This window comes from Acinonyx jubatus, chromosome B2 (genome assembly GCF_027475565.1).
Source record: "Acinonyx jubatus isolate Ajub_Pintada_27869175 chromosome B2, VMU_Ajub_asm_v1.0, whole genome shotgun sequence".
NCBI classification, from domain to species: Eukaryota; Metazoa; Chordata; class Mammalia; order Carnivora; family Felidae; genus Acinonyx; species Acinonyx jubatus.
This window is the reverse complement of record NC_069385.1, coordinates 118,583,512-118,655,600: the sequence shown is the minus strand read 5'-3', so window position 1 is coordinate 118,655,600 and position 72,089 is coordinate 118,583,512. Positions and strand designations below refer to the sequence as shown.

Here is a 72,089-nt window from a genome sequence, read left to right as displayed (position 1 = left end):
AGCCCTCATTTCCTTCAATCCACCCTCTCTAACTCTGCCCCTTTATTTCTGCCCTCCAGCTGTGTTCAACATGGATGTCTTCCACCTGACCCTCATCTTCAGACTCATCCCTGCCCTCCATCACTCCTTCACTCCATATAGCTCCACTCCATATTGTTCCACTGCCCCTGCCAACATGTTTGTCTCACATCCTGGATTCTTTTTTCTCTCTTCCACCTTTCTTCTCCCACCCTAACACCTTTCCTGCCTTTTCAGAGGAGCATGTGATCATCCAGGCTGAGTTCTATATGAAGCCTGATTCATCAGGCGAGTTTATGTTTGACTTTGATGGTGATGAGATTTTCCACGTGGATATGGAAAAGAAGGAGACAGTGTGGCGGCTTGAAGAATTTGGACGTTTTGCCAGCTTTGAGGCCCAGGGTGCCTTGGCCAATATAGCTGTGGACAAAGCTAACCTGGACATCTTGATAAAGCGCTCCAACAACACCCCAAACACCAATGGTAACTTCTACACCGCTAGACATTGGAATCCTAACGTTGAAACAGATGCTTTGGCTTGTGTTACATTTTTGTGATTGACTTTCCCTCCCAGGGGCCTAGAGTTGCTATCAGCAAGCCCCTACGTCTCATGCCAAAGGCCCAAGAACAGTATATAAGTTTATTCCTTTCCTGATGTGCTCACATCTTATCCTCACCATGCACAGTCACTTACACTGTGAGTCATTGCTCCAAATCTATGCCAGGAGAGACAGGAATAAAATTATACCCATTACTTAAAATATCCCAATATATATTATACCATAACATTGGTTCCAATTCATGAGGGAGAGTATCAGAGATAGGTATCTGAGACTGTGGCATAGATTCTCAGGCACATTTCCAATTGCTTTTTCAAAAGCTGCAGTGGGAGGGAGAGGGTATAGCCTAAGCAGGGAGGCCTAATTTCTGTCATGCGTCCCCAGAACCTCCCGAGGTAACTGTGCTCTCAAACAGCCCTGTGGAACTGGGAGAGCCCAACATCCTCATCTGTTTCATCGACAAGTTCTCCCCACCAGTGATCAATGTCACGTGGCTTCGAAATGGAAAGCCTGTCACCACAGGAGTGTCAGAGACCGTCTTCCTGCCTCGGGAAGACCACCTTTTCCGCAAGTTCCACTATCTCCCTTTCCTACCCTCGACAGAGGATGTCTATGACTGCAAGGTGGAGCACTGGGGTTTGGATGAGCCTCTTCTCAAGCACTGGGGTATGGACCATCTTCAGTCTCCTTCATTCTATGGTTTCCTCCCGTGATGCATGTGTCTGGTGCTTAGGGACCCAGAGTACCCTAACACATCCATAACAATTCCTTGTCTTATCCCATTATTCAGCTACCCCCATTTGTTAATTTGCATTCCTTTCATCCACCATTCTGTCTTCCTCTTATTTAATTGTTTAGTAACTATTCATTTGACTAAACACTCTACATTTGGTTCTAGGTGCTACTCCATATGACTGTCATTACTTCTGTACCGTACTCTGTTTTGTTTTCCCCAGAGTTTGATGCACCAACCCCCCTCCCAGAGACAACAGAGAATGTGGTGTGTGCCCTGGGCCTGATTGTGGGTCTGGTGGGCATCATTGTTGGAACCATCTTCATCATCAAGGGCATGCGCAAGGTTAATGCTGGTGAACGCAGAGGGCCTCTGTGAGGCATCCACAGGTGGGTGTCATGTGGTCAGAGGAAGACATATATGGAGTTTTCCAAGGGTAGGAAACAGAATGGAGAAAAGGATGTGTGATGTCTTTAACAGAAAATGACAGGAAAGTCATGGTTCTTGATTTATCTTTGCTGGACAGAATCAGACTTTGGCATCATCTGGTATGCCAAGGTTTTAAGATCCCATATTCTTTCGCATACATGTACACCTAGACCACAAATTCAATCTTGGAAGTTATCTTTACTACCTAAGACCATTGATGCACATAATACTTCTAAACCAAATGATCTAGGAAGGATTTGGGCACTTCTGGTTTATATTTTCTGAAGCGGTACATCAGTTCAGAAACATTTCCAGAGGTTGGCTCTTGTGGGGTTAAGATAAATTCACTGGATGAAATGAAAATCCCTTGAAGGCCATTGCCTGTTTTTATTTCTGTAATCTGAAAAGTGGTGTGGAAACTTCCAAGAGAACGTAAGCCATGGTCTGCTCATTCATGCTTACTTGGAGAGTAGGGGATGCAGTTCATGTTGGAAAGGTTATATTTACTAGATTGTATTTACTATTACTTGGGTTAGATGAATATTAAGACACTTTTCCAAATCAGGGTTGCCTGAGTGGCTCAGCAGGTGAGTGTCCAATTCTGGATTTCAGCTCAGGTCATGATCTCAGGGTCATGGGATTGAGCCCCACAGCAGGCTACAGGCTGAGTGTGGAGCCTGCTTGGGATTCTCTCTCTCTCTCTCTCTCTCTCTCTCTCTCTCTTTCTCTCTCCCTCTACCCTTCTTCTCCACTCATGCTCTCTCTCTCTCTAAAATGAAAAATATTTATATTTTATTATTTTTTAATGTTTTATTTATTTTTGAGAGACAGAGAGAGAGAGAGAGCATGCACGAGAGGGTCAGAGAGAGAGGGAGACACAGAATCTGAAGCAGTCTCCAGGCTCTGAGCTGTCAGCACAGAGCCTGATGCAGGGCTCAAACTGGTGAACTGTGAGATCATGCCCTGAGCTGAAGTTGGATGCTTAACTGACAGAGCCACCTAGGCGCCCCATAAAAACAAACAAACAAACAAACAAACAAACAAACAAATAAAAAATGTAAAGAGACTTTTCCAAATGAAAGGATCAAGGGAGAAAGGAAGGAATCTGAAAAGAGAGCTTGAAGTATTCATCTTAACACTTTAGTAACTATGTGTGTCCTGCTACAGGCAATGGCATTTCCTAAAGAGAAGATCAATGAAGAAATTTGTGCTTTAATAGCTTCATGAGCCCAGCAATACTCCAATTGTGCACCTCACAGAAGACAACTTTTCTCCAGCATTTTCAGCCCTTTAGCTATTCTAAGAATAATGATGCCTTCCTGATCTGTCCAGACTCTGACATCTAGTTATTCCCTGATTGTTGCCCCTTCTTGGGTATGTTTTCCTCCATTTTCTATCTTCATTTTAATATCACCATGTAATGCCTCTGGAATAGATCCTAGAAGATCCTTTCTCTATTATGGAACCTTTTGAATGTTCAATATAGACATCATTTCTACATTTATTGCTTGGGTTTCTTCAAACTGTAATTGTGATTTTTTGAGCACAATAAACTTTTGATGAGTCTGAGATGAAGTTTTGGTGTCTAAACCAGTTCTTCATAGGGACTAGGAAATATATGTGATTCTTTCTTCCTGAAATGTGTTAATGTTGAATGTGTGTGATAAATTCTGTAAGTAATCAGAAATATCTAGGTTCATTAGGACCATGCCTCACTTGTAGCATCCATAAGCAATCCAATTGCTGTGGTCCAGTCCCCCTAGGAAAACCCTGGAGTAGAGTTTGTTGGGAGATCTCTACTTAGCAATGGTTTCAGAATCTGATTTTGGTTCTTGAGTCCCTAAGTTAATAACATATCTGGATCTCTGGTAGGATGAATGTGGAAGCCTAGGGTTCAGCGTTAGATAATAAGTGAGACTGATGATGAGGAGCAGATGGGAGTGGAGTGGGGAGACAATAGAGGAGGATTCATATACTTTACAGTATTACGTATCAATTACACCCCGTCCAGGTTTAATGAAAAATAGGATCGAACGTTGTGGATCAACATTACCCATTTTATTGACATAGTCTTGGATGCCTATTTCATTTCCAGGAGAATGGTCTGACTTCTTCCTAGAATAGTCTTGGATTGGATATGTATCCCTGAGTAGAAAAATCAAGTAAAAAGTGGGAGTTTGGGCAGAACATGACATTAAAATGGAAGGAAAAAATATTTAAGACACAGGGGGATATTGCTCATTTATCTGTGAAACTATTACTTGATCTTTATTTCTAAATGGCTAGCAGAGCCTACCCAAAACCATAAAGATTAATTATCCTGACAGTTTGTCAGAGTGGCAAATAAGGGATGTTGCATTGATGTCAACTTGGGGTTCATCTTGCTATACATTCACTAGCTGTGTATTCACTGATACCTTACTTAATTCAACCTACCTGATTCCTTTCACGAATATACTGGTGGGAATTTTTATCATACTGAGTTATTGTAAAAATTAAAGGAAAACTGCAAGAAGAGTAATGAGGTACCACACTTAGTGGTAATAATGTTGCAAAAGTGATCAATTCTATTATTTTTTTCTCAGAATTTCTACAGCCCGATGATAAAAATCTCAGAAAAACCAAAGCAAGATGACTTTGATGGGTAGCAAAATAGATCACCCCAAAATATACCACTTAGCCATAAGGATCGTTTTGAACTGATAAGGTGGTCTTGGGTAATACAATTGCTTTAGATTGCTTATTAGCTGAAGAAGGAGGCTGTGCCATAGCAAATACCTCCTGCTGCTCCTGGATCAATGCCTCTAATGTTACAGAAACTCAAATACGGGAAAAAAAAACAAGCTTCTTGGCTAAAACACATTGATACCAACTGGTTTGGTACCTGGGGGTCCCGACTAAGAGACATACTTCAGTCCCTTGGTATTCTCCTGATAGTCATCATGAAGCTACATTCTCTCAAGGCGCTTAAACACATGTTTATAATCACCAGCAGTACATCAGATGGTCTCACTGCACTTGGAGAAGCAGAAATGGCATGAACGGTGAGGTGCAAACACCTTCCACGAACCTGATCTGATAACCTAAGAGTTTCACAGGGAAACAAGAACAACTTAACCCTGATGGTGACAGAGAGGCACTAATACGAAATTTGGTCCACCTCTCATGTGTGCAAGGATGACCAAAATGGGGGAATTGTTGGAGTAATTTTACTAGGAGGCCGTCAGACAGAGATGGCTCCAACATCTTGGTAACTTACATGAGCAAACTGAAACCTAAGCCAGAGTCAGTTCCTTTAAGTGCACTCATACCCCAGCAAAATTCACCAATAGCCAACTGGGATTTTCCAAGTCAGGCCAATGAATAAGGTATAGCCACTCAGGTAATTTCTGTGCTCTGTTTCTGCATCTATTCTATCAAATCCTTTCCCCTAAGCTCCTGTCAGAGAACTTGCACCATTTTGGGGTTGGCACTGCCAGATTTGAATAATTCTCAAAAAACAAAAACAAAAACAAAAACAAAAAACAACTCTTGAAAATTATCTTATGCCTCAGTTTCTCTTTTATCACTTTATAGGACTTACTAAAAACTATCAAGTTTCTGTACCTATGGCTTAAATAATGAAAGCCACATCTTCAGAAATTTGAAAATAGGCATAGGTATTTCTTTTACATAGCTCAATTTTTTTACTATAAATACAGGTACAATAGGAATAGAGTAAAACTTAGACACATGTGGAATAAAAAAGAAAACATCTCTATACTTCCATATACTTCCATACTTTACCTTTGAAGAGTAGTTTTAAGTTTACAGAAAAATTGGGCAGAAAGTACAAAGTCCAGAATTTGCATCTTCCTCCTGCTTCACAAATAGTTTCGCCCTTTATTAACATTTGTCATTAGTGTGTTGCATTTGTTACAATTGATGAACCAACACTGATACATTACTATTCCCTGATGTCCATAGTTTAGATTAGGGTTCACTCTTTGTATTTTTTGCATATATTTACTTTTTATTGAATTTGTTAATGTTACAGAGTCCTTGCACTGCCAAACCATGCCTGAGAATTCAAAGAAAGAGATGATACAGTGGACTGCCTCAGCTACCCAGCATACAGTATATTGAAACTTGATTCATGTGCATTTTTTATAATTTCACAATCTTTCGAAAAGTTATAACAAGAGTTGGAATTTTTTATCTCCCGCAGGCCTTCAGATTTCTAGTATAGTATGCCACTAAATAAAACTTCCACACATTCATCTCAGTTCATTCCTCAATAACATAACCCCTAAACAAAATTTTGCTGGAAAAAAAATGTATACTTTTCAGGGGAAATATGTGGCTCAAGGTCCAAGAGTTTATTTAAGAATTTTGGTTCCCACATGAAGTCTTCAGTTTGACCAAGAATCTCTTGTTTCTTGATTAATCATCCAACCTCTCCTTGGCTGGTTCAGCTACTCACCCCAATACACCAGAGGCCAGGCATCCTGCCTGCCACCTCCAACCACACCATTATGGCTCAGGTGTGGTGGGCAGGTCCTGTCAGGAGATCCTGTCAACTCCCAGGAGCTGATTCCTGCACTGACACTGTCATCAAGACTGAACTCCCATAGGGTTTCCCCCTCCCCCCCCACAGGAACAGTTTTACTCCCTCATTTGCTTCACTCTGGCCAGTAGCAAGTCTGCAACTCTTGCATTTGGCAAAGGGATTTATTATAGAGAAACCCAGACTCTGCACCGAGCGGTCATGCATCACTTTGCAATATTTCTATTGACCCAAAAATACAAAACTAGTAAATTACCAGACTATCTCATTAGATGGAAAAGCTTTTCAGTAATCCTGGGTAGCTTCCTGAAGTCCCTTTAAGGACTAAAAATTACAAGATTAAGCTGTAATTTTTAAAAACAGAAGGGCTATGTCACCTGTCTCTCTCGCCCTGGACTCTTCAAATGAACATAGACATACCAGAAGTTTGAAAACAGAGGTAAGCTGGCACGGTCATTGCATCTGCAGAATGTCCAATACCTTAAAAATTTGGGCACAAGCATGTCTGGTAATCTTTTCAAAGATCTTGTAAGATCTGTGAAAACCTAAGTGGGTTTTAGGTTAAGGTTCTGATCACAATGCTCTGAATTTATAAGGACAGGTCAGTGAATCACGTGGCCTGAGCAGAACCCACACTCTTTCCACTGCAGTTTACTGTACAATGTAGACCTGATTAGAGGAGGCTTTGGCAGCACCTGAAGTAGAGCCCCCCTGCATCCACTGCCCTTTTATTTTGTTCCACTCTAGGGACTGGAAAATTCATGAGATGTGTCACAATCCTAATGCATATTTCAGGTTACTTATTCAACCAAGCAATATGCTCTGTCAAAGAACTTATTCCAAGTCAAAAAAAAAAAAAAAAAAAAAGGATCTGTTCCACATTAGCGGAACAGAAAAAGCACTACCCAAATAAAAAAATCACTAAAAGAAATGAGATCACACCCCTCCTACCCCCTCTCCCACTTGATAGACCCAAGTACGGTTGACTCTAACTTGTGGTTACCTCAGAATACAACTCCCACTTTAAATTATAAAATCACAGCCCTACACAGATTATTGAACACAGTTCTTTTGAGAGCTCCCATTCCAGGAAGTCTAACACAGCCCACTACAGAGTATGCCTTAAGGATGGGGCACAGGACAGGTTAACATTAAGGTCACTTAAATTTTCATCTTTTGCAGCAGATCAGAACCCAGATGGCTGACTTTCTGCAGGATTTCTGATAGGAATCCAGGAGAGCTGGTTTCAAGCTCCACAACCACACTTAACTAGCTGTAACCTTCGCGTTCAGAAGGTGTGATGCACATGAAGTCTGCGCCTAGGGCAGCAACCCTGAGGCAGTCAGCCCTTACCAAGGCTCGGTATTTCCCAGCTTCCTACATGCTTGGCAGAGGACTGCAGGGACTGGGGACTGTGTGGCACTGTAGATTTCTGGTGGGCCTTGCAGTGTTTTCCTCGTTGTGGTTAACCTGGCTCCAGGCGGTGTATACACACCGCTGGTCATCGCTGGTTTCTGTAATGATTATTGCAGCAGGAGGTGCTTGTACTGGAGCGGTTTTACTCCAGGGACCTGAAGATTCTTCTATACCACCATCACCACCTCCACCTTCTTCCCAGTTATCACCTGGATCTTCTCTTTTCTCGTTATCTTCTTCCTTTTCACTTATTGGCATTGCCTGAACTCTGAGGCCACTGTAATCAACCTCTTTTTGCTCAAATTCTTTCCACTCATCTTCATCCTTAATGCTGTCGTGAGACTAATTCCGTTTCGGGCTTAGAGGCCAAGATTGTTAGAAAATTCAGCTCAAAGTGCTGGGCTGAAGTTGGAACACTGAACTACTCAAGAGTCTCAGAGCAGATGTCCCCCGATAAATGCTGCTCTGGGCCTAGCACTTCAGGCCCAGACCTATTTCCACTTGAGGGTGCCTCTGTCTTGGTCACAGTCCCAGCCAGTGACAGGAGGTGCAGGGGCAGGAGTGGATGGGAGTGGGGGGAGGTAGGGGGGGTGGGAGAGAGGAGCCAGCCTGGCTTGGGGAAGCTTCCGTCACATGGCCAGCCTCTGTGCCACTCCAACCACTAGCTGGCCCCTCCTGGAGGGTTCCCCAGACAAGCTGCCAGCGGGGGCGGGCGCCTAGGGTTCACTCTTTATATTATAGGGATCTTTGTAGTTTTGCCTTTTCCAGGATGTCCTGAGTTGAAATCATACAGTAAGAGCTTTTTTAGTCTTAGACTAATTCATTCGCTTAGCAATATGCATTTAAGTTTTCACCACGTCTTTTCAAAGCTTAATAGCTTTTTAAAAATTGCTGAATAATGCTTCATTTTATGGCTGTTGCACAGGTTATCCATTCGCCTATCGAAGGACATCTTGGTTACTTCCACCTTTCACATTATGAACACAGCTGCTTTAATCATTCCTGTATCAGTTTTTGTGTGGACCTGTTTTCAGTTCTTTGAGTAAATACGTGGGAGTGTGATTGCAGGACTGGAAGGTAACAGCGTGTTTAGATTTGTAAACATTCACCATGGTGCCTTCCCTATTGTACCACACCCTGGCTGGCTAGCACTTGATGTTGTGAGGGTTCTCGATTTTAGCCAGAAGGCCACCTTTTGGCAACTTTTTATTTTGAAATAGTTATAGTTTCACAGGAAGTTGAAAAGACAGCATAGAAAAACCTTGTGTACCTCTTTACCTAGTTTCCCAAAAGGATTATATCTTTAAAAATATATAATATGAAAACCAGGAACCACACTGGTAAAATGTGCATGTTCAGTCATATGCCTATGTTCCATCCCATGTGTGCTACTGTGTGACCCCCACCACCGGCAAGCACAGAATTATTCCAGTACCACAGGGATCTCCCTCTTGCTTCCCTCTATATTCACAACCACTTCCCTTCAGACCCCATCACCCCACACCTGACAACCACTAATCTGTGCCCCGTCTCTATAACTTGTCATTTTGAGGATGTTAGATGGATGGAATCATTCAGTAGGGGACTTTCCAAGACTGGTCTTTTTTGCGAGCATAATGCCCTTGAAAGCCATCCAGGTTGTCAGGTATTTCCACAGTTTGCTCGTTTTCATTGCTGACAATGTTCCATGATATGGACGCACCACAGTTTGTTTAACTGTTCACCTACTGCAGGGCCTTTTGGTGGTTTCTAGTTTGAGATTATAGCAAATACAGCAGCTGTGAACATTTGTGAACAGTTTTGTGTGAATGTGAGTTTTCATATGTGACATAAAGGCCATGAAATGTGATTCCTGGGTTAGGAAGTAAGTGTATGTGTATTTTTTAAGAAACTGCCAAACTATCCTCCAGAGGGGGCTGCACCAGTACACGTCCCCTGTCAGTGCAGGAGACTTCAGTTTCTCTGCATTCTCGTCATCGTTTGGCATTGGCACTATTTCATATTTTAACTGTTTCAGTAGGTAAAGAGTGATATCTCAGCATATTCTCAATTTGCATTTCACTCCTGTCTAGTGATGCTGAACATCATTCAATGAGCTTATTTTCCATATGAATATTCTCTCTGATAAATGCCTCTTCATGTCTTTCATCCATATTGTAATTAGAGTAGTCTCCTCTGTGTGTGTGTGTGTGTGTGTGTGTGTGTGTGTGTTTACTGTGGAGTCCTAAGAGTTCTTTGTAGATTCTAGACACATGCTCTTTGTGATATTTTGGGTGTGCAAATGTTTTCTCTTTGTCTGTAGCTAACCTTTTCAGTCTCTCAATAGGATATCTTTCAGAATAAGTCTTTAAATTTGAGAAGGCCCAATTGATGTCATGTCTAAGAACTCTTCACCAGGCCTAAAGATTTTGTCCCAAAGATTTCCTCTTGTTTTTTTTTTTAATTTTACACTTGACTTTTATAATTTCTTTTGAGTGAATTTTTATAAAAAGTGTGAGAATTGGTCTAATTCTTTTCTTTTTCCCCTCCCATTTTTCTTAATGCTTATTTATATTTGTGACAGAGAAAGAGAGAGAGACAGTGTGCAAGCGGGGGAGGGGCAGAGAGACAAGGAGACACAGAATCCCAAGCAGGCTCCAGGCTCTGAGCTGTCAGCACAGAGCCAGATGTGGGGCTCAAACTCACGAATCGTGAGATCGCGACCTAAGCCAAAGTCAGACATGTAACCGACTGAGCCACCCAGGCGCTCCTTTTTTTCTCCCATTTTGTTTGCTTTGTTTTTGCCTATGGATATCCATGTGTTCCAACAACATTGTTTGAAAAGACAACCCATCTTCCACTGAGTTGCATTGCACCTTGTCAAAAATGAGTTGGTGGACGCCTGGGTGGCTCAGTTGGGTAAGCATCTGACTCTTGATTTCTGCTCAAACCATGATCTCATGGTTCGTGAGTTTGAGCCCTGGGGTCTCTGCTTGAGAATCCCTACTTGGGATTCTCTTCTGCTTTCTCTGCCCCTCCCCTTCATATGTTGTCTCTCTCTCACTCTCTCAAAATAAATAAATAAACATTAAAAAATAAACTTAAAAAATTTTAAAAATAAGTTGGTGTGGGTCTATTTCTGGATTCTCTCTACTGTTCTATCAGTCTCTGTGCCTGTCCTTCCACAACCCCCATTAGTCTTGATTACCAGAGGTACAGAACAGTCTTCAGTTTGGCTGGAGTGATCATTCAATTTTGTTTTTCTTTATCAAATTTAGTTTTATCTATCCTAATTTTCATTGCTTTCCCATATACATTTTAGAATAACTGTGTCTACAGCTATTAAAAATTGTGCTCAGATCTGGATATTAATTGCATTAAACTGGCATATCAATTAATTGACATCTTTACTATGTTCAGTTTTTCAGCTGATGAACATGGTAAGTCTTCATTTATTTAGATCTCTGATTTCTTTCATCAACATTTCTGTTTAGAGTCTTGTGCATGTTCTCTTAGAGTTCTAATTTAGTGTTTCTGTTCTTTTCTTATTTTGAGTGATTATAAGTGGCATTGCTCTTGAATCCTGTCACCTTAATGAACTCCCTCATTAGTTCTACAAGGGTTTTTTGTGTTGGGGAGGAAAAATTCCATGAGATTTTTATGGAGACTATCATATCAAATGAGCATAGAGATAGTTTTATTTCTTCCTTTCTGATGTGCCTGTCTTCTGAACACCTCCTATTCATCTCTTGAAGAGATGTCCCCCTCCTTCAGCATGAGATAGCTGATTACCTATCACCCAATGTGGACGGAAGAGATTGATAGCAGTTTACTACATATACTCACAGCCTGAGGGAAAAGAACACTGCATTTCATGTAAGGCCACACGAGGGTTGCATTTGGGAACAGACTGAGTCATCAGGGCTGTGAGAGGCAGACTTTGTAGCAACAAGAAGATGAAGTGCCTCCTGGTTCCCACAGGAGGATGCTATTGGTTTGTTTGAATAGTTCCATGGACAGGTAGAGAACTGAAGCCGTTAGGTTAAGGATCAGTTGGAGAACAGCTTTTCAGGCTATAAGTAGCTGGGTGGCAGTCTTTCCTTCTAGGCTGGAGAAAGATACCTGGTATAGGCAGGGTACTCATGGTTATGCTTTTGGTGACCCTTTTGAGCCTTGCCACAGTAATTACTGCTTTCTATTTTGTTGATGGCAAAGACCAAAGGAGCACTCAAATAAAGGATTTAAATTTTTTTTTTACATTTCTTTATTTTTGAGAGACAGAGAGAGACAGAGCATGAGCAGGGGAGGGGCAGAGAGAGAGGGAGACACAGAATCAGAGGCAGGTTCCAGGCTCTGAGCTGTCAGCACAGAGCCCAACATGGGGCTCGAAGTCACAAACTGTGAGATCATGACCTGAGCTGAAGTCAGACCCCAACCAACTGAGCTCCCCAGGCTCCCCTCAAATGAAGGATTTTTCAAAGAAAGACCTCTTTGGTAATGTTTCAAGGGATGGAATGTTCCTCACGTTGAACCTAGAAACCCTCAGTGAAGGAAATCAGAAAAAATGTTTTAAGAGGATTATACTGAGGAGTATTAGAATGTTCAGAGGCCTAATGAGGATACTTTAAACTACCTAATTAGTCTATTTGCACACCCAGGTTGAGATTGTGTGTCATTAAACTAAACAACCTGTGTGAGATGCATATTTTAATTGGTATTTGGAAGTTTCTGAAAGAACACTGACAAGATACTCTCCATTCAGGAACTTTCTGAAACAGTAACAAAATTGAGCTAAAAAATATCAACTCCATCATACTTCCTAGTATTCTACCTTCTTCTTATCCTTTTTAAAAAAAATTTTTTAATGTTTATTTTTGAGAGAGAGAGAGAGCAGAGTGTGAGTGGGGGAGGGGCAGAGAGAGACACACACAAACAGAATTCTTTTTAACGTCTATTTATTTATTTATTTTTGAGACAGAAAGAGGCAGAGCATGAATGGGGGAGGGTCAGAGAGAGAGGGAGACACAGAATCTGAAACAGGCTCCAGGCTCTGAGCTGTCAGCACAAAGCCCGACACAGGGCTCAAACTCATGAGCTGTGAGATTATGACCTGAGCCGAAGTCGGACGCTCAACCAACTGAGCCACCCAGGAACCCCATACACACAGAATTCTAAGTGGGCTCTAGGCTCTGAACTGACAGCACAGAGCCCGACGTGGGCTGGAACTCAGGAACTGTGAGATCATGACCTGAGCTGAAGTCTGACACTTAACCAACTTCGCCATCCAGGTGCCCCTTCTTCTTATCCTTTAAATGAGATGCTGGTGATTGAGGCATTAAAATAAAAATCCTCCTTCTCCTCACCATGCTAAGGCAATGATAATGCTGTAGTCAAAAGCTGTCCAGATTGGAAGCTGATATTCAGAGGCTGATAGAAATTTAAGGACTTCTCTCCTAAATTCAAATTAGAACTCTGTATCCGGAGGGAAGAAGAAAATTGAAGGTAAAGTGGTCAGACGAATAGATCAACCCATCATGGCTTTTATGTTGCAACCCAATTCTTTGAGAGATTGAAAGCAACTGTCCTTACCTTGTAAATAATTTGCAAAATATGAAATACGACCCAGAAAGAATTAAAAATCCTTCAACCTCTCTGGGAACTCTTATCTAGACGATTCTCTATTTTTAAGGTGGAAAGAAAAAAGGGGGGGGAGGGGCTTTTAAAAATTCAAATGGCTAGACAAGCATTCTTGCTCAAAATCTAGCCCACAGCTTCCAGGTTACTTGTCAAGGAAATACAAATCTTAACTATATGGTCTTTATATCTGTGTGTTTATATGTATGTCATAAATATGACATACTGTTCTACCTCCAGATGGTATTGCTAAAATTAATTGGTAAAAGAGCTCTACTTAGTTGGTTGAAGACAAGCATTTAGGGGAATTAGGCATTCTAAAACTCAGAAAGATAGAAATTAAACCCAAATGTTTCTCAAGGTCACGTGCTCTAGAAAAATATTCAATGTTAAAGCTAAATTAAGGCTTGGTTTAATTAAAATAAACATGGCTTTACAGTTATCAGCATTACAACTAAAGCATTTATTCTGCCTGGATTTACTTAAGTCAAATAAATTTATATGCTTTCAGTTGCAAAATGTTTTTTTGTTTTGTTTTGTTTTGTTTTGTTTTGTTTTGTCTTTTTGGAGTATAGCTCAGGAGAATGACTAACTCTTTTATGGGTAATCTGAGCATAATTGTCAGGAACAAGTAAATTGTATCAATGTAATTAAGTTTAAAAGGTTTGTAGGTAAAACTTTAATAGCTTCCACAATCTTTGGTTACCTAAAACTTTAAAGTTTTGCTAGGTCAAATGATAAATTGGGTTAAATTCATAGGATATCTAAGTCTTTTCCAAATAAGATAAAATATTATAACATTGATTATTAAACATAGGTTTATTTACTTTATCTTATTACAAAGATGCGAAAGATAAATTTGGGTGTGTTAGTAAATATATTTTATGCCTTATTGGAAGATTGTACTATGAAAAAGCACATATTTCTAGAAATTGTGAAATATATTAATAAATTTGCCAATCTAGAGAATTCTGATGTCACAGAGAGTTCACAATGGCTCACTACTTAGTTTTCACAAAACAGTAATGTTTCTAAGCAAAGTTCTAATGAGTATAATGAAAAAAAACAGAAATAACAAGGAAAACATCTCTGGAGGCAAAGAGAATAAGATATATGCTTATGAGAGATAGAGATACATTTGTTCAGGGAAAAGACAGTAATTTTGTCCTAAAATGAGACTGGTTGTTTAGAGAGGAGAAACTTGGGACAGCTATTGAATATTTTTTTAAAAAGTTTGTAGAAAGTGGTGGAAAAGGAATCCTTGGAAAAGAATTTTATGAGTGGTCAGGACTAAGGTTGTAATAAATGAATTTTAATATGGAAAGTACAATAGCACAAAATTGAAATCTGGTTTCTTTCTCTGTGAAGATGATAAAGTTTTCTTGCATTGCTGGTCTGCTTTTGATAGCAAATAGTGTGGTGGAGTCCCCTCCCTAAGGAATGTGGTGAAAATCCCAAGATAAGGGAAGGCAACCTGGCTATGTGTGAGTAGGTGACATACTTCACAACTCTGTAGCATAATACCACCCAATCAGATCGTATGTCTGTATGTTTTCATGTATGGGAGACAAAGAAATAGAAATCGTATAAAAGGCTACACCCCGCTGCACTCCAAGCTTAGTTTTTCGGGTACAAACCCACTGAGCCTGTACCGGCACAAAGTTGCTTCCTGGAAAGAAAAGCCTCAGTGTCACAACTCTCTGTGTGAACCTCGGTCCCATTACAATAATAAACAAAGGCTTTTCTTTATCTGCCTAGGAAAACAATTTCTATGTTATGTCTTTAACAGGTCTTCAATTACTTATGAAAGTTAAATCTCAATATTAAAAGAGCTAATTTTGCTAACAACTATGTAACCTTTTTTTTGCCTTTAGAATCTCTTATTGTCACCTTGGTTATATAGATAATTAAGTTTTAAATTTTGTCATAATCCCTGACTCTATTTAGTCATGTGCTTTAAAACCTTCTGTTATTTTGGGGGTGCCTGGGAGGCTCAGGTGGTTAAGCGTCAGACTTCAGCTCAGGTCATGATCTCATGGTTTGTGGATTTGAGCCCTGCATTGGGCTCTGTGTTGACAGCTCACAGCCTGCAGCCTGCTTCTGATGCTTGTGTCTTCCTCTCTCTGCCTCTCCCCTGCTCACACTCTGTCTCACTCTCTCTCTCAAAAATAAATAAGCATTAAAAAATAATAAAAAAAAAAACTTCTGATATTTTTGACAAGATTTCCAAAAATTCAATTCTAAATGAAGTCTCTTTGACTAATTAGACTTATTTATTTGGTATGTTAAATTACGTGGGAAGCACTATTAGATAAGTGATGATAAATCCTTTTGGGTTATATCACAGGGTGACTGTTATAACTGTTCTGGAAAATATATGAAATTCCTGAAGTTTTAATATGTCCTGGTATCAGGTCATCACTTGTAATTCTAATTATTGAAGTGTTTGTCACAGAAATAACCAGATTTCTTGTCACTTGCATTATAACGAACTCTCCTCAGATCTTTAACCATGGCTATTTTTAAGTCTTTTGTCATTTACAGTTATTGTTTTACTCTGATGCTCTTGTAAATGTTTTTCATCTTCAAGGAGACTCATGGAAAGGACTTCTGATGAATACAGGTTTCTGATAACCTTCAGATCATAAAACTAAGCTGAGTAAGAATTTCCAGAACTAATGGAAAAACTGCATCCAAATAGAATAAGAATTAGTAACATGGGACTGAAAGAATTGAGGAGGAATATTATAATTTTTTTTACTCTTGTTTAACATTTCTGGTTCTCTATCAGGTTTGCTTTTCCAAATTTAAGGACAATTTTTTTCCTATAAAATCTAAAATTACAAAAATGTGGTAAAATATTCCATTGTAAACAAACATTTATCTTTTTCTCCCTATCTGATTTCTCCAGAGTTTGAAACTCTCAGTGAGGATTCCTAATTTCATGGCAATTATACTTATTTGCAGAAGCTCATTGTTCTTCTTGTAACAGGATATCCTTGGAAACATTGGTCATATTAGTAAGACTTTGACTGTAATGTCATTATTTGAGAAAGACATGCATAAACTCAGATATGACCAGAAGTCATAAGGAATGAAGGTTGACATTTTAGAGTCAGTAAAGACCCTTGGAAGAGTCAGCCTGGTACCTTGTTCACTGTGGTCCCAGTAGCCTTACCAGGTGGTAAGGAAGGTCACACTTCCTAGTAAGCTCAGGAACTGGGGATACTTGGGGGCTCTCAAGAAGACAGATATTCACCCAAATCTAAGGTATGCAGCTGAACCTCATGCCAAGAAATTTGGCTTTGCTTTTAGCCTCAAAATATGAAATTTCTTATGAAAAGTTCAGCAAAGCAGATTTTTAAAGCCTATATGGCCAGTCACTATTTTTGCTGTACTTATGTAAATGATAAAGCCAAGTTTGTTATAACTAGACTTGTTTTAGATAAAAATCACTCTTTTTTTTTAACGTTTATTCATTTTTTGATAGAGAGAGACAGAGCGTGAATGGGGGAGGGGCAGAGAGAGAGACACACACAAAATCCAAAGCAGGCTCTAGGCTCTAAAATGACAGCACAGAGCCCCATGCAGGGCTTGAACTCATGGACCACGAAATCATGACCTGAGTTGAAGTTGGACACAACCGACTGAGCCACCCAAAAATCAGTCTTAATTTCACCATCTTTGATGGAAACGAGAGTGAGAAATTTTAATGAGAAAAAATTATGTTTCAGTAACACACTTTCATGGGTGTCGTATTCTAATTCTGATGAATTGTCTTTGAGTATTTCTTGTTTATCTACACAGCTGGGCTGGATCCTGAATTCTTCTGGTTTCCCGAATATCTGGCTAATTTCCTACCTGTCTGCATGCATGACATAGGCCTAATTTTGAAAGTCCACCTGCAGGACCACCTCCTAAAATGAGACAATGGTTCAAGTGCACTGACCTAATTTACCTCGTTATAAAATGTAGAATAAGATGCTAACACTATAAATGGGAGTTCCAAAATAATGACTCTAGGAAGGATGGGGACTGAGCCTAGTGCTAGGGAATATTCGCAATTTGGTGCAAGGCAGTTTCATTCCAGAAATCCTGATCCATGCCCTTTGTCAACAGGCTGTAGCTAGAGTGATCATTGCTCCATCCCTCAAAAATGAGGAATGGTGGGGGCACCTGGGTGGCTCAGTCTGTTATGTGTCTGACTCTGACTCAGGTCATGATGTCCTGGTCCGTGGGATCAAGCCCTGAGTCGGGCTCTTCTGCTTAAGATTCTGTGTCTCCTTCTCTCTCTTCCCCTCCCCCGCTCTCACTCTGTCTCTCTCAAGAATAAATAAACATTGTTTAAAAATGAGGAACAGTGAAAAACAGATATTTGAAGCCAGAATCCATTGTGTCAGTTCAAATGGAAGAATGAACACTAGAGGTCATATCCCCACCCCCGCTAGGCACATTCTGACCAGCCAAGGAACACATAGACCTAGTCTCAATGGATTTGAATGCTTGCCTGTCATTCAAAGGAACCTATAAGACAAATAGTTAGCCAGCACTATCCTAGAGATATAATTCCTAGATGCAACCCTACTAGCTTAACATAAAGAAGGCATTAAAGACTTTGTCACCAGATAGTTCCTTCAAGGAATGGTCTCCACAACTAAGAGAGGTCATGTGTCTCCTGAAGGCCATACCAATAGCAGGAAAAACATCAACATGTGAACATCTAACAAACAACACCCCCATAGTTGGGGCACTGTGGGTATGGGGACTGTCAGGAGGCTTGAGGCATATTCAGTAGCAGAAGGACTCATTTTGTATTTGCCACAAGACCTCCCACATGCAAAGACTTTAGTACACTTGCAATTGGATCCAAATGCCCACCCCCCCACCCTTGGTGGTTTGGTGTCCTAACCCACTGAGGCCAAGGGCTCACACCCAGTGCTGCCTTTGATCTCTTGTTCTATATTGTCAGAGCTCAACTCTCCTACAAATTACTGCTTTTGAATTGCTGATATTTGGTACTGCGGTGGAATTACTATTATGAGTGGCACCCAAAATACCCATGTATAATATAGACACACCATCTGAAACATTAGGTACAAAATATCTGCTATCATCCCACAGCAAGGATACCTAAGCCAGTGTGTTGGCTCATGGGGACAAAACAGCTACTGCATTGTTGCTAAATGAAGACTTGATATATGAATTGCCTTTAAAACATTTGCCTTACCTCCCCTGGCCTCACACTGCTGATGTCCCCCACTGTTGCCTCAGGAAGCATCTGCCTGTCATAGGTCACCAGTGAGGTTGGTTCAAACTTGGTGAGTACGTTCTCTTTTCTTCCTTTACTCTCATTTTTCAGGGGCTTTTCAAGGAGCATGGTCTTACTGGAACACTTCCATGTTGATTGCTTAGTCTACAATTCTCTAGCCCGCAGCCACTCTCCAGGGAGGAGAAAGCCTGCCTTTTGGCTGGAAGTTAGTATCCTGGCCAGAATGGTAATAAGACCCAGAAACTTGATGCCCTCTCTTTATTCCTGTCTTTATACAACGTTGTCTTTCTTGGGCATGGGACAGCCACCTAAGAAACTAGCACAGCTCCCGATCTTATGACTCCTGTGTGAGGTTTCCTCCTTATTGGTCTAATGTGATCCCCTCCACATCCCTGGTCTAGCCACTTCTGGCTGCAAGATCTCTACTGGGATCCAGCTGAAACCAGTACACGACTGAAGTAAACCCCAACCGGGGACCATTTCCTAGGGAAGTTGGCCGTAAAGACTATATGTGTCGGAATGTCGCTTAGATCATGATGGATTTCTATGTTTACTCTTTTTTTGTCAATGTCCTCTAGTAACTACTAAAATTACAGAATTGGGTAATTCCCCCTTATAAAACATTTCTAGTGTTTTCCAATGGGTTAAAAACGGCACAGCCTTCAAGGAAACTAAGGCATGACCTTCATGGCATGCTCCTCAAGACAAAGTACACTAAGGCACAGGCTTTTATAGCATGGCCTTTTATGGCATGGCTTTCAAGGCACAGCATGGCACAGTATTTCCATCCATATGCCAGACACACATTTGTTGCCTGGAATGCAATGGGGGAAGTGAAGGGACGCTATTCTCCCTTCTCCGGGGTTCCCTAGCGGCTGAACCACAGCGAGTTGGTTCAAGGGATGCCTCCGGTTTCTTTGACACCAGGAACCTCAGACATATCATGTGTGGGACGCCACCTGGGAGTTGGGAGGTGGGGGAGATTTTTGGTAATAGACCTTCTCTACTTTTCTAGAAGCATGGGGTCTTCTTGAGTCCCTGACTCTCCCTTGGTATGCCTTTTAATCCACTGGAATCATTTTGGATTGCAAAATTTAGGAAAGGACTGATATTCTGTAACACTGCATGGGCCTAATAGGATATATCAGTTAGATCTCTTCTACAAGAAACAGGACAAATGGACTGAAGTACCCTATGTCCAAGCTTTCATGGCCCTAAATCAGGATCCAGAATGGAGGGCCTCTTGCAGAATGTGTTTGGCCACTAACCAGGCTGATAACCTCCTGATATATTGGATCATTGTCTAAACAGGTCTCCTCTGAATAAACCCAGGTTGCTGGAGGAAATACAGGCTATCCCTAATGAAGGGACACGCTCTCTCACTGTTCCTCCCCCCTAATAGACTCAGGTTACTCTAGCTATACACGGGGGCTTCTCTCTCATTCATTTCCTGGGTTAATGACTATGATAATTAGAGCCAATTGTCTCTGGTTAGTCTACCTTAGGAAGGAGACTTTAAGGAATATTCCCAAGCGGCTACAAAACTCCTTTTGTTTGGGGGAAGGAAATTCCCTGTCTTCTCAGGGCTGACATGGACTGCCTAATTCCACTTGTTGGTGGGGAAAAAAATCTGCATCTGTTTATCTGTCCAAGCTGACAGGCTTTAATACCAGGAGGCCTCTTTCTCTGTCCTCTGTCTGGGCTTTTATCCACCTCCTGCCTTCCTGGCTGCACCTCACCTCTTCTGCCTCCCCTCCCCTCCTTGTGTTTCTGCACCACCTTGGGTGTGTCCTGTATCTTTCTTGCCTCTGGCACCATCAGCTCCTCCTCCTCCCCTAGCTGTCAAAGAGCGAAGAGCACCTCCTTGGACTTGCATTGCCCACTTCAGATTTCCCCACAAACGTCCCAAGTGAAAATTGACAATGATGAACAAGTTGCTTAACTTTGTAAGTGGACCCAAGTGGGATGTATTTAGTGTTTGAACTAATTTAAGCTTGTTGGTTTAATTAAGATAGACACGTGTTTAGAATTATCAACATTAAATATAAAACTTCTTTACCTAGGTTGCTGAGGCTCAAATAAGCTCGTGTTATCTCTTTTGCAATTTGTTAACAAAACTATTACTTAAAATGACAGTTAATTCTGTCTCAAAAGTTTTCATGGGTAATTGTTAAAATAGCTTTCAGAGTCTTTGGTAACCTGAAACTTTAAGGTTTTGTTTGGATGAAAAAATTGAAATTAAATTAATTGGACATCTAGGTCTTTTCCAACTGGGATAAAATGCTAGACCATTAATTATTAAATGTAGGTTTGTGTTTTTTACTTATTGCAGAGAAACTAAAGATATTTGGGCCTGTTGGAAAACCTGCTTTGTGCTAATTGATTAATAAATTTGCCATATAAAGAATTCTGGTGTAACAGTTCACAATTCCTCACTACTTGGTTTTCACCGGAGACTAAGGTTTTTAAGAATTAAAATTCTGCTGAATGTAATTAAGACTGGTGAAAATAAGGAAAGCAACTCTGTGTGCAGAAATGTAGGAGATATGTAAAAAAGATATAAGGAATGGGAATACATGTTTCTTGAAGGTAATTTTGCTAAAGGAGACTGGTTGATTGGAGAGAAATGGCTTGGAACAAAATCTGAATGCAAAAGAGTTGTAGAAGGTTTGTAAAAGGAAATCTCTGGGAAGGAACCTTATATGCAGTCAAAACAGATTGAAATGAATGGATTTTAAAGGTATACCGGTATAAGATTAGACTTCTGCTTTTCTCCCTGTTGAAAGACAATTTTTTGGTGGATTGTTGGTCTCTGTTGATTTAAAAAGAAAAATGTAAACAAAGGTCTTTTCTCTTTTGTCTGCCAGGAAAACCCAAGCTTTATGTTTTGTCTTTATCAGGTCTTCTATTACTTAGTTAAAACTTCTCAATGTTAAAGGAGCCAGGTTTTGCTAACAACTATATAACCCTACACACCTGCCTTGAGAATCTTTTATTGCCACATTGGTTAAATAAATAATTAAGATTTGTAATGACCTGTTATCCTATTTAGGAAGTGCTTTATAACTTTCTAAGGTTTTAACAAACTTCCCAGGATTTAAATTATAAAGAAAATATTTCTGACCAATTGGGCCTTTTTATTTGGTGTGTTACTTGGGTAAACCTTAGGTTGTATTGCTTGGGTAAATGCTGTAACTGCTTATATATATATATATATATATATATATATATATATATATATATAATTCCTAAAGTTTTAATATGTTTTATAAGGTCATCACTCGATATTCCGATTACTGAAGTGTTATGTGTCACAGAAATAACCAAATTTCCTTGTCAATAACATCGTAATGAACTCTCATATCAGATTGTTAGCCATGTCCATTTTTGAGCCTTTTGTTATGTATAATTATTACTCTGATGCTCTTACAAAATATGTTTTGTGTTCAAGGAGTTTTATAAAAAGGACTTTTGGGACAAGTACAGGTATTTCACATCTTTAAGATCATGAAACAAATGGGTAAAAATTTCCAGAACTAAAAAGCTGCATTCAAACTGAATAAGAATTAGTAATGCTGGACTAAATAAATGGAGAAAGATTATAGTTTTTCTGACCCTTGTTGGAAATTTTGTTGGTTCTCTAACGTGTGCTCTTCCAGCTTAAAAAAACTTACTCTTAAGACATAAGACATACAGAAATCTATGACATACAGAAATGTGATAAAGTATTCATTTGTAAACAAACTAAAATGTTTAACTTTTCTCTCTACCTGAACCCTCTGATATTCAAAAGCTCTCAGTAAGTATTCTTTCTTTCATGGCAATTACAGTTATTTGCATAAGTTCAATAAGAATCTGTTCTCCTTGTAGCAGGACACCATTGGAAATACTGGTTATTTTACCAAGGCTTTGACCGGAATGTCATATTTGAGAAGGACATGGATAGACTCAGATATGACCCAACAGTTTTAAGAAACTAAGGTTGACTTTAGGAAGCGTGAAGCCAATGAAACCCCTTGGAAATGCTGGCCTGATACCTTGCTTACAGAATTCCCAGCAGCCTTACCGGCTGAGTAAAGAATGTCACTTCCTGACAGGTGAAGGAACCTCAGGATATCTTTGGGACCTCCTGGAAAGGAATTTGCGGGCATGTCTGACAGCAAGCACTTGGCTTGGTTTCTGGACTGCAGAGGCTACTAATAGTTCAATCTAGAGATTCCTTATGAAAAGTTCCAGCAAAGCAAATTCTAAAACATCTATATGAACAATCTCTCTTCTTGCTGAGCTTATGTAAATAATTAGGCCGAGTTTGTTAAAACTGGACCTGTTCTACAAACAAATTAGTCTTGATTTAGCTATCTCTGGAAATGAGGGTTATTAGAGAGAAAAATTATGTTCCAATAATGTACCTTTATGGATGTTACATTCTAGTTCTGGTTGTCTTTAAATGTTTGTTGGTTGGCTAAATTAGAAAACTTGAAGTAAACTTCAGAGAAATTGTCACAACATGTATAGACAATCTTTGCACCTGTTGCTTTGTGGGCCATCCAAAAGGATCACCACAGATATTTGAATTACAAACAATAGCAACAACAACAACAAAAACATCTGATTCCTGCAGCCTGTTCCCACCCCATCTGAGGATACTTAAAGCCTGACATCTAGAAACCTTCTCACTGGCAGCATTCAAGACTCAGACACTGGAGTCCTTCACTGCCACAACTTCAAGCCAACAGATGATCCTTTCTGCTCAAGGAGACTTCCATATGATATTAACTCTAGATACAGCTGCCTTAGCCTTTCCTAACTCCTAGTAAATTCTCAACTGACCAACCATGACCCATAAGTAGGGACATCTCTACGCCCCTATTCAGCAGGAGGAAGCTACAGAAGATGAGAACTTCTTTTTTTTTTTTTAAATTTTTTTAACGTTTATTTATTTTTGAGACAGAGAGAGACAGAGCATGGACGGGGAGGGTCAGAGAGAGGGAGACACAGAATCCGAAACAGGCTCCAGGCTCTGAGCTGTGCGCACAGAGCCCGACGCGGGGCTCGAACTCATGGACCAGGAGATCATGACCTGAGCCGAAGTCGGCCACTCAACCGACTGAGCCACCCAGGCGCCCCCAGAAGATGAGAACTTCTACCTTCAACAACCTTCAAAATTTAATTGTCAAAGTTGTCCAGGGGTGAAAATGATGAGGAAATCTAAGGCAAGAGAAATGTAGCTTAATTAAATCTCCTCACAGTTTGTAGCCCACTGATAGACACCTGAAACAGGCAGTGTGACCTTGCTCAAGGAACTCATGCCTGCCTTACTTCTTTGTTTTTTGTTTAACTAAAAGTAACCTTATCTCTACAGCAGTTAGTCCTTCAAGGTCCTGAAAGCTTTGCTTCCAAATTCCTTGGAGATTTATGCTATCCCTAACCCCCACTAACTTAAAAGTATATAATCAGTCACTCCTCACAACCCCAGTGCTGCTCTTTCTGCCCATGGGTCCTTTACCCCTGCTTTAATAAAATCACCTTTTTGCACCAAAGATGTCTCAAGAATTCTTTCTTAGCCATTTGCTCAAAAACCCCATCAGTAGTGCTGGTATAAACATTGGGGTGCATGTGCCACTTTGAATCAGCATTTTTGTATCTTTCAGATAAATACCTGGTAGTGCAATTGCTGGGTGGTAGGGTAGTTCTACCTTTAAGTTGTTGAGGAACCTCCATACTCTTCTCCAGAGTGGCCACACCAGTTTGCATTCCCACCAGCAGTGCAAAAGTGTTCTGTTTTCTCTACATCTTTGTCAACATCTGTTTCTTGAGTTGTTAATTTTAAACATTCTGACAGACGTGAGGTGATACTATGTAATTTTTATAACTGCTGCTTTAATTATGTGTCACAAATTTAGATATATTTTCAAAATGTGTTGTTGTATTTTCACTTTCACTTTGTTTAATACATTTTATATTTTCCTTGAGATATCCATTCTGACCCAGAAGTATGTTGTTCAGTTTCCAAATGTTAGGACTTGTGCTGGTTATCTTTTTATTATTGATTTTTAGATTAATTCCATTATATGTAAAGAACACAGTCTGTATGATTTCAGTTCTTTAACATTTGTTGAAGTTCCTTGTATAGTCCACAGACCATCTATCTTCACAAAGATTCCATGGACACTTGAAAAGAAAGCATTCGGCTACTGTTTGGTGGGATGGTCTAGAAGTGTCCATTGCAGCATGGTGGTTGATGGTGTTGCGTTCTATAGTCTTGCCGAATTTCTGTCTAACTGTTTCATTAATTATTCTGAGAGGACTGTTGAAGACTTCAAGTATATTTGTGTATTTGTATAGTTCTTCTTTCAGTTCTACCACTTTTTGTTGAACCTACTTTGCCATCATGTTGTTTGGTACCTACACATTTAGGACTGCTATGTCTTCTTGGAAGATTTTTGTACTCTGTCCTGCATCTCTGGTGATAGTCTTTGTCTGAATTCTACTTTAATTAGTATAGCCATTTACACTTTTTTTGATAATTGTTTACCTGGCTTATCTTTTTCCATTCTTCTATTTCAATCTTCCTATAGTGTTAAATTTGCAGTGAGTTTGTTGTAGACATAATATAGTTGGGTCGTTTTTATCCAATCTCACGTTTTCTGTTAATTGATCATTTTAAATCATTTACATCTAAGGTAATTATTAATATGTGAGGGCTTATGTTTGAATCTTACCGTTTGTTTGAGTTTGCACAGCTTCTTGAATCTTTAGGTGCATGTATTTTGCTGGATTTGGAAATATTCATTCAGGTTTCCCTCAAAAACTTTTTCAGTATCACCTAGTTTTCATCTCCTTCTGGAACTTGAATTACGCAAATACTTTCTCTTTAGTTGTAGTCCCACAGATTCCTCATTATGAAATAATAATAATAGATATTATGAACAACTTTACAAAATAAATCAAATGTGGTGGATAAATTACTCAAAATGTACCATGCACCAAAGCTCACAAATGATATACAAAATGAAAAGAGTCCCATAACTAATAAAGAAAAATAAGTCTATTATGAAAAAGTTTTCTACAATAAAACCCCATGTTTAGCTCTCCGGTAAATTCTTAAAAATATTTAAGAAAGAAACTATCTTAATTTACACAAACTTCCAAAAAAGTAAAAAGAAATGAAGTATTTTCAAATACTTTTTATGAGACCAAAATAACCTTCATATCAAAACTTGACAAGAACACTGTAACAAAGAGAAATAAACAGACTCATCACTCTTATAAAGACAGATGCCAAATTCTTAAGAAAAACTTACTAAGTTGAATCCAGTGACATTCAAAAATCAACAAATCATGGCTAAGTGCAATTTATTCCAGGACTGCAAGGTTGTTTTAATGTTTGGGAACTAATTAATGCAAATTACCATATTAAGATAAAGAAGGAGACAGAAAATATGACTATCTTGAGAGAATCATAAAATATCATTTGACAGAATTTGGCATTGGTACTTAATTTCTATATATCTAGATTTAAAAAAATTTTCTAAAGGGTATTTTATCAAAGAGAAAATCGCTACCCTGCTACATTCATTAGACTCATTTTACCACCTCCAACCTCCCACCTTTGGCAATCACCGATTTGTTCTCTGTATCCCTGAGCTTAGCCTTTGTATTTATTTATTTTTTTGTTTCTTATTTGTTTTTTTATTTCTGGTTCAACATTTAGGTAAGATCATTCTAATTTGCCTTTCTCTTTGTGACATATTTCATTTATGAACACTTGATGTTCTTGATGAACACTTAGATTGTTTCCATACCTTGGCTATTATAAATAATGCTGCAATTAATATGGGTATGCAAATATCTTCAAGTTAGTGTTTTAATTTTCTTCTGTTAAATACCCAGAAGTGGAATTGCTGGACCATATGATAGGTCTATTTTGAATCTTTTTGAAGAAACTCCAAACTGCTTTCAATAGAACCTAAACCAATTAACATTCACACCAACAGTACATAAAAGTTCTCTTCTCTACATCTCTGCCAACCCTTTTTAATTCTTGTCTTTTTGATCAAAGCTATTCTAACAAGTGTGAAGTGATATCTCATTGTGATTTGATTTACTTTTTCCTGGTGATTGATGAAGTTGAACATCTTTACATGTGCATGTGGGCCATCAGTATGCCTTCTTAGGGAAAATGTCTATTAAGATTCTCTGCCAGATTCTTTTTTTTTTTCAATATATGAAATTTATTGTCAAATTGGTTTCCATACAACACCCAGTGCTCATCCCAAAAGGTGCCCTCCTCAATACCCATCAACCACCCCCCCTCCCTCCCACCCCCCATCAACCCTCAGTTTGTTCTCAGTTTTTAACAGTCTCTTATGCTTTGGCTCTCTTCCACTCTAACCTCTTTTTTTTTTCCTTCCCCTCCCCCATGGGTTTCTGTTAAGTTTCTCAAGATCCACATAAGAGTGAAACCATATGGTATCTGTCTTTCTCTGTATGGCTTATTTCACTTAGCATCACACTCTCCAGTTCCATCCACGTTGCTACAAAGGGCCATATTTTGTTCTTTCTCATTGCCACGTAGTATTCCATTGTGTATATAAACCACAATTTCTTTCTCCATTCATCAGTTGCTGGACATTTAGGCTCTTTCCATAATTTGGCTATTGTTGAGAGTGCTGCTATGAACATTGGGGTACAAGTGCCCCTATGCATCAGTACTCCTGTATCCCTTGGATAAATTCCTAGCAGTGCTATTGCTGGGTCATAGGGTAGGTCTATTTTTAATTTTCTGAGGAACTCCATACTGCTTTCCAGAGCGGCTGCACCAAGTTGCATTCCCACCAACAGTGGAAGAGGGTTCCCGTTTCTCCACATCCTCTCCAGCATCTATAGTCTCCTGATTTGTTCATTTTGGCCACTCTGACTGGCCTGAGTGTGGTTTTGATTTGTATTTCCCTGATGAGGAGTGACGTTGAGCATCTTTTCATGTGCCTGTTGGCCATCCGGATGTCTTCTTTAGAGAAGTGTCTATTCATGTTTTCTGCCCATTTCTTCACTGGGTTATTTGTTTTTCGGGTGTGGAGTTTGGTGAGCTCTTTATAGATTTTGGATACTAGCCTTTTGTCCGATATGTCATTTGCAAATATCTTTTCCCATTCCGTTGGTTGCCTTTTAGTTTTGTTGGTTGTTTCCTTTGCTGTGCAGAAGCTTTTTATCTTCATAAGGTCCCAGTAATTCACTTTTGCTTTTAATTCCCTTGCCTTTGGGGATGTGTCGAGTAAGAGATTGCTACGGCTGAGGTCAGAGAGGTCTTTTCCTGCTTTCTCCTCTAGGGTTTTGATGGTTTCCTGTCTCACATTCAGGTCCTTTATCCATTTTGAGTTTATTTTTGTGAATGGTGTCAGAAAGCGGTCTAGTTTCAACCTTCTGCATGTTGCTGTCCAGTTCTCCCAGCACCATTTGTTAAAGAGACTGTCTTTTTTCCATTGGATGTTCTTTCCTGCTTTGTCAAGTTTATGGGTCTAGTTCTGGGGTTTGTGGGTCTAGTTCTGGGGTTTCTATTGTATTCCATTGGTCTGTGGGTCTAGTTCTGGGGTTTCTATTGTATTCCATTGGTCTGTGGGTCTAGTTCTGGGGTTTCTATTGTATTCCATTGGTCTATGTGTCTGTTTTTGTGCCAATACCATGCTGTCTTGATGATGACAGCTTTGTAGTAGAGGCTAAAGTCTGGGATTGTGATGCCTCCTGCTTTGGTCTTCTTCTTCAAAATTACTTTGGCTATTCGGGGCCCTTTGTGGTTCCATATGAATTTTAGGATTGCTTGTTCTTGTTTCGAGAAGAATGCTGGTGCAATTTTGATTGGGATTGCATTGAATGTGTAGATAGCTTTGGGTAGTATTGACATTTTGACAATATTTATTCTTCCAATCCATGAGCAGGGAATGTTTTTCCATTTCTTTATATCTTATTCAATTACCTTCATAAGCTTTCTATAGTTTTCAGCATACAGATCTTTTACATCTTTGGTTAGATTTATCCCTAGGTATTTTATGCTTCTTGGTGCAATTGTGAATGGGATCAGTTTCTTTATTTGTCTTTCTGTTGCTTCATTGTTAAGTATATAAGAATGCAACTGATTTCTGTACATTGATTTTGTATCCTGCAACTTTGCTGAATTCATGTATCAGTTCTAGCAGACTTTTGGTGGAGTCTATCGGGTTTTCCGTGTATAATATCATGTCATCTGCAAAAAGCGAAAGCTTGACTTCATCTTTGCCAATTTGGATGCCTTTGATTTCCTTTTGTTGTCTGATTGCTGATGCTAGCACTTCCAACACTATGTTAAACAACAGCGGTGAGAGTGGGCATCCCTGTCGTGTTCCTGATCTCAGGGAAAAAGCTCTCAGTTTTTCCCCATTGAGGATGATGTTAGCTGTGGGCTTTTCATAAATGGCTTTTATGATGTTTAAGTATGTTCCTTCTATCCCGACTTTCTCAAGGGTTTTTATTAAGAAACGGTGCTGGATTTTGTCAAAGGCCTTTTCTGCATCGATTGACAGGATCATATGGTTCTTCTCTTTTTTTTGTTAATGTGATGTATCACGTTGATTGATTTGAGAATGTTGAACCAGCCCTGCATCCCAGGAATGAATCCCACTTGATCATGGTGAAAAATTCTTTTTATATGCCGTTGAATTCGATTTGCTCGTATCTTATTGAGAATTCTTGCATCCATATTCATCAGGGATATTGGCCTGTAGTTCTCTTTTTTTACTGGGTCTCTGTCTGGTTTAGGAATCAAAGTAATACTGGCTTCATAGAATGAGTCTGGAAGTTTTCCTTCCCTTTCTATTTCTTGGAATAGCTTGAGAAGGATAGGTATTATCTCTGCTTTAAACGTCTGGTAGAACTCCCCTGGGAAGCCATCTGCTCCTGGACTCTTATTTGTTGGGAGATTTTTGATAACCGATTCAATTTCTTCGCTGGTTATGGGTCTGTTCAAGCTTTCTATTTCCTCCTGATTGAGTTTTGGAAGAGTGTGGGTGTTTAGGAATTTGTCCATTTCTTCCAGGTTGTCCAAATTGTTGGCATATAATTTTTCATAGTATTCCCTGATAATTGTTTGTATCTCTGAGGGATTGGTTGTAATCATTCCATTTTCATTCATGATTTTATCTATTTGGGTGATCTCCCTTTTCTTTTTGAGAAGCCTGGCTAGAGGTTTGTCAATTTTGTTTATTTTTTCAAAAAACCAACTCTTGGTTTCATTGATCTGCTCTACAGTTTTTTTAGATTCTATATTGTTTATTTCTGCTCTGATCTTTATTATTTCTCTTCTTCTGCTGGGTTTAGGCTGCCTTTGCTGTTCTGCTTCTATTTCCTTTAGGTGTGCTGTTAGATTTTGTATTTGGGATTTTTCTTCTTTCTTGAGATAGGCCTGGATTGCAATGTATTTTCCTCTCAGGACTGCCTTCGCTGCATCCCAAAGCGTTTGGATTGTTGTATTTTCATTTTCGTTTGTTTCCATATATTTTTTAATTTCTTCTCTAATTGCCTGGTTGACCCACTCATTCGTTAGTAGGGTGTTCTTTAACCTCCATGCTTTTGGAGGCTTTCCAGACTTTTTTCTGTGGTTGATTTCAAGCTTCATAGCATTGTGGTCTGAAAGTATGCATGGTATAATTTCAATTCTTGTAAACTTATGAAGGGCTGTTTTGTGACCCAGTATATGATCTATCTTGGAGAATGTTCCATGTGCACTCGAGAAGAAAGTATATTCTGTTGCTTTGGGATGCAGAGTTCTAAGTATATCTGTCAAGTCCATCTGATCCAATGTCTCATTCAGGGCCCTTGTTTCTTTATTGACCGTGTGTCTAGATGATCTATCCATTTCTGTAAGTGGGGTGTTAAAGTTCCCTGGAATTACCACATTCTTATCAATAAGGTTGCTTATGTTTATAAGTAATTTTTTTATATATTTGGGGGCTCCGGTATTCGGCGCATAGACATTTATAATTGTTAGCTCTTCCTGATGGATAGACCCTGTGATTATTATATAATGCCCTTCTTCATCTCTTGTTACAGCCTTTAATTTATAGTCTAGTTTGTCTGATAGAAGTATGGCTACTCCAGTTTTCTCTTGGCTTCCAGTAGCATGATAAATAGTTCTCCATCCCCTCACTCTCAATCTAAAGGTGTCCTCAGATCTAAAATGAGTCTCTTGTAGACAGCAAATAGATGGGTCTTGTTTATTTTATCCATTCTGATACCCTACGTCTTTTGGTTGGCGCATTTAATCCATTTACATTCAGTGCTATTATAGAAAGATACGGGTTTATAGTAATTGTGATGTCTGTATGTTTTATGCTTGTAGTGATGTCTCTGGTACTTTGTCTCACAGGATCCCCTTTAGGATCTCTTGTAGGGCTGGTTTAGTGGTGACACATTCCTTCAGTTTTTGTTTGTTTGGGAAGACCTTTATCTCTCCTTCTATTCTAAATGACAGACTTGCTGGATAAAGGATTCTCGGCTGCATATTTTTTCTGTTTAGCACACTGAAGATATCGTGCCAATCCTTTCTGGCCTGCCAAGTTTCAAAAGAGAGATCAGTCACGAGTCTTATAAGTCTCCCTTTATATGTGAGGGCACGTTTATCCCTTGCTGCTTTCAGAATTTTCTCTTTATCCTTGTATTTTGCCAGTTTCACTATGATGTGTCGTGCAGAAGATCGATTCAAGTTACATCTGAAGGGAGTTCTCTGTTCCTCTTGGATTTCAATGCCTTTTTCCTTCCCCAGTTCAGGGAAGTTCTCAGGTATAATTTCTTCAAGTACCCCTTCAGCACCTTTCCCTCTCTCTTCCTCCTCTGGGATACCAATTATGCGTATATTATTTCTTTTTAGTGTATCACTTAGTTCTCTAATTTTCCCCTCATACTCCTGGATTTTTTTATCTCTCTTTCTCTCAGCTTCCTCTTTTTCCATAACTTTATCTTCTAGTTCACCTATTCTCTCCTCTGCCTCTTCAATCCGAGCTGTCGTCGTTTCCATTTTGTTATGCATTTCATTTAAAGCGTTTTTCAGCTCCTCGTGACTGTTCCTTAGTCCCTTGATCTCTGTAGCAAGAGATTCTCTGCTGTCCTCTATACTGTTTTCAAGCCCAGCAATTAATTTTATGACTATTATTCTAAATTCACTTTCTGTTATATTATTTAAATCCTTTTTGATCAGTTCATTAGCTGTTGTTATTTCCTGGAGATTCTTCTGAGGGGAATTCTTCCGTTTGGTCATTTTGCATCGTCCCTGGAGTGGTGAGGACCTGCAGGGCACTTCCCCTGTGCTGTGGTGTATAACTGGAGTTGGTGGGCGAGGCCGCAGTCCGACCTGATGTCTGCCCCCAGTCCACCGCTGGGGCCACAGTCAGACTGGTGTGTGCCTTCTCTTCCCCTCTCCTAGGGGCGGGATTCACTGTGGGGTGGCATGCCCGTCTGGGCTACTTGCACACTGCCAGGCTTGTGGTGCTGGGGATCTGGCTTATTAGCTGGGGTGGGTAGGCAAGGTGCACGGGGGCAGGAGGGGCAGGCTTAGCTCACTTCTCCTTAGGTGATCCACTTCAGGAGGGGCTCTGTGGCCGCAGGAGGGAGTCAGATCCGCTGCTGGAGGTTTGGCTCCGCAGAAGCACAGAGTTGGGTGTTTGCATGGAGCGAGCAAGTTCCCTGGCAGGAATTGGTTCCCTTTGGGATTTTGGCTGGGGGATGGGCGAGGGAGATGGCACTGGCAAGCGCCTTTGTTCCCCACCAAACTGAGCTCTGTCGTCGGGGGGCTCAGCAGCTCTCCCTCCCTTTGTCCTCCAGCCTTCCCACTTCCTGAGCAGAGCTGTTAACTTATGACCTCCCAGACGCTAAGTCATGCTTGCTGTCAGAACACAGTCCGTCCGGCCCCTCCGCTTTTGCCAGCCAGACTCGGGGGCTCTGCTTGGCTGGCGAGCTGCCCTCCGCCCCGGCTCCCTCCCGCCAGTCCGTGCAGCGCGCACAGCCTCGCCGCCCTTCCTACCCTCTTCCGTGGGCCTCTCGTCTGCGCTTGGCTCCGGAGACTCTGTTCTGCTAATCCTCTGGTGGTTTTCTGGGTTATTTAGGCAGGTATAGGTGGAATCTAAGTGATCAGCAGGACACGCAGTGAGCCCAGCGTCCTCCTAAGCCGCCATCTTCCGACTTCCTCTCCCACCAAACATTTAAAGAAGACTTAATATCTATTCTTCACAAACTACTCTAAAAATTAAAAACAGGGAAAACTTCCACACTCATTTTATCAGGCCAGCATTACCCTGATACCAAAACCAGATAAACACATCATTAAAAATGAGAACTACAGACCAAAATCCCTGATGAACCTAGATGCAAATATCCTCTACCAAATACTATAAATGGAATCCAACAATACATTCGATAATTCATTCACCACAAGCAGGTGAGATTCATCCTGGGTTGCAAGGGTGGTTCAATATGCGCAAATCAACATGATACGTCACAGGCACCAAGAGAAAGAATAAGAACCATATGATCATCTCAAAAGACACAGAGAAAGCTAATGACAAAATGTGAAATCCATTCATGATTAAAAAAGAAAAACAAAACCCTTAACCAACTGTGTATAGAGAGAATATCTCAATATACTTAAAGCCATTTATGGAAAAACCACAGATAATATATCCATAATGGGGAAAAACTAAGAGCTTTTCCCTGAAGGCCATGAACAAGATAGGTTTGTCTATTCTCACCACTTTGTTTAACATACTCCTGGAAGTCCTGGGGCACCTGGGTGGTCCAGTAGGTGAAGCCTCTGACTCTGGATTTTGGCTCAGGTCATGTTCTCACAGTTCCTGAGATCGAGCCATGTGTGAGGCTCCGTGCTGACAGTAAGAAGCCTGCTTGGGATTCTCTGTCTCTCCCTCTCTGTGCCACTCCCCTCCTCTCTCTCTGTCTCTTCCAAAATAAATAATTAAAACTTAAAAAAAATTCTCCTGGAAGTGCTAGCCACAGTACACAAAATAGAAAGAAATTAAAGCATCCAAATGGGTGAAAAAGAAGTGAAACTTTCACTATTTGCATATGACTTACTACTATACAAAGAAAACCGAAAGATTCCACCAAAAAACTGCTAGAACTGACAAATGAATTCAATAAAATCAATGGACAGAGATCTGTTGCATTTCTATACACCAATAATGAAGCAGCAGAAAGAGAAATCAAGGATTCAATCCCATTTACAATTGCACCCAAAACAGTAAGACACCTAGGAATAAACCTAACCGAAGAGGTAAAAGGCTTGTACTCTGAAAGCTATAAAACAATGAGGGAAGAAATTGAAGATGACAGAAATAAATACAAAGACATTTCATGTTCAAGAATTGGAAGAATAAATATTGTTGAAATGTCTGTACTATCCAAAGCAATCCACACAGTTTACGCGAACCTTATCAAAGTACTAACAACATTTTTCACAGAACTAGAACAAACGATCCTAAAATTTGTATGGAAACACAAAGTGTCCCAAATAGCCAAAGCAAACTTGAAAAAGGAAGACCAAGCTGGAGGCATCACAATTCCAGACATCCAGTTATACTGCAAAGTTGTAGTAAACAAAACAGTATGATACAGGCACAAAATTAGACATATAGATAAATAGAACAGAACACCCATAAATACCAAGAACCCGGAAATAAATCCACAACTATATGGCCATTTCATCTTTGACAAAGCAGGAAATAATATCCAATAGGGAAAAGACAGTCTCTTCGATGAATGGATTAGGGAAAACTGGACAGCAGCATGCAAAAGAATGAAACTGGACATTTTCTTATATCACACACAAAAATAAATTCAAAATGGAATAAAAACCTAAGTGTGAGACTTCAAACCTTGAATATCCAAGAAGAGAACAGAGGCAGTAACCTTTTTGACATTGGCCAGAGCAACTTCTTTCTAGATATGTCTCCTGAGGCAAGGGAACAAAGACAAAAAGAAACAAACAAAAATTATTGGGACTATATCAAAATAAAAATATTCTGCACAGGTAAGGAAACAATCAACAAAACTCAAAGGCTACCTACAGCATGGGAGAAGATATCTGCCAATGACATATCTAATAAAGGGTTAGTATTTGAAAGTTATAGAGAACTTATACAACTCAATACCCCCAAAATAAATAATACAATTAAAAACTGGGAAGACATGAAAAGACATTTGTCCAAAGAAGACTTACAGATGGCCAATACAAACATGACAAGATGTTCATCATCACTTACCATCAGAGAATACACATCAAACCTCTAACAAGATGTCACCTCACACCTGTCAGAAGGGCTAAAGTAAAGAGAACAAGAAACAACCAGTGTTAGGGAGGATGTGGGGAAAAGAGAACCCTCAGCATTGTTGGTGAGAATGTGAACTGGTGCAGCCACTGTGGAAAATGGTATGGACATTCCTCCAAAAGTTAAAAATAGAACTACCCTGTGATTTAGCAATTGCACTAGTGGGTATTTACCAAAAGAATACAAAAACACTATTTCAAGGGAATGCATGCACCCTGATGTTTATGGCAGCATTACCTACAATAGCCAGTTATGGAAGCAGCCCAAGTGCCTATCGATTGATGAATACATAGAGAAGATGTGGTGTATATACACACACACATGCATACACACACACAGACACACACTATATATATAATATATATATATTCCACACACACAATGGGATATTATTTAGCCTTTTTTTAAGGCTTGCCATTGCAAGCCAAATCCTGACATTTGCAACAACACGGATGGTGCTAAAGAGCATAATAATAAGCAAAATAAGTCAAAGAAGACAAATACCATATGATTTCACTCACTTGTGGAATTGAAGAAACAAAACAGTTGAGCAAAGAGGTAAAAAAGAGACAAATCAAGAAACAGACTCTTAATTATGGAGAACACATGTAGATGCCAGATGGGGGTTTGGGGGATGCGTGAAATAGGTGATAGGAATTAAGGAAGACACTTGTGATGAGCATTGGGTAATGTATGCAAGTGTTGTATGGAATCATTGTATTATAGACCTGAAACCAATGTAACACTGTATGCTAACCAACTAGAATTAATTTTTTTAAGGGAAAATAAAATATCAGGTGTGAGATTATGTTAAAGCTGTAAACCTATAAAATGTTTTAAAAATATCTTATGAAATTGTATATTTATTTATAAGAATATAATTTATATATGAGATGTAGTATATATGATACATACACATATTTAATAATCATATAATTTATATGTGATATAATTATATATCATCTATATATTTCTAATGGATAAAAAGACAGCATTCCCATACACACACACACACACACACACACACACACACACACACATATATATGAAAGAAATGAAATCAAATTGTTCATATATCAAGACCCAGGGGATTTTCTTACATTGAAATGCAGATTAACATGATTGCCCCAGGCAACACTTGGCTCTCAGATTCACTCAGTAGGATGACAGACAGAAATCAAAGCATGTCAAAGGGGCCACATCAGATATTTTTATCTTCAGTGGGACATAGTCTTCAAAAAGTCCATAATGCAGTCCAGGTGCTAGTCTCTGCCCACCCCACCCTCAAGGGAGACTTTAGGTGTGGGAGATGAATTGACACCTATGGGAGTGGAGTCTGCCCTGGCTTAGCATCCTCATCTCCCTTGGAGCCTGTACGTCTAATAACAACTCCATGAGCATAACTTCCAGACCCCGGTTACAAGGGTCACTGCACTTAGTGATGTTCAAACTGTGGGTTCCCACCATTTGTTATACTTCATCCAGTATTCTTCCCAGACATGATATGATTTACCAAGCAAAGGGCATTTTGACCACAGACAGTTTTCTCTAAAAATCTAGCTGACATTCCTCCTTTATCAGATTTCCAGAAAAGACCTAGAAAATGAGCCTAAGATTAAATTTGTCATGGAGCAGTAGAAAGGGTGTTACACATTTACTGTTAAGAGTCTAAGTGATTTACATTTACGTTTTCTTTTTTGAAACACACCTTTGTTTTCCAAGCTGTATGACTTAACATATATGGACTCTAAAACAAACGACCAAACACCAACAACAAAAAGGAAGAAACACTTATAAATGTGGAGAATAAACTAGTTGTTGCCAGAGAGGGATGGGGGGGATGGTTGAAATTCAACAAGGAGATTAAGAGGTACAAACTTCCGGTTGTAAAATAACTAAGTCCTGGAGATGAAGCCTACACCATAGCGAATATAGTCACAAATATTGTAATAACATTGTGGGGTTATACATGATAACTACACTTCTGGAGAGCATATCCTAATGTATATCATTGTGAAATGACTATGCTATACACATGAAACTAATATAATATTACTGGAGTTCAATCAAACATTTTTTAATTAACAGATAGTTTTAGGCACTTGTGGGGATGAGCACTGGGTGTTGTATGTAAGCGATGAATCATGGGAATCTACCCCCAGAACGAAGAGCACACTGTATGCAGTGTATGTTAGCCAACTTGACAATAAATTACATTTTTAAAAAATTTAAAAATTAAAAAATAATTTTAACCCTCAAACAACAGGATTTTAAAAAAATGTGTTTAATGTTTACTTATTTTTGAGAGAGAGCAAGAGAGAAACAGTGTGAGCCAGGGAGGGGCAGAGAGAGAGGGAGACACAGAACCCAAAACAAACTTCAGGCTCTGAACCATCTGCACAGAACCCGATGCAGGGTTGGATCTCACGAACTTGAGATCATGACCGCAGCCGAAGTCAGACAGTTGTGAACCTACTAAACCACCCAGGAGCCCTCAAAACACAGTATTTTTAAAAGCACATTCCATTTTGTGTGCTTATCAAAACAAAAACAAAAAAATAAACAGAGGTGGCTAGGTAGCTCAGTCCCTTAAGCATCTACTCTTGATCTCAGCTTAGGTCATGATCTCAGGGTTTGTGAGTTCAATCCCCACACAAGCTCTGCCCTGATATCACAGATCCTGCTTGGGATTCTGCTCCTCCCTCTCTCTGACTCTCTCTCTCAAAATAAACAAACAACCAAACAAACAAATAAACAAAAACACAAAAAAACCCAGTGATACTTAGTATAAAAAGACTTTAAAGGTCATTAACCTCGTAATCATTAAACAACCTAATTATATCAAACATACCTGAGAATTTCAGATGTACATGTAGAAATATTAGGTAATGCATCCTGAATTAAGAGCTTTGACCTTCCCAAGCCCGCTGAATACTCCGTCAAAATCTAAGAAGAATTAAATACTATTGACCACAAAAGAGAATATCCTAGTACCACTTTTACTATGCATTATGAAAAAGACAAAAACAAAAACAAACAAACCAACAAAAAAATGGGGAAGTTTTTTCCTGAAAACCTTTGAATATTCACCTATAGGCACAATGTCAAGACAAAATGATGCCATCCCCTTCTGACTGCACTTATATTGAAGTGATTTTATAGTTTTCAATGGACTCATTTTACTGGCTACAGGGTCAGACACTTGATTGAGAATACCACCGTGTTTACCCCCTAAGTGGAACCTTCCCCTAAGATTTTTTAAAGCTCAGATTTCACAGAACAAATTGTAAATGCAATTATTATCTAGAAGATATGATGGTAAGATTTAATATAGTCATTATTTGTGGGTTTTTTAATTGGTGAGAGAAAGTGCGTACCAAAACACCTTCCAGTGAAACCCATAGCAATCCGCAGGCCTAGTTCTCTTCTTTCTTCCTACCTTAAAAGTTTTAAAGTTTTAAAGTAACCTCAGAAATCCAAACTGTGTGAGGTTACCCTACAACTTCACTCCTGGTTATTCTAAAATAGTTTACAGCATTGACCACTCCTCATGTATTATCCCAACAGAGTGTTGCAATGATCTGTTCTTGATATGCCATTTGTCCACTCATGTTCTCCCTGTCCTCCTGTGTTCACCGACATGTTCCTTCACACTCTGTGCTGGACCCACGCCACACTTGGTGCAAACAAGCCCCACCTCCTGCACCAAAGTCTATTTTTGTGTAAAAATTTCCTTCAGTCATTTATGACATTCCCTTGAGACATGAACTAGGTACATTCTTTTTAATCATTCTCTAGCACCTTATCCTAATCCAGTCGGTCAGCAGGCCTAGTGATTCATCTTCATGTTTCTTAACTTTTCATCTTCATACTACCTGTATTCTTCTTAAATTCTCAGTGAGGGTTCTGCATTTTATTCTCACTAAGACATGTCCTGCCTTTTCGTCTTCCTCCCTCTCTCTGAATCCATCCCAACTAGAATGTGAGTAAGATGAACTCAACTCACTTCTGCCTGCAAAAATTTCCAGCAGGGGGTAGAAAAGGATTTATCTTAAATCCAATTGGGACAATTGATTCTTACATTGTTCCAAACAGTTTAATGGCTGAATTCAGATATGTTTGTGCAATGTACAGGAAATTTTAGAATGCTCTACTTATTAAAATTTAGTAAATAAATCCTATGGTATGCTATAATTCCTATACAACATCACGAGAAGAACTCCTCTAATGAGTGTGTGTGTGTGTGTGTGTGTGTGTGTGTGTGTGGCATTAATCTGCATGTTCTTATTGACAAAGATTACCCAAGCAGAGAAGTGTGATTTCACAACCCCAGGGCCTATTAAAAACTCAGACTTTTAAGAATACATTGCAGGTACAGGTGAAGAGAAAATGAATCAAATTCACATACTGTCATTCTCCCAAGTTAGAGATGGGCCAAAGCACCATGGTCTCTTTATTCACACAGAATAGGTTAGGGAGGCCCACGACCACACCACTCTAGCACATTGGTTAATATCAACAGTTGGCAGTCTTTACACTGAAAGAAATTTATTTCAGAACACTAGCTTCTGCCACCTCTCAAGATAGGATGGAGAAATGAAACAGAACCAGTAAAGTTTCTCCATGTAGATTTGGGAAGGACATGCTTGGATTGATATTCCTCCCCAATCCCACCATCAACTCTGATAGGAAGCTCTGCATGCTAAGGGCAAAAGGCATGGAAGGAAGCCAAAAGAAGGGGCTAGAAGTTCGTTGAACACACTCAACACACACATGAAGCGGTGAGGTCCCAGACATAACCTGACTCCGTGGAAAACTATCATGTCCACACCCTCCCCTAAGAGCCCAATTAATATTTTTTCTGGTTCTAGGTTACCCACTGTGGTAAGAGCCTGAGTGAACCATGGTGGAGATAAACAGATGCTAGAGATCTAGATGTATCAAGATGTAAATATATTTTAGTAATTTTCCTGTCAGCTTCTATGATTTGTGGGTACTATAGGGAATAGACATAAGAGTCTCTTTGCCCTGGGATCTGGATGTGGCCTACATATTGCAAGTGAAAGTTAGTAGTATGAGATTTCGGAGGTGGCAGGTAGACTGAAGCTATCTCGGGTGGTGCACACAATGGTTTCACACACAGGAGTCTTGGCAACAGCCTTGTGTTCCCAAGACAGTCTTTCCCTTGGGGCTCTAGAAGAGCTGAGATGTCCACAGAGGCTTCCCACAGGTTCTTGACCCCTCAGAGTTAGGGGTCTGCACTGACCTGTGCTCCTTCAGGCTTCCTAACAGTCTAAAGATGGAAGTCTCTATTATATAGAAAAATTGTAGCAAACAGTTCTGTGAGAGTGTCTCCAGGGACTTCTATTTACAGACTGGACTTTTACTAGCACTGTGGCTCCACACCATTTGATGCCACGGAGAAGACCTTATTCAAGGGTCCTCGGAAATCCCCTCAGACTTAGGAAGCTCAAGTATAGGAAGAGACCCGGGGACCATGAGTAGAGTCCAGATAGGAACTTCTCTCCTGTCACAGGGAAAGGGAAATGAAAGTATTTTCTAAAGTTTCCCAAATGTAGTAATTTCCTGAGGAGAACCAATCAGTGCTTTAGAACTCAGCCATATCATAAGTTGCTGCAAAACACCTGAGGGTGAAGGTGCTATTACAACATACAAAATGTTTTTATATAAAATGCCTGTTTACCATATATTTAGGAGCACCTTAAGAACAACTTAGTATGCCAGCCAGCAAAGGGCAGGCATAACAACATCAGATTTGCTTTTTCCTCTGAGAGAGGAGATGAAAAGCCTAAATCATCGGACCAGACTCTCAGCAGAGACTGATACGGTAGAACTCTCATCTGGACCATTCTTTTGCCTCCAGGAAGTGTATTTCTTAACAGTTTTAGGGCAACACTGTGCTGTGGATCTCTCCTAAGTGATCCAAAAACCAGGGTCAGGGGATGTTCAAAACCCTTGGATGTGATTAGATAATCAGTAATGGTAGGGATTTCTCCCTCATGATTTGTGAGGGCAGCTGTGGGGCAAATAAGGCATCAGCACAGTAGTGTGGAAAATCCACCCTGAGCGTATGTGTCATGACTGATATTCAACAGTGAACTCACCATCAGATGGCCTGCTCACTGACAGGTCTCTCTTCACTGGTTGTATTCAGATTCCAGCCCTTTCTATGTGTGGTTTAATTGTCCTTATTATGGCCCCGTATGTTCACAAACATCAGGGCCAGAGTGTTTTAACTTTCCGTTTTCTCAGGAGAGAATATCAAAATAAAATCTTAGGAACAGAATTTCAATAATTTATGTCATGAGGACAGCAGTCATGATGTTATGATATGAGGAAGGTTATGGTAAAGCTTTCCTGTAGTTTCTTATCTCTATTACTGCCAGTAAAATAGGCTCTGCCCAATTTGCTCTACCGTATTCATCAACCTGATTCCTCAAGTGAGGTGTGTCCCCCCAGTCTACTCCAATCTCTGGTCATATTTCAAATAGTAGAGATTAGAGTCCACGGTTTCCAGTAACCACCACCTATGACATCTCTAACATCCATGTATAGTCAGGGGAATGTTGAAACTAACTTTCACCTCTGATGTTCTCTAAATATGGTACAGTGCCATGGATGCCCAGCTCTTGGACTGAGTTGTCACTCTGGGACAGTAGGACATGGAGGTGAATCTTAAAGCAATAAGAGGCTTCTTAAGTGAAACTCTGTCACACAACACTGCCAAAATCAGACATTCTCCATGGCATGACAATTTGCCATCTCTTAAGATGGTTTATTAGCCCTGAATTAGCATCCCCAGCTGTCACAGCACAGAGGAATCATCTGTCATTAGCTCTCACTTTGGTGTGTTTCCATTGACTCTCCTCTCACTATTAAGCTTCAAGCACATCTCTTTCTAGCATTTGGGCTGAAATGGAAGAGTCTGTGAGTAACTTCACAACATTCTTAAAAACCTGATGCTTTGTGTTGTTATTTGGTTGTGTGTTTATTTGATTAAGAACTTTATTTCTTTATCTAGTGAATGAAGTGCTTCCTTTCCTGAACCATTTACAAGAGCCCTTCCCTTAGTAACAGATGTACCATCTCAAAAGGTCTTTGTGATTGGCTGTACCTTAAGTGATTTGAATTTTAATGTCAGACCTTCTCTTTTCTTCTAGTCTTGTCACTTCTACCCCAGTCTAAGGCTCTACTGCCCCCATCAAAGCACCAAAGAAGAAAATGGCCATAAATGGAGTCCTGGTGCTAGGATTTCTTATCGTGGCTTTCCTGATGTGTCCTCAGGAATCCAGAGCTATCAAAGGTAGGTGCTGAGAGAATCAAATCTAGGGATATGAGCTCTGAAAACACTGGAGAGATGAACTGTAGACACTTGCAGGACAATCTTTGAAGTGAGCAAAATGATGATAGGTATTATGTTGCTATAAATCTGAAAGTATAGCAAATTGTAGTCTGGAGGAGTGCTGCCATTACCATTAATTGAAGTCAATCACATTTAGTTTAGAGAAGCAAAAACTGAGTTCTATATTGACTAATACCATTGACTTTGAAGTGTGCCAAATGTGAGGGAGGAGTAGGTTCTGAGAAGCATTAATAAGCTGCTGTCTGGGCTTCAATGTCTCTTACTGGAAAAAATGAGTGCCGTTACAAATTTCAACCTCACATAATTTTGTGGGGATCCAATGAGAAAACAATATGAGATGTTCTCAGCTCCTGTACTTAGCTGAATACATGCTGGTTAAATTTTGGCATGTGAATCTTATCAGCATATTTTGAGCACAGATGTTATATTGATGATCACTAGAAGGAACATTGCCCCAGAGCAACAATCTATCCAGGGAGAGGGAAGGCCAGGTACCTGATATGAATTGCAGTATATATGTGTATAGATATCAGAACATTTGTTTTCTAGGTAAAGTGAATACAATCTTGTATGTCAATTTTATATCCATTGACTGAAGAGAATTCAATATTTCATTTGATTCCACAGTTCAGGACATAGCCTTTTAAAGAGTATCTCCCTATTCTTAAAACTGCAATAGTCTGAGAGATTCACACAATTAAGGCTGAGGAGTATTCAATGCGTGGGAAAATACAGTGAGTGATCAATTCCTTTTTAGCAGCTGCTGGTGAATTTCCAAAGAGTGAATCACTTCACAGCTTGTAACATGGAGCTTAACAACACCTTCACAAGACTGAGGGATATTCATCCCTCTTTTCCTTCAATCCACCTTCTCTAACTCTGCCCCTTTATTTCTGCCTTAGAACTCTGTTCAGCCTGGTTGTCCTCCACCTGACCCTCATCTTCAGACTCATCCCTGCCCTCCACCACTCCTTCACTCTGTATGGTTCAACTCCGTATGGTTCCACTGCCCCTGCCAACATGTTTGTCTCACATACTGGACTCTTCTTACTCTCTTCCACCTGGTACCCACTCTGACACCCTTTCCTGCCTTTTCAGAAGAACATGTGATCATCCAGGCTGAGTTCTATCTGAAGCCTGACTCATCAGGAGATTTTATGTTTGACTTTGATGGTGATGAGATTTTCCACGTGGATATGGAAAAGAAGGAGACAGTGTGGCGGCTTGAAGAATTTGGACGTTTTGCCAGCTTTGAGGCCCAGGGTGCCTTGGCCAATATAGCTGTGGACAAAGCTAACCTGGACATCTTGATAAAGCGCTCCAACCACACCCCAAACACCAATGGTAACTTCTACACCGCTAGACATTGGAATCCTAACGTTGAAACAGATGCTTTGGCTTGTGTTACATTTTTGTGACTGACTTTCCCTCCCAGGGGCCTAGAGTCGCCATCAGCAAGCCCCTACCTCTCATGCCAAAGGCCCAAGAACAATGTATGAGTTTATTCCTTTCCTGAGGTGCTCACATCTTATCCTCATCACCCACAGTGACTCATACTGTGAGTCATTGCCCCAAATCTATGCCAGGAGAGACAGGAATAAAATTATACCCGTTACTTAAAGTATCCCAATATATCTTATACCATAACATTGGTTCCAATTCTTGGGGGAGAGTATCAGAGATAGGTATCTGAGACTGTGGCATAGGTTCTCGGGACACATTTCCAATTGCTTTTTCAAAAGCTTCAGTGGGAGGGAGAGGGTATAGCCTAAGCAGGGAGGCCTAATTTCTGTCATGCGTCCCCAGAACCTCCCGAGGTGACGGTGCTCTCAAACAGCCCTGTGGAACTGGGAGAGCCCAACATCCTCATCTGTTTCATCGACAAGTTCTCCCCACCAGTGATCAATGTCACGTGGCTTCGAAATGGAAAGCCTGTCACCACAGGAGTGTCAGAGACCGTCTTCCTGCCCCGGGAAGACCACCTTTTCCGCAAGTTCCACTATCTCCCTTTCCTACCCTCGGCGGAGGATGTCTATGACTGCAAGGTGGAGCACTGGGGTTTGGATGAGCCTCTTCTCAAGCACTGGGGTATGGACCATCCGTCAATCTCCTTTCTTCTATGGTTTCTTCCCATGATGCTTTGTCTGGTGCTTTGAGACCCAGAGTACTGTAACTCATCCATAACCATTGCTACAAATCCTATTCCTTGTCTTATCCCATTTTTCAGCTCCCACTTGTTAATCTGCATTCCCTTCATATATCATTCTGTCTTCCTCTTATTTAGGTGACTAATAACTCTTCATTGACTAAATGTCTACATTTGAATCTAAGTGCTTTTCCAGACCATGATCATTGCTTCTGTACCATACTCTGTTTTATTTTCCCCAAGTTTGATGCACCAACCCCCCTCCCAGAGACAACAGAGAATGTGGTATGTGCCCTGGGCCTGGTCGTGGGTCTGGTGGGCATCATTGTTGGAACCATCTTCATCATCAAGGGCATGCCCAAGGTCAATGCTGGTGAACGCCGGGGGCCTCTGTGAGGCATCCACAGGTGGGTTAAATGTGGGCAGAGGAAGACATATATGGAGTTTTCCAAGGGTAGGAAACAGCATGGGTAGAGGATTGTGATGCCTTTCAAGTGATAGGAAAGTCATGGCTCTTGCTAGGATATCTTTGCTAGGATAGAGCCAGACATTGACATCGTCTGGTATCCCAAAGCTTCAAGATCCCTTATTTCTTTCCGTATGTGTGTACCTAGACCAAAACTTCAGTCTTGGAAATTACCTCCACTACCTAAGACCATTGTTTCACATCAGAGTATTGAATCCAAGTGTTCAAGGTAACATTTGGGCACTTACTGGTTTGTATTTCCTGAGGCAGACCTTCAGTTAAGAAGGGTTTCCAGAGTTTGGCTCACTTGGGCTTAGGGCAGATTCAGTGCATGAAATGAAATTCTCTTGAAGGTCAATACCTATATTTGCTTCTCTAATCTGAAAAGTGATGTTGAAACTTCCAAGGGAAGGTAAGCAGTGCTCTGCTCATTCATCCTTACTCAGAGTGTAGGGGATGCAGTTCATGTTGGAACAGTGGTATTTAGCTTGTGTTTACTGGACAGATGTGAGAGGAATGTTATGAGGTTTTTCCAAAACAAAGGATTAAGGGAGAAGAATAAGGATCTGACAAAAGAGCTTAAAATACTCATCTTAATCTTTAGTAACCATGTATGTCTTTCTACAGGCAATGGCTTTTCCCAAAGAGAAGATCAATGAAGAAATGTGTGCCTTGAAAGCTTTATAAGCCTGGCAACATCCCAATTGCTCACCTCACTGAAGACAACTATTTTTCAGCATTTTCAGCCCTTTAGCTATTCTAAGAATGATGCCTTCCTGATCTGTCCAGGCTCTGCTGTGGAGTTATTCCCTGTTTGCTGCCCTTCTTGGGTCTATTTTTCTCCATTTTCTACCATCATTTGATCATCACCATGTGTTGCCTCTGGAATAGACCCCAGAGGATGCCTTCTCTGCCCGGAAACACTTTGAATGTTCAATTCAAACATCTCTTCACACTTATTGCTTGGGTTTCTCCCAACTGTGATTGTGTTTTTTCTTAAACACAATAAACTTTTGATGTTCTGAGGGAAGGTTTGGTGTGTAAGCCAGTTCTTCACAGAGACTAGAGAATATGTACGATTCTTTCTTCCAAAATGCGTGAATGTTGAATGTCTGTGAGAAGTTCTGTAAGTAATCAGAAATATCTAGGTTCATTAGGACCATGCCTCACTTGTAGCATCCATAAGCAATTCAGTTGCTGTGATCCAGTCCCCCTATGGAAAACCCTAGAGTAGAGTTTGTTGGGAGATCTCTACTTAGCAATGATTTCAGGATCTGGTCTTGCTTCTTGAGTCTCCAACCCAATGATATATCTGGACCTTGGTAGAATGAATGCAACGTGTAGGGTTTAGCCTCAGATAATGAATAAGACTCATGATGGGCAGCAGGTGGGAGTGGAGTAGGGAAGAGAAGAGTAGGAGTCATATACCTTACAGAATTTCAGAATGTATCAGTGACACTCATTCCAGGTTTAAGGAAAAATAGGATTGGACATTGCGTGTCAGCATTACCCATCTAATTAACATGGTCTAGGATGCCTGTTTCATCACCTGGAGAATAGTCTGACTTATTCCTGGAAGACTCTTGTATTGCATATGTATCCCTGAGTAGAAACCCTCAGTAAAAAGTGGGAGGTTGGACAGGACATGACATTTAGATGGACTGAAAACATGTTTGAGACACAGAGGGTTATTGCTCATTTACCTATGAAACTCTTACTAAGCGGTTACCAGGGCCTAGCCGATACCTTCCAGATTAATTATCCTGACAGTTTGCGAGAGTGGCAAATAAGGGCAGTTGCAATGATGTCAATTTGGGGTTCAACTTGCTCTACCTTTGTTATCTGTGCATTCACTGGTACCCTGCTTAACTAACCTATCTGATTCCTTTCTTGACGATACTGATGGCAATTTTTCCCACACTGAGTTATTATTACAAGAATCAAAGGAAAACTGCAAAAAGAGTAAGATGCATAGAATGCATAGAAGTAACAATGCTTCAAGAATTATAAATTCCATTATTTTTTCTCAAAATTTCAATACCTGATGATAAAAATCCCGGAAAAGAACAAATCACGGCAAGATGACTTTGAAGGGTAGCAGAATACATCACCCCAAAATATACCACTTAGCCAAAAGGATCCTTTAGAGCTGAGAAGGTGGTCTTGGGTAATCAAATTGTGTTAGATTGCTTATTGGCTGAAGAAAGAGTCTGTGCCACAGCAGATACCTCCTGCTGCTCCTGGATCAACACCCCTAATATTACAGAAACCCAAACACAGGAAAATGACAAACAAGCTTCTTGGCTAAAACACATTGATACCAACTGGTTTGGTACCTGGGGGTCCTGACTAAGAGACATACTTCAGTCCCTTGGTATTCTCCTGATAGTCGTCATGAAGCTGTGTTCTCTCAAGGGGTTTAAACACATGTTTATAATCACCAGCAGTACATCAGATGGTCTCACTGCACTTGGAGAAGCAGAAATGGCATGAACGGTGAGGTGCAAACACCTTCCACGAACCTGATCTGATAACCTAAGAGTTTCACAGGGAAACAAGAATAACTTCAGCCTGATGGTGACTGAGAGAGTCACTAATGCCAAATTTTTGGTCCATCTCTCATGCATGAAAGGATGACAAAATAGGAGATGATTGGAGTAATTTTACTAGGAGGCTATTGGACAGAGATGGCTCCAACATCTTGGTAACTTACGTAAGCAAACTGAATCCTAAGCCAGACTCTATTCCTATAAGTGCACTTGTATCCCAGCCAAATTCACCAATAGCCAACTGGGCTTTTCCAAGTCAGACTGAATAAGATATAGCGAACCAGGTAATTTCCATGTTTTGCTTCTGCATCTGCTCTATGAAAGCCTTTCTCTAGTTCCTGTCAGCCAAACAGGAAATGTGACAAAAATGATAATGTATCTTAAAATGTACAATGTTGCTATAATAATATTGTTTAAAAATGTTGCAGTAGCCATGAAAATTAATGGTTTAGACAAAAATTTGCCAAAATACATATTTAAAAACCCTCAGATATCTGGAAACACTTGGATCATGGATTATGGCTGACTTTTAATTCTTCACTGAAATTTTCCTTATGTTCACAGGTTTCTGCCACAAACGGATGTTAGGTCAAATGTGAATATTTTCTTTTTAAAAAATCGTACACCTCTACGATAAGTCAAAAGAACAGGAAAAACAAAAATTTAAAGAATGGCATGATCATACAGGCGCCTGGGTGGCTCACTGGGTTAAGCATCCGACTGTGGCTCTGATCTTGGTCTCACAGCTGGTGGGGTCCAGCCCCACGTCAGGCTCTGAGATATAGCTCAGAGCCTGGAGCCTTCCTCGGATTCTGTGTCTCCTCCTCTCCCTGCCCTCCCTGCTCATGCTCTGTCTCTCTCGCTCTCAAAAATAAGTAAACATTAAAAAGAAAAAAAGAATAGAATGATCGCAAATAATTTAAATGGAAATTATAATGTAGAGTAGTATAGTATATATGACATGTTTTCTATGGGCAGAGAAACAAATTGGTCCCCAAGTTCTCATAAAATACAATATGAAGCATATATAAACCACAATGAAAACCTTAATACGTTCTAAAAGAGAATCTCTTACATGTTCTTCAAACATGATTTTAAACCCTGCCAAGAGTGAATAACATCTACATAGAAGACAATATTTCCTGAAATTTGACTGGTTAGAGATTTAGCAAATAATTAAATGAACAGTCTTACATATAATTGTGTTTTACATTTCAATGTTTTTCTTTATTCACCAAAGCTGTAATGTAACTTTTTAAAACTGAAGGTGAAAACAATGACCTAATTATTCACCTCAAAGTTTAAAAAAAGACAATAAAGCCAACTCCATGAATTAGGGAGATTTGAATATTAAAGTTATAATGAAAACAAATCCATTGCAAAATAAAACACTTAAGATCATATAAAATTGTGTGCTTAAGAAGTGATATGACAGATACATGGAGATTTTAAAGAATTTAGGAGAATATCAGGTAAAATATCACACCAAACAATTTCAAGTAATATGAATGATTTTGTGGGGAAGTAAAAACTGCCTAAATTAATACAAGAAAATGACAGAAATGGAATAGAGATGCAAACACGAATTACATTTTTTCCATTTAAAATACCTCTAGGAAATGTATCAGACTCATATCAATTTCTTTTTCTTGTTTTTCAAAATAGAGATAATTCTTATACCGTATCAGCTATCAGGTCTTCCAGAGCTTAGAACAGGTTGACTTTATTTTAGGGAAGTACTCACACCAAATCACACTTCCCAGCGTACGTAACTAATACTCATCGGAGAAAGTTCCAGCTCACCAGGATCTCCCAGAAAGGAGTTTATTACTTTTGTCTGGTTCCCCAGTGTTTGCAGCTGCTGCCAGGGTCCACCCCTATCTTACTCCACTCTGGTAGCCAGTGGGACTTCTGCTCATGGGTCCTACAGGACTGTAGCCAATGGAGAAAGCGTTCTTAGCCAGCTACCACGGTCAGGGCACAGCAAGAGGCAACTGATCAAGGAGTCCATCTTATCTGCCCAGGGGACACTCCTTGATCATCTGGCTCTTTGTGGCCAGGGGCCTTGCATTTCTGGACTGTAACTATTGGAGAGAACATTCTTGGCAGACTAACATCCCCCGGGCATTATGCAGAGAGCAGGCTGAAACCCACCCACAGTCTTTCTATGAAAGGGGCATTTGCTTGTCTTGGAACTTTGGTCTGGGAAATATGTTTGGCTGACATCTAGGAGCCTGTGGAGGTGCACTCCCCTAGGGGACAGAGGCCGGTGGGTGACATCGTTTCCCTCTCCCTCTGCCTCGCTCCAGGGACTCCTGCTCTTGTCCAGAAAGGAACTTGTACACTCAACTGGCATCACTTTTGGGACTGTCACCCAAGGGGACACAGCTAGTGGCCAGCAGCACTGACATTTGTTGTCCCCCAGCACTGTATCTATTTGTACACTTTGAAACCTGCTGCCCGACTATCTGGCTTCCAATCAGCCTGAATCTAGGTGACAACTGACACCCTCCCTCTGGGGCATCCACAGGGCTTGCCATACCCTCAAATACCAGGAACCACTAAAATACAATCGGCTGCTTGGACAGTCACCAAAGTTTGAGAGACCATCAAATGCTAATGCAGGTGTGAATGAGAAGGTGTATCTACAAGGGGCCACTTCTGCAACCCTGGGTGAAGTGCCTGTTTTATCTGATGCAGAGAAACCAACAAAGAGAGCCAGGCAAAATGAAGAAACAATATGTTCCCAAGGAAAGAACAAGATAAAACAGCAGAAAATTCCTTAATGAAATGGAGATTTTTACCTCATCAAAGTTTCAAACACTGGTAATAAAGGTGCTCACCAAACTAGATGAAGAATAAGCACACAAAGAACTTCAACAAAGAGTTAGAAAATATAAGAAGGTACCAAACAGAAGCATTTTGTACCCAGCATGTTGCTTTTGGGGTCCATCCAAGTTTTTGCATCCATCGGTGGTTTGGTTTTTTTACTGCTATTTCATGGGATGGATATACCACCATTTGTTTAATCAGGACCTATTGAGCAAAATGTAGCTGTTTGTACTTTTCAACTATTACAACAAAGTTACTGTAAATATTTATGTAGAAGTTTTTGGGCTTTGTATAAATGTAAATGTTCACTTTTTTGAAATTATGCCTATGACTACAGTCTCTGGATCATGTGGTAAGTACACATTTCAGTTTTTTCATTTTTGTTTGGTTTGGTTTTTTAGTTTTCCCCCAAGTTTTTATTTAAATTCCAGCTAGTTAACATACAGTGTGATATCAGTTTCAGGTGTACCATATAGTGATTCAACACTTCATTACAACACCCCGTGCTCATCACAAGTGCACTCCTTTAATCCCCATCACCAGTTTCGCCCATCGCCCTGCCCACCTCCCCTCTGCTAACCATCAGTTTGTTCCCTATAGTTATCAGTCTGTTTCTTGGTTTGCCTCTGTCTTTTGGTCCCTATGCCTGTATGTTTTCTTTCTTCAATTCCACATATGAGTAAAATCATATGGTATTTGTTTTTCTCTGACTGACAATATTTTTAGCTGCATCCACATCATTGCAAATGACAAGATTTCATTCTTTATTATGGTGTGGAATGTTTCACTGTATACATATGCTACATCTTCTTTATCCATTCTTCAGCCTATGGACATTCAGGCTATTTTCATAATTTGGCTATGCAGATAACGCTGCTTACATAAGGGTGCATATATTCCTTTGAATTAGTATTTTTGCATGCTTTGGATAAATACCTAGTCGTGAAATGGCTGGATTGTAGGGTAGTTCTAGTTTTAACTTTTTGAAGGACCTCGAAATGCTTTTCAGAGTGACTGCACAGTTTTCATTCCCACCAAAGTGCAAGAGGGTTCCCGTGTCTCCATTTCCTTCCCAATACCTGATGTTTCTTCGGTTGTTGATTTTAGCTATTCTGACGGTGTGCAGTGATATTTCATTTGTATTACCCCGATGATGAGAGATGTTGAGCATCTTTTCATGTGTCAGTTGGCATGTGTATGTCTTTCTTTGGAAAAATGTCTGTTCATGTCTTCTGCCCATTTTTAACTGGATTTTTTGGTTTCGGGTGTTGAGTTTTGAAAGTGTTTATATATTTTGGATACTCACCCTTTAGCATGTAGGTCATTTGCACATATCTTCTCTCGTTCTGTAGGCTGCTTTTAGTTTAGTTAAAAAGGCAACATTTCATGTATAAAACAGCCCATCTATTTACAGAGTGGCTATACACTTTTGAATTCCTCCCAGCAACTTTTGAAAGGTCTAGTTTCCCCACGTCTTTGCCAGCACTTTGTATTGTCACTATTTTCTTAGCTGGTTAAATAGGTGCAGTGATTCCTTACTGTGGTCTGAATTTGCATTTCCCTAAAATTTGTGATGCTGAACATTTTTTCACCTCTTTTCCTTGCCATCCAATATCCTCTACAAGAAGATTCTGTCCCTTGGTCCATATATCCATCTCTCTACCAATACCACAAAGGTTTACTTGGTTACTATAGCTATAGAATAAGACTTCTATAATCTATGACTGACCAAAATGTGGGAAAATATCCCTTTGTAAACAAACATTTATCTTTTTCTCCCTACCTGATTTCTCTATAATTTAGAAACTCTCAGTGAGTATTCATAATTTCATGGCAATGATACTTATTTGCAGAAGCTCAGTAAGAATCTATTTCCCTTGTAACAGGAAACATTGATCATACCACCAAGTCTTTGACTGGAATGTCATATTTGGGGAAGATATGTACAAACTCAGATATGACCAGACACCTTTGAGTTACTAAGGTTGAATTTTTGGAATCAATGTAACCCCTTGGAAAAATTACCCTGGTATCTTGTTTATAGGGTTCCCAGTAGCACAAACAAGTAAGGCTATTACCTAGCTGCTCTGAAACCTGGGATATTTGGAAGAACCTTCAGAAGAGAGGAAATCACCCAAATCTATAGGGATTGAAACTGAATCTGATGCTAAGTATTTATTCTGACTCTTACCCTCAAAAGGCTACTATAAGCTCAATCTGAAATTCCTTAGGAAAAGTTTTATAGCAAAGCAGATTAAAAAAAACTTATGGGGGTGCCTGGGTGGCTCAGTTGGTTAAGCCTCCATTTGGCTCAAGTCACAATCTCACAGTTAGTGGGTTTGAGTCCTGCATTGAGCTCTGTCCTGATGGCTCAGAGACTGGAGACCGCTTTGGATTCAGTGTCTACCTGTCTCTCTGCCCATCCCCTATTCAGGCTCTGTCTGTCTGTCTGTCTCTTCTCTCTCAAAAACAAATAAACATTTAAAAAATCAGAAAAAAACTTACATGGCCAGTCAGTATTCTTGCTATATTTAAGTAAGTAATTAGGTCAAGCTTATTATAACAGGACTTATTTTACATAAAAATTTAGTCTTAATTTGGCTATCTTTGATGGAAATGAGGGTGATTTTTAGAGAGAAAAAAACATGTTTCTGAACACACTGCCATGGGTGTTAGATTCTAGTTCAGATGAATTGTCTTTGAGTATTTGTTGTTTATGCAACTGGGTTTGGATCCTAAATTCTTCTGGTCTCCTGAATATCTGGCTAGTTTTCTAACTGTCTGCATGCACAGCATAGGCCTAACTTGGAGAGCTCACCTGCAGGACCACCTCCTAAAATGAGACAACTGTTTAAATGAACTGACCCAATTTACCTCGTTATAGATCGTGGAATAAGATGCTAACACTGTACATGGAAGTTCCAAAATAATGGCTCTATGCAGGATGGGGGCTGAGCCTGGTGCTAGGGAATATTTGCAATTGGGAACAAGGCAGTTTCATTCCAGAAATCCTGATCCATGCCCTTTGTTAACAGGCAGTAGCTAGAGTGTTCATTGCTCCTACCCCGCAACAATGAGGAATGGTGAAAACAGTGGGGTTTTGAAGCCAGAATCCATCTTGTCAGTTCAAATGGAAGAATGAACACTAGAGGTCACATCCCCCCAGGCACAGCTGGACTGGCCAAGGAACACATACACCTAGGCTCAGAGCCAAGGAATGTTTGCTTATCATTCAAAGGAACCTGTAAGACAAATAGCCAGCATATGCTAAAGATGTAATCCCTAGATGCAACCCTACTAGCTTAACATAAAGAATGTATTAAAGACTTTCTCACCAGATAGTTCCCTCAAAGGTTGGTCTCCACAACTAAGAGAGGTGTTTGGATTCCTTCAGGCCACACTACCAGCAGGAAAACCAGCAGCATGTGAACATCTAACAAATAACACCCTCAGAGCTGGGACACTGTCAGGAGGCTTGAGGCCTATTCAGTGACAGGAGGAACTCATTTTGCATTTGCCACACACCTCCCACATGCAAAGACTTTAGGACACGGGAAATTGGCTCCAAATGTCCCCCTCCCCTCACCCTTGGTGGCTTGGTGTTCTAACCCACTGGGCCAAGGGGTCACATCCAGTGCTTCCTTTGTCCCCTTGTTCTATATTGGTCAGGACCAAAACATGGACACAACTAACTGCTTCTGAATAGCTGATATTTGGTACTACGGTGGAATTATTTCTATGAGTGGCACCCAAAACACCCGTGTATAATATAGACACACCCTCTGACAATATTAGGACAAAATATCTGCTAACATCCCCCAGGAAGGATATCTAAGCCAGGGTTTTCGCTCCTGGGGACCAAACAGCTACTGCGTTATTTCTAAATGAAGACTTGATCTATGAATTGCCTTTAAACATTTGTCTTGTCTCCCCTGATCTCACACTGCTGATGTCCCTCCCTGTTCCCTGTCAAAGGCCACCAGTGATGTTGAAATTCACAATTGCTCCCACTGCCAGGTCTGTGGAGTGCTGAGCATGTTGTCGCATATGCAGAAGATTATCAATCATGTAGAGAAGATCTCTTTTGCTGATGCCTTCCCTAGATGGTTCACCTCTTCACTGACTTGCTGGGGAACTATAGTCTTAAGTATTTTCTTTTGTCTTAAGTATATCAACTTCACGTTGCCACGTATGTAAGTCACTTCCTAATATCCGACTCTAGGGTAATCATGGAAGAATGGCACATAAAATACTGTACAGGCTATAAAGTTGCTTGGGGTGGAGAGTAGGAGTGCTGAGAATACTCCTTCTTCGGCCTGCCATCTTGCCCGTGTCCCCCATTGACCTCTCTCAGGGCTACGTGTCCCAGGCCCCTTGGACATTAATGTATATGCCTTAGAATGGCAGACCGTGACCAGAATGCAGGGAGGTTTGTTCAGGTCCTGTATATCTCTGTTTAGATAACTATTAGCAGTAACACAGTTTCTCCCCTTGTCATGAGCATGCTATGAAGGCGCACACTCCCGTTGTGTCTTTCCACAATGTCAGCTTTACTCAGTCATGAAATAAAGTGAATCATATTTATAAGCAGGCTCAGAATTCCAAACTCAATGACATTTCACCATGTGATTAAACCTGTCTTCTGACAGGGCACCCAGCAGAAATGAGACAAATCACACAACACACAAGATAACAGAAGGGTGTAGGAAGTTAACAAACCACACGTGAAGTCCATCTGTGGGGGCGCCTTTGAGAGACCGTGGTCAGGTCCTGGTCAGCTCTCGGCACTTACTGCTTATTATGTTCAAGCAGTGAAGGATTTCCCTTCTGCCTGGAGATCAATCGGGCAGAGTCTTCGACAGCAGTTGCCTTTCTAAAGTGGTCAGACACAGAGGGGTCATGTCCGAAGAGTCTGAGAGTTGGCTGCAAAAATCCTCCCCTTTTTATAGGGATTTAATTAGCCTTGGGCTCTGGCAGACCCCCTCTGCTTCTGCTTGTTATCAGTTCTGGGGTGTCAGCTGATGCTGGTCCCAGTGATATCTCCCAGTGCAGTACCTTAACTGCTTGTGTCATTGCTTTGACCCGGGCTCCTGCTTGACACGAGAGTCTCGATTTTTCTGTCTCCCTCCTGTTGTACACATGGTGTCCCCGCACTCTGTAAAATCTGTAAGACTAAGGTCCAGACTTCAGAAAGACTAGCTGTGCAGCTGTCTGGATCACCATCTATAAGTTGGCGCTCCTCCCTGTAAGTTATCCTGAACAAGTCTGTGTAAACTGGATGGAGTTGCCTACTTCATTTTTCAATCAAAGAAACTTCACGGTCTGCAGGAGCCTTCACAGTTCTTCCACTCACCAACAATCCTGAAATTGGGAATTTGTGTTTTGGCTCCTTCGTTGTAAGTCTTCCTAAATGTTTCTTAATTACATCTTTTTTTTTTTTTTTCAACGAACAAGCTCTATGTGTCATGGAGTTTTTCTAGTGTCTTCTTTTCCCAATTTTGTTTCTTTCTGTTCTTACAGGTACTACTTGTTTTCTTCAGTTTCCTTTAGGCTATTTTGCTGCTACTTTTTCTACGTTATTGAGGTGGGAACATAGATTATTGATACGTGATTTTTTCTCTTTTTTAACACAATTTCAAGTTAGTTAATATAGAGTTTAGTATTGGTTTCAGAGGTAGAATGCAGTGATTCATCACTTACGTATACATCCAGTGTTCATCCCAACAAGTGCCCTCCTTAATGCTCATCACCCATGTAGCCCATCCCTCCAAACACCTCCCTCCATCAACCTTCAGTTGGTTCTCTATATTTAAGTCTTTCATGGTTCGCATCACTCTCTGTTTTATCTTTTAAATTTTCCTTCCCTTCCCCTATGTTCATCCGTTTGTTTCTTAAATTTCACGTGAGTAAAAGCATGTGATATTTGTCTTTCTCTGACTGACTTATTTCCCTTAGCCACGTTATTCTAGGTGCTAGGTCCATCCACGTTATTGCACATGGCACGATTTCTTTCATTTTTATTGCTGAGTAATATTCCATTATATATATGCATATATGCCACTTTTCCTTTATCCATTCATCAGTTGATGGACATTTGAGCTCTTTCTACAATTTGTTTGCTGTTGATAGTGATGAGGGAAACAAAGGCCAGAGAAATTTTGCTTAAATGAAATCTCCTTACAGTTTGCTGCCCACCGATAGACATCTGAAACATGCAAAGTGTGACCTTGCTCCAGGAACTCAGGGCTGCCTTACTTGCTTGATGTTTTTTGTTTGCCTAAGTGTAAACTTATCTTCACAGCAGCTAGGCCCTCAAGGTCCTGAAAGCCTTGCTTCCAAATTCGTTAGAGACTTACACTATCCCTGGCCCCCACTAACTTAAAAACATATCATCAGTCACTCCTCACAACCTCAGTGCAGCTCTTTTTGTCCACAAGTCCTGTCGCTGTGCTTTAATAAAATCACACTTTTGCACCAAAGATGTCTCAAGAATTCCCTCTTGCCATTTGCTCAAGAACCCCATCACATTGGCGCTCTTATGTAAGGCTTTCTGAGTCTTTTCATCTGTACTCCGAGCCTTGGTTCAAACTTGGTGAGAGCTTTCTCTTTTCTTCCTTTACTCTCATTTCAGGGGCATTTCAAGGACTGGGCTCTTATTGGAACACTTTCATGTCGATTTCTCAGTCTATAATCCTCTAGCCCATGTCTACTCTCCAGAGAGGAGAAAGCCTCCCTTTCAGCTGGAAGTTAGTACCCTGGCCAGAATGGTATTAAGACCCAGAAACTTGATGCCCTCTCTTTATTCCTGTCTTCATACAACGTTGTCTTTCTTGGGTGTGGGACAGCCACCTAAGAAACTAGCACAGCTCCCAATCTTATGACTCCTGTGTGAGGGTTCCTCCTTATTGGTCTAATGTGATCCCCTCCACATCCCTGGTCTAGCCACTTCTGGCCACAAGACCTCCACTAGAAGCCTGCCAAAACCAGTACCCGATTGAAGTAAAACCCAACCGGGGACCGTTTCCTACAAAAGTTGGATGTAAAGACAGTATGTGTCGCAATGTCACTTAGATCATGATGGATTTCTATGTTTACTCTTTTCTGTCAATGTCCTCTAGTAACTACTTAAATCACAGAATTGGGTAATTCGCCCTTATAAAACATTTCTAGTGTTTTCCATGGGTTAAAAACGGCACAGCCTTCAAGGAAACTAAGGCATGACCTTCATGGCATGCTCCTCCAAACAAAGTAAACGAAGACACGGCCTTCTACCGCCTGGCCTTTGATGGTACAGCTTTCCAGGCACGGCACCGCACAGTATTTCTGTTCTCATATCACAGGCACACATTTGTAGCCGAGGATTCAATGGGGAAGCGAAGGGACACCAGCATCCCTTCTCCATTATCTTTGAAAATTTTCTGGAAAATATACTTTTCTTTACAAAATTAAGTCTCAGCAGGTTAATTTCTAAGAGCAAACAAATAATCCTCTTCCTCAGTTGCTGTTTTTAATTGTAATTGGGTTTATAGCTGCCATTTAATACTCTCTGTTAAAAAAAAAATCACAAACTGATGCTTCCCCTCAACAATGTATCATCCTTTATGAGGAGATACTTTAAAATACTAACACTCTAGGGGTGCCTGGGAGGCTCAGTTGGTTAAGCATCTGACTTCAGCTCAGGTCATGATCTCACCACTCCTGAGTTTGAGCCACTCTTCGGGGGCTCTGTTGTGACAGTTCAGAGCCTGGAACCTGCTTCCAACTCTGTGTCTCCCTCTCTCCGACCCTCTCCTGCTTATGCTCTGTGTCTTTCTCTCAAAAATAAATAAACATTAAAAAATCTTTTTTAAAAAAAATAGTAACATTCTGATAGTACCAGATACTATAGTTTCCCTGCCTGAAATTGTTCTCATCTATCCCATCGAATATTGCTTTCTTTCCAAAGAAAATTATTTGCTCCCATCTTTCCAACGCATCAGGTGAGGCTAGCCCATTCCCAAAAGGATGAAGCATGATTTGTCTGAGCCTATCGCCATAATCCTGTGGTCCTCTCAACATGTGGGAAGTAGGTCTACTGGGAACACCTGAAAAAGGTATAGATCACCCTTATAAGAGCATACAAGAGCAGTTCCCTTTTCCTGCCTTTGGAAATTATGAGATACAATGAAGCATAAAGCTGCTGCAGGCATCCTACTACCATTTCAGGAACACTGCCAAGTGGTGTATGATAAGGAGATGAGATACAAAGTCCTTGCATCACCGGTGACACCACTGGCCTGATGAATTAACCAGTCTAGAGATGAGGTACCTTGGGTCTATCTGCTCTGTGAGACAAGTAGTTAAAGAAAAATAAAGTCAATTAGATTGGGTTTTTCCACTAGCAACACAAAGCATCTCCACTGAAATACTCCTGCCATACATTTTAATTCTATATTATAATGTCACACCATAGGTCTCAGATAAAATGAGGCAATTCACTTCTTCATCTTAGGGAACAAAACAAAAGTAAACTTGCAACCCTGGGATCAGCAGAACTTATCCCAACCATGTAAATATTGCATACGTTACTGTTAGCTTATTAAATTCCCAGGGGATGATAACCTGTTTCACACAAATAGTGCATAATATATGACTGAAATATACATAAACTTTGAGTTGGCTTGAAATTTATAGCTGTCTCTGATCGTGGAGAAATTGTCTGAGTGTCTATTACCTTGAAATAAACTTCTGAATCTGTTGTCTGCTCTTTAGGTTGAATTTACATTTGACACTGACTCTTCAGACAGAATATGATAACAGAACTTATCATCTACATAAACAATTTCATTGCATTTCTCTGAAACCTTTCTAACTCTTTTATATTACTGAAGCCTATGAAATTTAACTGTATATTGATTTATAATTATGATTCCACATTGTTTTATGCGAGAGACACAAATATTTGGTTTCCTTGTCTAGTTTGTTCCCATCATATACTCTCTGTCACATTTCTTTCATTAAATTGGGTTCATTTGTACGTATTGTGTAAAGTTTTATTACATAAAATATTGCCAATTCCTCACTATTAAATGAGAGGGGTGCCTGGGTGGCTCAGTCGGTTAAGCCTCCGTCTCTCGATTTCGACCCGGGTCATGTACTCATGGTTCATGAGTTTGAACCCTGCATCAGGCTTCACGTGAACCTGCTTAAGATTCTCTCTCTCTCTCTCTCTCTCTGATCCCCTGGTCCCCACTAATGGCTCGCTCTCTCTAAAAGAAATTTTTGTAATTAAAAATCTATCAAATAAGACACTTCCAGAAACGTTCAGCTTTCATTCCTATTCCCTTCAATCTATTCCCTCATTGTGCCCAAGAGGCAACCATTTTTTAAAAGTCCTTTCATTGTCATATATAAAAAAGTAAATAGATTTAATAGATGATGGAGAAAGAGATAATGATAGATGGATGCAGATAAATTGAATTGATATAGCTATGTATTCCTATTCTCTTCCTCGATCCTATTATACAAATGTTGTGTGTTGTACAAACTCTCCTTACCTGTACAGAAGTGGAGATTATTGTAAGCAAGGGTTATTTTTTTCTTCTAGCTACATAGTATTTCACTGTTTGTATGCACATCAGAGTATTCATAATTTCCTTCTTTGTTTCCCAGCATTGCCTTGGATTTCTAAGATGAGATCCATACAGGATGTTCCCGTACAGACGATACATTTGCTTACAATCTGGAAGGCCTCAGACATAACTCTTCCCACTAGAGGTGTGGCTTGGTCCTGATGGTCTAAGGGGAAGGATGGGGAAGGATGTGCCCTAAGTCAAAGTGTCAGCATGCCACTGATGTTTATCTGAGAGACACAAAGAGATGGAAGTGTAGACACAGCCCACCGTCAGGCTAATGAAAGGGGTTTCCACAGGTTTAGAGACTTTAATATGAAAAATCAAGGAAAGGGGCACCTGGCAGTCTCAGTCAGTGGAGCATTCCACTCCTGATCTCAGGGTCATGAGTTTGAGCTCCACATTGGCCGTGGAGCCTACTTAAAAATAAAATGAAATAAAAATATGAAAAGTAAAATAAAAAATCTGGGAAAGGAAACAAAGTGAGGACAAAAATTTTGTGGGTGTCATATCATTATAAGTTAGTGGATTTCTGATATTTTTTGTCCCCTCTTTTGTGCAAAGGGACTTCTGATTTGTCTTTGAGAACACACAGGTGTAGGACACCAGCATCATATGGGCCATGAAGCTCCATTTCCTAGCTCCAGAAAACATGCCTAATTACAGAATGGAAGAAGACCAAGTATAAAAGGACATGATACACAGATACCTTCCAGATCCACATCTGACCCAAATTCTGGAATATAAATAAAAACCAATATTGTAATTTGTTGCAATCCTCCTTTTCTCCCTTTTTTTTGCTACTTCTTTTCCTTGAAACTATATGAAACGGATGATTGTCACTCCATGTTTATTTGAGAAAAGCTGATAAAGACACGTGTACAGCGGTGAGTTCCAATGTAAAGGAGGCATTAAGGGCTGAATACACAGGGAGCTGGGAGAGAATGAAGATAAGGAACTGCAGTCAGTACTGGGGCTTCCAGGTCAAGGACAGGGTGGAGGGAGCCATCAGGAAGCATGGGTTCTGCGGGGTCACTGAACCCAGGGCAAACCAAATCCTGAGAAAGCACTGTGTTTGTGGAAGAATACGAGCCAAACAGGAAACGTTTTGACTGTGTGAAGAAGCCTGAAAAGAAGGTTCTTCCTGGAGTGTCAGCATTTCCACTTCAGCTCAGGAGTCCTGCAGAAGACAGAGCAGAGTGTTGTTCCCAGACCCACCTCCACAAGCAGCTTCCTCGCCCCTCTCTCAGGGCCTGGTGTTAAAGCACTACAGTAAGAGGAAGAACATATTCTTTCTTAAGTATCCTGATCTAAAGCTATTTGCAGTGCAGGCCTTTTAGTAAGTGGAGAGAAGAAGCTTCAGTTAACTGCCTGAGCAGAAGTCAGATCCAAAGTCTTTGACATTGTTTCTGTCTTTTCACCTCTACCATCTGTTCCAGGATAATCAACTCTATCTCTAAAGAGGGTCAAAGAGCATTACCTGTTGGCTGAAGCCCAGAGTGTCCTGGGAAAGAAAAGGGAAAACATACACTTAACAGAGACACAGGTAAATCTGTCCCCACATACAAGGTCCCAACCCCAGACCCACCTAACACCACAACCCAGATTGCATGATGCCAGTGGGATCAGAAAGGGAGAGATGTGGCCTGTGAAGTTTCTGTCACACAAATCTGTTGTGGCTTCATTAGCTTTCATAGCTTTTCCTGATTTGGCCCAGGACCCCAAGCCAAGATATCTGTCTTGTTAACTTCTTTCTTATCTCTATAACCCATAACCTCTTATGCTGAAGCACAGTAACCATGGACCCTTGCTTTCTGGATATCTAGGAAATCTGAGGTCACATGGGGAAGGAAACGCATCCTACAAGGCCACTGGTCCACAGGGAGTTTATGCGATCAAAGCTGTATTTCTCTCCCACAAGGTCTATAGGGAGGCCCAGCTACCAACAGGTGCCTTACCTTTCTGATTCCGGAAGTAGATGAACAGCCCCACCACCAGGAAGAGCAGACCCAGAACAAAGCCCCCGATTCCACTCAGCATCTTGCTCTGTGCAGATTCAGACTGAGCCCCTGAGAGAAGAAGCAGCTTTAGTGATTTTTACCCCAAATCCAACTCCCCTGCTGGAGACTCTGGATTGAGAAATTGAGAATGAGGAATGAAGCCTGCCTTGGAAGAAATAGAGTAAGTGGCAATTTCTGGGGGGAAAAATTTAAATCCCACTCCATAGATACAAGGTTTAGGTATTGAACTTTTTAAATACCACAGCTTTGACAAATCCACTACTTCAATATCTATGGATGAGGAGCTCCTTGAAGTTCAAGTAACTTGTGCAGGGTGACAGAGCTAATAAAAGGCAGAGCCAAGATTGTATTCCCCTCCTGCCCGGAAGGTCCTATAAATAGAGGATGTGCCAGAAGCACAAAAGGCAAAGCAAAGTCCCCTCCCTGCTGGGTGAGGAACTTATGGGATCAGAAAGCTTCTCACTCCACTCCACGGTGAGAGGGCTCGTGCGACTTGGATGCTCCACGTGGCAGGTGTAGACCTCTCCACTCTGAGGAACTGTTTCCAGCATCACCAGGGTCTGGAAGGTCCAGTCTCCATTACGGATCAGGCCTGTGGACACGACCCCAGTCTCCTCCTCCTGGCCGTTCCGGAACCACTTGACCTCAATGTGGCCTGGATAGAAACCATTCACGGAGCAGACCAGGAGGTTGTGGTGCTGCAGGGGCTGCGTCTTCGAGGGGAACACGGTCACTGTCGGCTCAACTAGAAGACAAGTGGTAGCGGGACTAAGTGAGGACGACAGAGTGAGTCTCCCTGGTTGGCTGCCCTCCTGCCTCCGGTCTCTGGTCCCAGGCTGCATCTCGTGCAGGCCTCCCTCAAAGCTGGCCACGTGGCCCAGTACCAGCCAGTCTCATGAGTCTTGAATTCAATCCTGACAGTACGGGTCCATTAAGTTTGAGAGATGTTGAGGAAATTTGTGGGGTTTGTTTTTCATAGTGTGAGGTAGTTATTCCTTGCAGAATTGAAGTGTTTACACATTTTGCAAGGGATATAGGGTCTCAATTAAAAGCATGATTTCTGGAGCAGGCTGAGTGAGCTCAAATATAGGCTCTGCTCCTTACTGATTGATCCTAGAAGAATATTACATTCCTCTGCACCCCAGCTTTCTCCTCTATCGAAGGAGATAGTAATACTTACCTCTTACAGTTCTGTGAGGATTAATGCACCTAAAGTATGTAAAGTGATGATTGGAGTTTAGCCTTCAATATATGTTAAGTACTTATTACCTTGTTTAATTACAGAGAAAATATTATTTAAAGCAGTCTGAGTAAATTGGAGAACAGCTTGAGGTTGATGGGGAAATAGAGTATGAAACCCTGGAAATGCTCCACTCACACCTTACAACACCACACAAATGGTTCTCCCCCAGAAGCAGGAAAGACAGAGGTGATACTCTAGCCTATTTGTTTAATTGCAAGAACAGTGTGAGTCCTGAAAGAGAGGGAAAGGAACAAGGAAACTCATTGATTTTAAAAAGTTCTCATTGGGGCGCCTGGGTGGCGCAGTCGGTTAAGCGTCCGACTTCAGCCAGGTCAGGATCTCCCGGTCCGTGAGTTCAAGCCCCGTGTCAGGCTCTGGGCTGATGGCTCTGAGCCTGGAGCCTGTTTCCGATTCTGTGTCTCCCTCTCTCTCTGCCCCTCCCCCATTCATGCTCTGTCTCTCTCTGTCCCCAAAAAAATAAATAAACGTTGAAAAAAAAAAGTTCTCATAATTGCACTCAGATGATCACTCCTTCTGTGCAGTATAAAAAATTACTGTTATTGGAATTGTTATACCTGTATAATTGTCTCCCTTTGAAAGCTGACATTTGAGTTCAGGGAAGAGACTGAGACTATTTAACGGGTATCCTTAGTGCAGAGACAATCCCTTACACTACTAGCCTCAATAAATACTGTTTTTAAGAAAGGAAATATATGGTGAAACCATTTTTACAATATCGTAAAATGGTAGATTCAAGATTGATGACAAAGCTTTGCTAACAATTTTTGTAGCATATTTCATTAAATATAAATGTTTACATTCCTAGCATGAAAAGTAATAAACAGTGTCAAAATATAAGCCACAGACTAGAGAAAATGCTGAATCGACTATCAGCAAAGCATTAATAATCTTATGCATAGAAAACACCTAATATCACTGAGAAATATACCAGAATCCCCGAGATAATAGTAGATAATTTTTACATCAGTAACAACAATTAGCCAATAGATATGTAAAAAAAAAATCCAAGGACCTTCAAATCAAAGGAATATACATTAATAATAAAAAAAGATAAAATTTCAACCGAGTATTTGCAATATTGGGAAAAAAAGATCTAACAAAGGGGAACATGAGGTGAATTGTTACAACTATATAAAGAAATAATATGCAACTCCTTAAATACTTTCATCATTATAAAAACAATAATATCAATACCTTTAGTAACAAAATTATAAATAAGATACCTGGTTTCACATTCATTTCAAGAACGCAAGAATACATAGTTTAAGAGAACAAAGAGCGGGAAGTTGAGACCTAAAAGAAGCCTCAGAAACATCAGGAGGGTTTGGGGAGCCTGGGTGGCTCAGTCAGTTAAGGGTCCCACTTGGCTCAGGTCATGACCTGGCAGTTTCTGGGTTCGAATCCCAGCGCAGGCTCTGGGCGACAGCTCAGAACCTGGAGCCTCCTTGGGATTCTGTATCTCCCTCTCTCTCTCTGCTCCTCCCCTGCTTGCACTTTTTCTATCTCACCCTCTGCTCTTCCCCCATTCCCACTCTGTCTTACTGGATCTCTCCCTCAAAAATTAACATAAAAAAAATAGAAATGTCAGAGGGACCTCAGAAGTCCCCCCAAATCTTCAACGGTTAGTCTGGTCATTTTTCTCACTGCAGTGGTAGCACATACAGACACAGGCCCACGTATTTCAGGGGCTTCAGAAAAAGAAGGGCGAGTGTCAGGGACAGAAGGTGACCGGCCTCCTCACATCTCCCCAATCTCTTAACCCTCCCCTCCCCTCCCCTCCCCTACACCTTCACCCCAACCAGGACACCCTCCACTTCCCTCCCCAGGTCTCCAACCACCTGCCCAGTGTGCCCTCCAGCTGGAGCTCCTGAGCCCCCCAGGGGCCACCAAGGATGCCCGATGTCCCCTCCTGTTGCCTCCCCCACACCCACTCTCTCCACACGCACCACCCCCCCCTTCCCACACACTCATTCTCTGTCCCCCTCACTTCACAGGGCACCCCTCCCACACTGTCCCCACAGCCACACAAGGACACAACCACGCTGTCCCCACAGTCACTCATGGACACAACCACGCCTTCCCCACAGTCACACACGGACTCACCACACTGTCCCCATAGTCACACATGGACGCAATCACACTGTCCCCACGGTCACAACCATATGGTCCTCACAGTCACACAGAGACTCGGCCACACTGTCCCCAGTCACACATGGACACAACCACGCCTTCCCCACAGTCACAAAACATGGTCCCCACAGCCACACAAGGACACACCACACTGTCCCCACCCCACAGACACAGCACACCCTCCCTGACGTCGCACTCTCGCAGGGATCCCCGTGACGTGCTCTTGCTCAACACCCTGTAGGCTCACTGGGACCCAGTCTCTGTCTCACAGTCGCACACGCGCAGCCCCGGCCGCCCCAGCCCCCCTGCCCCGCTCACCTCGCCGCTGCACCGTGAAGCTCTCACCAACACCGTAGTTGTGTCTGCAGAACCAGTCCACCGCTGTCCGCTTCCGCTCCAGGACTTCCTTCTGCCCATTCCAGTACTTGGCGTCTGGCCGCCCCAGCTCTGATACCGCTCGGTACTCCCCCACTTCGTTGTCAAAGCGAGCTAACTCCTCCCGGTTATAGAAAAATCTGGCCAGGTATCGCACCCGCTCCGTCCCGTTGGGATAATGACACTCGAACTTCCACATGGTTAAGAAATGTGCTGTGGGGACAGGGCGACCCGGTCACCTGTGGGCTCCTGGAAGACACTGACGCCGCCAACCCTCGGGGCCCCACCCGCACCCCCAAACCACCAGCACCCACGGCTCTTCTCTCCTCTGCCGGCAGGGGCAGAGGGAGGCAGGGAGGTGACCCCTCTCCTGGGAGCCACTCAGGGTCACTGGGTTCCGGGCTCAGAGGCGGACCTCCCAGCCTGAGGATTTGCCCCTCACTGCCTCCTCCTGGAGGCCTCCTCCCTACAGACACCCACCTCCCTCTTCGCCTCCCACAGCCCTTTCCTGGCCTCACACACGTCCCCCCTGCGTCCCCCTCCCCCACCCCCACCCAACACTTGGTCTGGGCTGAGTGGCTCAGGCGCCTGTCACCCCTGCGAACCCAGAGAAGGGAAACACCCCCACATCCCTTCCACTCTCGGGTGAAAATTTATGGAAATTGATGGACAAAACCCAGCCAGGCAGGACTTTATTTACCTGGGGGGAGAAATGTCACAAGACAAGCCTGCAGTTCTAGAGCAGAGGATAACTGGATGATCTTTGTTTCCTTAGGGCGCCAGACAGGTGGTCTCAAGGGGGATGTTTAGGATGTGACAGGAAAGAGTAACTAGATGTGAACTAGGGGGCGTGTGTGTGTGTTTGATAATTCAGGGAAAGGTAATACAATGTGCAAAATCTTGAAAGAATTGATGAACTTCCTCAACAAAATGGAAAAAGGGAGTTCACTGAAGCACAATGGGACAAAGGAAGGCAAAAGGTTAGACTGGAGAAATCACGCGGAGCTGGCAGTAAAAGCCTTACAGGTGATGTTGGGATTTTGACTTCATACTTCACATAATGGGAAACTACTGAAGAGTTTTAAGGACATTAAAACCATGACTGCACTACAGTTCCTCAAGTCCTTACCTGGAATTTCCAAACTCCAGAAACCTAGGAAACCAGATCTTTTTACAAGTTTTGATGCCAAACTCTTTTGCCAAATCTACCCTGATGAGGTAAAGGGTCAAACATGTCAGACCTCTTATTGGTCAGTCACATGGGCTTCTGGAGTTTCAATATATAAACACACACACATCATAACATATGTACAAACATGCATATACATACATGAATATACATATACATACATGTATGTATATATTTTGATGTTTTATTTTCTGTTTAATTGAACTAAGAAAAAATTTTTTATTCAAGTGGAATTGACATGAACATTTTAAAAATAGTTTAAAAATACTTGTGCCTTTAAAAATGAGACAAATAAAAGGAGCTTTTGACATTATCAACCGAACAGAATGTAGCATTACTGCACAAGTTTGATACATTTTACAGAAAAATACTTGTGACGGTCACAATTGATGACTCATAAGGCAAGCTGTCGAAAGTTAACAGAGATGCTGATGATCAAGAAATCATGAAATCTTATAAAACATTGCATAAGGCAAAGAATAAAAGATGAAGATCTCCAGCTTGCATTGAATGAGTGGACTCAGCAAGAAAGTGTTCAATCTATGAACTGTTGATCTTATTATTTTTTGTAATGAAATAAGCTAAACTACACCACAAAGACCTGAATTGGAAGGTGAGTGTGTGTATAAAGGGTAAGTCTAGAGGTTTTAGAAGCAGCAGAGTATAAACCGCTGTTTCCAACATCAGTACTCTTGACATTTTGGACGAGAGATTTTTTGTGGGAAGGCTGTTCTGTATGTTGTAGATTGTTTATTAGCATCATTAGCCTCTACCTAGCAGATGTCAGAAAAAAGCACCAAGTGACTACCAAAAATGGCTCTAGACATTGCCAAATGTTCCCTGAAGTCCCCATATGAGAACCACTGTTACACCACTTGAAAAATCTGTGGTAAAAAAGCCAATGTTAATTCTATGTCAGCTGAGAATTACACTGAAAACTTTTCCAATATTATATCTGGAAAAAAAAAAAACACCTTTGATACTGAACAAATTTATTTTGCTGGATAAATGGCTCTTCACTGAGACCAGATTCTGAAAAAAAAAATTCATACTGCCTACCAAGAGAGTATCAAAATTTACTATGAATTCCAACCAAAAGATGATTGCTCTTGGGTGTGCTAATGCTTCAGGCTTACCCAAATCAAAGTGGGCAGACACTGGAAAAAGCCAAAATCCAGGATGCCTGAAAGGGACAAATATTTTACTTGTGCATTAGTTTTCAAAAAAGATAATATGGATAACCAGATACATATTTTATTTGGTTCAAAACCACTTTGTATCAATGGGCTTCGTTCATGAGACGCAAGCTGGACTGGGAGAAACCTGGAAATTAATTGTCCCTGTATAATTGTTCCACATACTGTACTCCTCAAATTCTTATAAAAATTAAAGCTTTGGCTTCTAATTCTCCCCCTGCCCCACCACCAAGTATGACGTCTATATTGCAATCTTTGAACAAGGAATTTTCTCATCCCATGAAGATCAAGTATAAAAAACTTTTAAACTCTGTTCTTGATGCAGTTTACAGAGGCCTATGAATCCACATCTTCTGAAATAAGTTAATGGCTAGTGTTATGACAAAGCTAATATTTAATAAACCAACCTGAAAAACTGCCTAGCAAGACTTTGGGCTACATCCGAGTTTGCAAATGAACTACCAATTGAAGACATTGAAAACTGTCACGTGATGAATGAGAAAATATTATATGACACTTCAATGTATGTAAAAGTTTATCCAAATAAGTCCAAGGAATAAGGTGGACAGTTGAGATGAGCACCAGGTAGCGTATAGAAGTGTTGAATCACTACACTGTACATCTGAAACTAACATTAAGCTGTATGCTAACCAAATGGAAGTTAAATAATAACTTTAAAAGATATTCTCTGCCTAAATGTATACCTATAATCTTAAACAATCAAACAAACAAATAAGTCAAAGGTGCTGATCCAAAAATACTTATCACTGATGATGGGGTCACACGGGGCATTCCCTGAGTGATGGAAACATGGTAGTGGTGACTGAGAGCACTCCCCAACTTGCTCCCTACACTCCAGCTTCTCCAGCCTTCCTTCTGTCCCTTACACTCAGCAAACATCTTCCCACACTTGACCTTTATCCTATTTTCTCCCCCTACAACACTTGTCCTGTACATCCTTCACTTGCCTGGCTTCTGTCACCAGTCATATCTCAACTCAATGTCACTTCCTCAGGGAGAGCTCCCTACACACTTGAACTGAAGTCAGGTGTATCCAATTCTGTCTGTTTCACAGAAACAGTATTATTTTTCAGCGTACTTATTGTTGTCAGAATTTTTGTTGTTATTGTTAAATGTTTATCGGGCTTTCTCCTCTGTCATTACATAAAATCCTTGATGCTAATGATCTTTAGCCTATTCCAATAGAATTCACTGAGCCCAGAACAGAGCCTAGTACATCATAGCTGCTCAGAGAAATGTCTGTGTGATACAATGGATAAACACAGGGCTCCGAGAATCAGTCATTGTGAGGATCCTGGAAAGCAAGAAGGGGCTCAGGTCCAACATTCTTTTACTCTGATGATACATTATATCTCCTCCACTTCCTATGAGAAATTCACACAAACTACCTCCTTCTCCTTCTACTGTTGGAAAAATATCACAGGTAAGGAAAGGGTGATTTTAAGAAAAAAGAAAAATCTCATTAAGTTTCAGCTCATCCTGTAGATCTGTGATAGTGCTGAGGTCTCTGCATACACGGGGGATTCACAGTAATGGTGACAGCATGGCTCAGGAAAGAATAGGAACTGGAAGTGGAGGCAACCCAACATGACTATTAAAGAAAAACAGAAAACATGAGGAATAAACCTATGCCATCTGGGGACAACACCTCAGTGAGCCAATAAATTCCCTTGACTTGCATTTTGGCTTTCAGTCCTATGAAATGTAAACACCTTCACGCACTCTGTATTCTGCTCGGGGTAGATAGTTGGAACCATATGAAATTCCTGATGTTGCCTATTTTTGGGTTACAAAGCCATAATTGCATATAATTTATCCTATACTAGTTGAATCCCTTCCTGTGGGCTCAGGCCACAGAACAGAAAGATGCAGGAGAAACAGACACCATAGAAAGGTTCAACATAGATTCATAATGAAAAATTAACTTGTGCCGGATTCTCAGAAAATATCTTAAGTTCTTTAAGACTCCAAAGAACTTCCCATATGTGCTTCTCATCTAAAATGTCATTTCAAGTACTAAGGATCTCTGCTGTACCTCCAGGGTGAGAAATAGAGATAAAACTAGCCCCAACTTTGGTCAGAGAACCTTCAGTCCAGGGATAAAGGCCTTGTAAACTTTGAGGTGCGGAGAAAGGAAAGGAGATAATGGGAGAGAACCCTTGATACAGCCTCGCATATTACAGAGAGGTACCAACATAACTAACCCTGTGAAGACATAACACAGGGTCTTCTAGGAGACACCTTTCTAATTCCTTTTGACTCTCTGTCCAATTTTCGGAGAAACTTTCTTATTTTCTAGCATAACTCAACATTATAAAGGGAACCACTTATGGGAATTAATTTGAAATCATTATTTCTGAGTCTTCTCAAGACCCTGAGGGAATAAAACTCAAACCTGGAGAGATTGACTGGGGAAGAGTTGAGAAGAAATGGCCTCTATATGTGGAGGCCCCTTACACAGCTCTTATAGAGAGGGCAAGCATTCGGCCTCCTCTTGTTTTGGATAGAATTGGGGATCTATACGATAAAGGTAGGCCATCACTAAAGAAAATGTCACAATTTTCTAAGGCACATGGCATGGACACAGTGGCAAAACTAATTTCTTTCTTTCCCCCCACTCCATCATAGCTCACCACCCAGGAGTGCACTTACATGAGGTGTCCATGGCCCAAGCCAGGGGAGGGCTCAGCACCATCAATATCAACATCAGAGCTGTCATCCAGGAGCCTCCCAGGAAACACAAGCACACCATGCTGGACAACAGAGAGGACAGGGGGCAGGGGAACAGGCAAGTCTCAGTCAGTGAGAACTAAGACCCTCCTTTAGCCCCCTCCTAAATAATACCAACCAAGGAATTTGCTTCTCTGCTCCCGGATTGGGTAATCTAGGTTTGACAACCAATCCGCATCACAGATGTACTGCATCATCAGTTGCTGGTCAGAGATTCAGTATCAAGAGCCTCTTCTGAAACTCTGATTTCCTTCATTGGAAGGATTATTTTAATTTAGTACTTAAAAGGTTTGATCCAATATATGTGAAACATTTGACTGGGCCCCTATTGTAAGCCAGCTCTATGCTGAGCAGTGATGTGCACAAAAGTTTGAGTCTTTAGGAGTATTCATGCCTCTCCCGTGAAGACAGAATAGTTTTGACGCTAGTTTGTGTGTTTTAGGAGCTGAGCGAGAGGAGGGAAGATGATTGTTAATCAAAACATCTGGACCTTTTTGCACCATCACATAGTGTAGATTTGGGGAAATTAACCTTGAAATGAAGGCTTTCTGGTACTGCAGACTTTCTGGTACTTGGATACTGGAAAGTGGTATGATTCTCTGGACTGCTCAAGCAAGGAGCAGCATCCCCTGGTAACTGATGATATGACAGAATTCTAGCTGTTAATTGGAGAGTATTGTCTGTATCTCTTTAGAGATAGGGAGATCTCTGATAAACTAAGAGTCATTGGAATTTAGTCATTAACTTACCCTGAGTAAAAGGGTTTTTCAAGTTTGTCTGCTGATGCTGTCATTGAGTTTGAGGCACCTCCAAAATATGCAGAGAAAGGGGCTTAGAGAACATGATCTATGTGGAATGGAGGGTCTTGGAAAATCCTTTGTATAGCACTTAAGCTAAAAAAGTGGTAACACCAACTGTCCAAATCAAAGTATACGGGGGGCTGAGACATTGATAAAGGACTCAAAGTCAGCCTTTAGCATAAAAGCTCTGCCTTAGAATAATTAATATTTTAATGTGAAAATGTGTTCAGTCCATAGCTTTGGATCCCACTCTGATCTCCTCATTTTATTGGGGTTATGTCCCTTTATTATGTACCTTCTCTTGCTTTATGCTAAGGAGACATATAAGAAGCTGGTGCTCATGAATACATTACAGAGCATCCAGGAAAGAAAACACAATGGAAATACTATGAATAACATCCTTTGACGTAACCATATAGTTTTAAGC

At 40.8% G+C, this 72,089-nt stretch overlaps 3 protein-coding genes and 1 pseudogene across 3 annotated transcripts in view; 2 read left to right on the top strand and 2 right to left on the bottom strand.

Annotated features, from left to right (window-relative positions):
- Nucleotides 1-3,315, top strand: part of LOC106989224 (HLA class II histocompatibility antigen, DR alpha chain) — a 4,864-nt gene extending 1,549 nt beyond the window's left edge. Inside the window, exons 2-5 of the mRNA XM_027058047.2 lie at nt 256-501; nt 963-1,244; nt 1,535-1,700; nt 2,908-3,315. Coding sequence (XP_026913848.1) covers nt 256-501; nt 963-1,244; nt 1,535-1,689 — 683 coding nt within the window. The 3' untranslated portion in view covers nt 1,690-1,700; nt 2,908-3,315. The remainder of the gene's footprint in view (nt 1-255; nt 502-962; nt 1,245-1,534; nt 1,701-2,907) is intronic.
- A 4,313-nt stretch (nt 3,316-7,628) lies between these two features.
- LOC106989223 (protein CDV3 homolog) lies at nt 7,629-8,031 on the bottom strand (annotated as a pseudogene).
- Nucleotides 8,032-42,133: 34,102 nt separating this feature from the next.
- On the top strand, nt 42,134-45,974 carry LOC113598915 (HLA class II histocompatibility antigen, DR alpha chain-like). The gene is made up of 5 exons (XM_027058049.2): nt 42,134-42,272; nt 43,431-43,676; nt 44,139-44,420; nt 44,720-44,885; nt 45,572-45,974. Exons 1-4 carry the CDS (start codon nt 42,191-42,193, stop codon nt 44,872-44,874), a joined length of 765 nt encoding a protein of 254 aa, XP_026913850.2. The 5' UTR covers nt 42,134-42,190; the 3' UTR covers nt 44,875-44,885; nt 45,572-45,974.
- Nucleotides 45,975-60,769: 14,795 nt separating this feature from the next.
- Nucleotides 60,770-70,971, bottom strand: LOC106988545 (DLA class II histocompatibility antigen, DR-1 beta chain). Its single transcript, XM_053223359.1, has 5 exons — nt 70,785-70,971; nt 65,670-65,939; nt 62,421-62,702; nt 61,417-62,005; nt 60,770-61,116 (listed from the first exon to the last, which is right to left on the bottom strand). The coding sequence occupies exons 1-4, from the start codon at nt 70,882-70,884 to the stop codon at nt 61,860-61,862; spliced, it is 798 nt and encodes a 265-aa protein (XP_053079334.1). The 5' UTR covers nt 70,885-70,971; the 3' UTR covers nt 60,770-61,116; nt 61,417-61,859.
- Nucleotides 70,972-72,089: the final 1,118 nt, after the last annotated feature.

Coding starts and splice junctions, on each gene's coding strand:
- LOC113598915 (XM_027058049.2), top strand. CDS start 42,191: ATGGCCATAAATGGAGTCCTGGTGCTAGGATTTCTTATCGTGGCTTTC. Junction 42,273..43,430: donor GGAATCCAGAGCTATCAAAG/GTAGGTGCTGAG, acceptor CTGCCTTTTCAG/AAGAACATGTGATCATCCAG. Junction 44,421..44,719: donor GCCTCTTCTCAAGCACTGGG/GTATGGACCATC, acceptor TTATTTTCCCCA/AGTTTGATGCACCAACCCCC.
- LOC106988545 (XM_053223359.1), bottom strand. CDS start 70,884: ATGGTGTGCTTGTGTTTCCTGGGAGGCTCCTGGATGACAGCTCTGATG. Junction 65,940..70,784: donor TTGGGCCATGGACACCTCAT/GTAAGTGCACTC, acceptor CTGTCCCCACAG/CACATTTCTTAACCATGTGG. Junction 62,006..62,420: donor CCCTCTCACCGTGGAGTGGA/GTGAGAAGCTTT, acceptor TTCTTCTCTCAG/GGGCTCAGTCTGAATCTGCA.